The 60,948-nt window shown below is 47.8% G+C and overlaps 4 protein-coding genes across 4 annotated transcripts; 2 read left to right on the plus strand and 2 right to left on the minus strand.

Moving 5' to 3' along the window:
• Window positions 1-38,409: 38,409 nt before the first annotated feature.
• LOC139837986 (uncharacterized) lies at window positions 38,410-39,093 on the minus strand. Its single transcript, XM_071827329.1, has one exon. It carries the CDS (start codon window positions 39,091-39,093, stop codon window positions 38,410-38,412), a length of 684 nt encoding a protein of 227 aa, XP_071683430.1.
• Window positions 39,094-42,225: 3,132 nt separating this feature from the next.
• Window positions 42,226-45,607, plus strand: LOC127339601 (uncharacterized). The gene is made up of 4 exons (XM_051365432.1): window positions 42,226-42,508; window positions 42,607-43,979; window positions 44,078-44,787; window positions 44,875-45,607. The coding sequence occupies exons 1-4, from the start codon at window positions 42,226-42,228 to the stop codon at window positions 45,605-45,607; spliced, it is 3,099 nt and encodes a 1,032-aa protein (XP_051221392.1).
• Window positions 45,608-45,899: 292 nt separating this feature from the next.
• LOC127339602 (uncharacterized) lies at window positions 45,900-47,430 on the plus strand. The gene has a single exon (XM_051365433.2). It carries the CDS (start codon window positions 45,900-45,902, stop codon window positions 47,256-47,258), a length of 1,359 nt encoding a protein of 452 aa, XP_051221393.1. The 3' UTR covers window positions 47,259-47,430.
• A 5,730-nt stretch (window positions 47,431-53,160) lies between these two features.
• On the minus strand, window positions 53,161-54,134 carry LOC139837987 (uncharacterized). Its single transcript, XM_071827331.1, has 2 exons — window positions 53,656-54,134; window positions 53,161-53,584 (listed from the first exon to the last, which is right to left on the minus strand). The coding sequence occupies exons 1-2, from the start codon at window positions 54,132-54,134 to the stop codon at window positions 53,161-53,163; spliced, it is 903 nt and encodes a 300-aa protein (XP_071683432.1).
• Window positions 54,135-60,948: the final 6,814 nt, after the last annotated feature.

A 60,948-nucleotide genomic window follows, 5' to 3' on the forward strand; every position in this document is an offset into this window, starting at 1 on the left:
CCCAACACTATCTACAAGAATAGAAGCACCCGTAGACATCAAGCACTTTTCTGGCGCCGTTGCCGGGGAGGAAAGATAAAAGGTACTCACACTCCGGATCTCGGCTACTATGCTATTTTCCGGCGCCATTGTAAGTGCTCGAAGCTATTTCCTTTAGATCCTGCAATTGCATCTTTTTGTTTCTTGTTTTACACTAGTAAGGCATAATGGAAAACAACTATGAGCTTTTTAATTTATTTCCTAAGTTAAGACATGAATTGTGTGATGCGAAAATTAAAGAACCTATGGAACCTCATTTGCATGCTAGTAGCAATGTTATTAGTATGAACGCAATAACTGCTAATGCTATGGAGAAGTCTAAGCTTGGGGAAGCTAGTTTTTGTGATCTTTTTAGCTTCCCACCTTTAGGGGAGAAAATTTGCTCTGATAATGCTTTATCTCCCATATGCGATAATTCTAATGATGCTTGTGATATTTTAAATCCACCTACTGCAAGTACTGCTTTCAAGATACCCATGAAAATTATTGAACGTGTTATGGATAACCGCTATGAAGGGGATGGAACTGTCCATCCTGGAGATCATTTACTGTTTTTGCATGAATTATGCGGGTTATTCAAGTGTGCAGGTATCTCTATGGATGAAGTGAGGAAGAAGCTATTCTCTGTTTCGCTGTCTGGTAAAGCGGCGCATTGGTATAAATTGTTGAAGAATAGCAATTCTCTTGGTTGGGAGGAAATTGTATCTCTCTTTTATTCTAAATTTTATCCTCCTCATGAAGTGCATATTGATAGGAATTATATTTATAACTTTTATCCTCGTGATGAAGAGAGTATTTCTCAAGCGTGGGGGAGATTGAAGCCACTAATGCTCAAATGTCCCATTCATGAGCTCCCCCGTAATGTTATTATTAATAATTTTTATGCAAGGCTTTCAGGACATCACAAGGACTATCTGGATGCATGTTCGGAGGGATCTTTCACAAGCAAGGAGGTTGAAGCTAGGAGAGATCTTCTTGATCGGATTGCGGAGAATGTTGAAGATTGGGAGAACGACAAAGGTAAAGAGTCAGGTATAAAATATGATTATGAATGCATTGAAACTTTTATGGATACTGGTAAATTTCGAAATATGAGTGCTACCTATGGTCTTGACTCTCAAGTTGCTGCAAATATTTATAAAGCTTTTGCCTCTCATTTTGAATTGCCTAAGAAGAATTTTGATAAGTATCATGAAACTTTTAAAGATGCTTGCATGAAGGATGAAATTGTTGTTAATGATTGCAATAAACATGCTCAAACTCCTAAGACTTCCTATAAGCATGTTAATTTTTGTGGAATGCATAGACCTTGTGGAATTAATCAAGTCGAAGATGAATATTGTATCCATCATATTAATGAAAAAACTAGAAAGTGGGCTAGGGCTCTAGATGATCTTGGTAAAAAGGTTTGTGCCGACTATCCTTTTATTTGTGAAGTTTGCCATAGAGTGGGTCATTTTAATTTTCAATGCTCCTCCAATGATAATTTGAACCCCATGAGTGCTGCAAATTTGTATTGTGATGATGAAATTACTCCTAATCAACATGATGAGCTTACTTTATTTTTGTGGTGTGAAGAGCTATCAAGAAAAATCTCTTTGTTACATATGAGTGATCTTGATATTGATGATATCCTGCATGGGTGTTTTTCTTATTGCATTGATAATACCCATACAAATACTTACATACAAAATATTTTAGAAGATGACACCTTGCCAAAATATGATAGGACCGCTGTGTGTTTTGAACTAATTAATGAAAAGGAGGAATCCTCCCAAGTTTCTTCTATTGTTTCTGAAAGTAAATCAGGTTATGCGGACAAGCCACCCTTCAAGCCTCTTCCTCCTAAAGAAGGGAACGAGGAGAAGGAAGAGAAGAAGAAGAAGAAGAAGAAGAAGAAGAAGAAGAAGAAGAAGAAGGGAACGAAGAAGAAGAAGAAGGAGAATAAAGAGAAAAAGGTAACGATATATCCCCGCGTGAATGAGATAACGCTAGGTAACCGTAAGTATGTTGCTCCTAATGATTATCATGATAATGAATCTGAATACAATGATCTTCCTATGCCCTTTACATTCATTAGTGATCATGATTTGAAAGAGCACACTACTTTTGATATTGCAAATCTCTGGGAAACTAATTCTGAAAATGATGATGTTAATAATTGCCATAGTATCAGTACTATCCATGCTTCCTCCCATAATGATATAGAAAGCTCTAAGCTTGGGGATGAGGTGTTTGAAAATCCTTTTGCTACTGATCATTACATGTTTGATACATCTTCTTCTTGCAACAATGATGGTATGGTCACGGATGAACCTACTGTGAAAGATAACTATTCTATTTCTTATGATGACATTATGCCTCCGACCTTTGATGATTATTATTAAAATGCTATGATATAGGTTATAACTATCCTTATGAAACTTGTCATAGTTATGATTGGATTGCCAAAAACAATTCCCTTAATATGCAACTTGTTTACCATGTTCAAATTCTTGATAATAATCTTGCTCCAATTACTATTAATGAGAAGAACTCTTCTTATGCCAAAATTAATGATACTTCTATGCATATGAACCATGATAAGAATGTTTTAAGTGATGGGTATATTGTGGATTTCATCAATGATGCTACTGGAAGTTATTATGAGAGAGGGAAACATGGTTATAGGCATCTTAATAATATTAAGTTTCCCCTCTTTATGTTGAGAATCTTGAGGTTACTCATGTCTTATCCTCTTATGCTTGTCACTTTGTTCTTCATGAATTCATTTGTGTACAAGATTCCTTTTCATAGGAAGTGGGTTAGGCTTAAATTTGTTTCATACTTGCTTTTTGATGCTCTCTTTTGCTTCAACTCTTATTTCTTGCGAGTGCATCATTGAAATTATTGAGCCCATCTTAATGGCTATAAAGAAAGAACTTCTTGGAAGATAACCCATGTGTTTATTTTGCTACAGTAACTTTGTTTTATATTTGAGTCTTGGAAGTTGTTACTACTGTAGCAACCTCTCCTTACCTTTATTTTATTGCATTTTTGTGCCAAGTAAAGTCTTTGATAGCAAGGTTGATACTAGATTTGGATTACTGCGCAGAAACAGATTTCTTGCTGTCACGAATCTGGGCTGAATTCTCTGTAGGTAACTCAGTAAATTCTGCCAATTTACGTGAGTGATCCTCAGATATGTACGCAACTTTCATTAAATTTGAGTATTTTCATTTGAGCAAGTCTGGTGCCTCAATAAAATTCGTCTTTACGGACTGTTCTGTTTTGACAGATTCTGCCTTTTATTTCGCATTGCCTCTTTTGCTGTGTGGGATGGATTTCTTTGTTCCATTAACTTCCAGTAGCTTTAGGCAATGCCCAGAAGTGTTAAAAATGATTGTGTCACCTCTGAACATGTGAGTTTTTGATTATGCACTAACCCTCCAATGAGTTGTTTTGAGTTTGGTGTGGAGGAAGTTTTGAAGGATCAAGAGAGGAGGATGATACAATATGATCAAGAAGAGTGAAAAGTCTAAGCTTGGGGATGCCCCGGTGGTTCATCCCTGCATATTTCAAGAAGACTCAAGCATCTAAGCTTGGGGATGCCCAAGGCATCCCCTTCTTCGTCGACAAATTATCAGGTTCCTCCCTTGAAACTATATTTTTATTCGGTCACATCATATGTACTTTACTTGGAGCGTCTGTGTGCTTTTATTTTCATTTTGTTATTTTCATTCTCTGAATAAATGCTTGTGTGGGAGAAAGACACGCTCCGCTGGTTCATATGAACACATGTGTTCTTAGCTTTTAATTTTCATGGCGAAGGTTGAAACAGCTTCGTTAATTGTTATATGGTTGGAAACGGGAAATGCTACATGTAGTAATTGGTATGATGTCTTGAACAATGTGATACTTGGCAATTGTTGAGCTCATGTTTAAGCTCTTGCGTCATATACGCTGCACCTATTAATGAAGAAATACATAGAGCTTGCTAAAATTTGGTTTGCATAATTGGTCTCTCTAAGGTTTAGATATTTTCTGGTAAAAGTGTTTGAACAACAAGGAAGACAGTGTAGAGTATTATAATGCTTGCAATATGTCTTTTATGCGAGTTTTGCTGTACCGGTTCATACTTGTGTTTGTTTCAAATAACCTTGCTAGCCTAAGCCTTGTATCGAGAGGGAATACTTCTCATGCATCCAAAATCCTTGAGCCAAACATTATGCCACTTGTGTCCACCATACCTACCTACTACATGGTATATCTCCGCCATTCCAAAGTAAATTGCTTGAGTGCTACCTTTAAATTTCTATCCTTCATCTTTGCAATATATAGCTCATGGGACAAATAGCCTAAAAACTATTGTGGTATTGAATATGTACTTATGCATTTTATTTCTTATAAGTTGCTTGTTGAGCGATAACCATGTTCCTGGGGATGCCATCAACTACTCTTTGTTGAATATCATGTGAGTTGCTATGCATGTCCGTCTTGTCTGAAGTAAGGGCGATTTACCATGAGTTGAATGGTTTGAGCATGCATACTGTTAGAGAAGAACATTGGGCCGCTAACTAAAACCATGATCCATAATGGAAGTTTCAGTTTTGGACATATATCCTCAATCTCATATGAGAAAATTAATTGTTGTTGAATGCTTATGCATTAAAGAGGAGTCCATTATCTGTTGTCTATGTTGTCCCGGTATGGATGTCTAAGTTGAGAATAATCAAAAGCGAGAAATCCAATGCGAGCTTTCTCCTTAGACCTTTGTACAGGCGGCATAGAGGTACCTCTTTGTGATACTTGGTTAAAACATATGTATTGCGGTGATAATCCAGGTAATCCGAGCTAATTAGGACAAGGTGCGGGCACTATTAGTATACTATGCATGAGGCTTGCAACTTGTAGGATATAATTTACATGATGCATATGCTTTATTACTACCGTTGACAAAATTGTTTCTTGTTTTCAAAACCAAAGCTCTAGCACAAATATAGCAATCAATGCTTCCCTCTGCGAAGGGCCTTTCTTTTACTTTTATGTTGAGTCAGTTTACCCATTTCTCTCTATCTTAGAAGCAAACACTTGTGTGAACTGTGCATTGATTCTTACATGCTTGCTTATTGCACTTGTTATATTGCTTTGCATTGACAACTATCCATGAGATATACATGTTACAAGTTGAAAGCAACCGCTGAAACTTAATCTTCCTTTGTGTTGCTTCAATGCCTTTACTATGAATTTATTGCTTTATGAGTTAACTCTTATGCAAGACTTATTGATGCTTGTCTTGAAAGTACTATTCATGAAAAGTCTTTGCTATATGATTCAGTTGTTTAATCATTGTCTTTACCATTGCTTTGAATCGCTGCATTCATCTCATATGCTTTACAATAGTATGATTAAGATCATGTTGGTGGCATGTCACTTCAGAAATTATCTTAGTTATCGTTTACCTACTCGGGGACGAGTAGGAACTAAGCTTGGGGATGCTGATACGTCTCCGACGTATCGATAATTTCTTATGTTCCATGCTTGTTTTATGACAATACCTACATGTTTTGTTCACACTTTATGATGATTTTATGCGTTTTCCGGAACTAACCTATTGACGAGATGGCGAAGTGCCAGTTCCTGTTTTCTGCTGTTTTTGGTTTCAGAAATCCTAGTAAGGAAATATTCTCGGAATTGGACGAAATCAACGCCCAGCATCTTAGAATCCCACGAAGCTTCCAGAACACCCGAGAGCCACCAGAGGAGGGCCCTGTGGGCCCCAGATGATAGGCTGGCGCGGCCAGGGTGTGGGCCGCTCCCCCTATTGTGTCGCCGCCTCGTCGACCTTTTGACTCCGCCTCTTCGCCTATATAAAGGTCCCTGACCTAAAACATCGATACGGAAAAGCCACGGGACGAGAAACCTTCCAGAGCCGCCGCCATCGCGAAACTCCAATTCGGGGGACAGAAGTCTCTGTTCCGGCACCCTGCCGGGACGGGGAAGTGCCCCTGGAAGGCTTCTCCATCGACACCGATGCCATCTCCACCGCCATCTTCATCACCGCTGCTGTCTCCCATGAGGAGGGAGTAGTTCTCCATCGAGGCTAAGGGCTGTACCGGTAGCTATGTGGTTAATCTCTCTCCCTATGTACTTCAATACAATGATCTCATGAGCTGCCTTACATGATTGAGATCCATATGATGAGCTTGTAATCTAGACGTCGTTATGCTATTCAAGTGGATTTTACTTATGTGATCTCCGGAGACTCCTTGTCCCACGTGTGTAAAGGTGACAGTGTGTGCACCGTGTGGGTCTCTTAGGCTATATTTCACAGAATACTTATTCACTGTTATGAATAGCATAGTGAAGTGCTTATTTATATCCCTTTATGATTGCAATGTGTTTTGTATCACAATTCATCTATGTGCTACTCTAGTGATGTTATTGAAGTAGTCTATTCCTCCTGCACGGTGTAATGGTGACAGTGTGTGCATCGTGTAGTACTTGGCGTAGGTTATGATTGTAATCTCTTGTAGATTATGAAGTTAATTATTGCTATGATAGTATTGATGTGATCTATGCCTCCTTCATAGTGTGATGGTGATAGTGTGCATGCTATGTTAGTACTTGGTGTAATTGCAATGATCTATCATGCACTCTAAGGTTATTTAAATATGAATATCGAATATTGTGGAGCTTGTTAACTCCGGCATTGAGGGTTCGTGTAATCCTACACAATTAGTGGTGTTCATCATCCAACAAGAGAGTGTAGAGTATAGCATTTATCTATTCTGTTATGTGATCAATGTTGAGAGTGTCCACTAGTGAAAGTATGATCCCTAGGCCTTGTTTCCAAATACTGCTATCGCTGCTTGTTTACTGTTCTACTGCATCTGTACTGCCTGCAATATTACCACTATCAACCACACGCCAGTTGTAGCATCAAGCTATTTTCTGGTGCCGTTACTACTGCTCATATTCATTCATACAATCATACCACCTGTATTTCACTGTCTCTTCACCGAACTAGTGCAACTATACATCTAACAAGTGTATTAGGTGTGTTGGGGACACAAGAGACTTCTTGCTTTGTGGTTGCAGGGTTGCATGAGAGGGATAACTTTGACCTCTTCCTCCCTGAGTTCAATAAACCTTGGGTGATCCACTTAAGGGAAACTTGCTGCTGTTCTACAAACCTCTGCTCTTGGAGGCCCAACACTGTCTACAAGAATAGAAGCACCCGTAGACATCAGCAGCCACCACAGAAGCGAAGCGCTCAAACCAGGCACGAGGGCCTGTTTGAGACCATAGAGAGAACCTTGAAGACGACAAACCATCCCATCGGGAACAGAATACCCAGGAGGAGGCTGCATGTAAACCTCCTCGCTCAACTCGCCATTAAGAAAAGCATTCTGAACATCAAGCTGGGAGACAGACCAGCGGCGAAGAGAAGCAACATCAAGAAGGGTACGCACAGTAGTCATATGAGCCACAGGAGCAAAAGTCTCATCATAGTCACGGCCGTGCTCCTGCTGAAAGCCACGAGCTACAAGACGCGCTTTATAGCGCTCAAGAGATCCATCAGAGTGAGTCTTAATTTTATAGACCCACTTACACGTGATAGGACGAACACCATAAGGGGGAGAAACAAGATCCCAATTGCCAGTGCGCTCAAGCGCAGCGATCTCCTCAGCCATGGCAAGCTGCCATTCAGGATGACGCTCGGCATCCCGATAAGAAGTCGGCTCGGAAACAACAGAGAGACCATACTGACTAGGAGAGTAACGAACTGGAGCACTGATGACCCACAAGTATAGGCGATCGCAGCAATCTTCGCGGGTAGTATAACCCAATTTATTGATTCGACACAAGGGGAGACAAAGATTACTTGAAAGCCTTAACAGCGGAGTTGTCAATTCAGCTGCACCTGGAAACAGACTTGCTCGCAAGAGTTTATCAGTAGTAACAGTTTTATAGCAGTAACAGTAGTGAAATAACAGCAGCAGAGTTACAGAGACAGCAGTAGCGATTTTAGTAAACAGCAGGATTAAAATACTGTAGGCACGGGGACGGATAACGGGCGTTGCATGGATGAGAGAAACTCATGTAACAATCATAGCAGGGCATTTGCAGATAATAATAAAACGGTGTCCAAGTACAAAGCAATCAATAGGCATGTGTTCCAATTATAGTCGTACGTGCTCGCAATGAGAAACTTGCACAACATCTTTTGTCCTACCAGCCGGTGGCAGCCGGGCCTCAAGGGAATCTACTGGATATTAAGGTACTCCTTTTAATAGAGTACCGGAGCAAAGCATTAACACTCCGTGAACACATGTGATCCTCACATCGCTACCATCCCCTCCGGTTGTCCCGATTCTTGTCACTTCGGGGCCATTGGTTCCGGACAGCGACATGTGTATACAACTTGCAGGTAAGACCATAAACAATGAATATCATGATGAAATAATAACATGTTTAGATCTGAGATCATGGCACTCGGGCCCTAGTGACAAGCATTAAGCATAGCAAGTTGCAACAATATCATCAAAGTACCAATTACGGACACTAGGCACTATGCCCTAACAATCTTATGCTATTACATGACCAATCTCATCCAATCCCTACCATCCCCTTCGGCCTACAGCGGGGGAATTACTCACTCATGGATGGGGGAAACATGGCTGGTTGATGGAGAGGCGTCGGTGGTGATGATGGCGATGATCTCCTCCAATTCCCCGTCCCGGCGGAGTGCCAGAACGGAGACTTCTGGCTCCCGAGACGGAGTGTCGCGATGTGGCGGCGTTCTGGAGGCTTTCTGGCGACTTCAACTTCTCCCCGTGCGTTTTTAGGTCGAAGGCAATAAATAGTCCGAAAGAGGGCGTCGGGGGCTGACCGAGGCCGCCACACCATAGGGCCGCGCGGGCCCCTCCTAGGCCGCGCTGACCTATGGTGTGGGGCCCTCGGGCCCCCACCTGTCTTGCCCTTCTGTCTCCGCCAATATTCTTGGAAAATAGGGCCTTCTGCATAAATTCCGAGGATTTTCCTGAAAGTTGGGTTTCTGCACAAAAACGAGACACCAGAGCAGTTCTGCTGAAAACAGCGTTAGTCCGTGTTAGTTGCATCCAAAATGCACAAATTAGAGGCAAAACAATAGCAAAAGTGTTCGGGAAAGTAGATACGTTTTGGACGTATCAACTCCCCCCAAGCTTAGCTTATTGCTTGTCCTCAAGCAATTCAGTTAACAACTGAGCGATAAAAGAACTTTCACGAACACATTTGCTCATATGATGTATATATTCTCATGCTATGGCTAACACTTAGACAGTTCATAATGAGATGCATACAAATAAGATCATCTAACAGCTATGTCAATCATGGAGAGGTACCAACAATTAATAATAAGCATCATGAATCACGTATATAAGTAGGATTGCAATGTTCATAAGAGAGTATGATAAAGTGGTATCTCGCTTGCCTGTATTTGATCGGCAAAACATAAATGCCCAGGCACCTCTGAAGTTCATAGAAAGACTAGAAGTAGTGATTGTCAAAGATAAAAGCATCAAAGTTATACCACAATCAATCATATTTTGAGACAAGCATATTATACTAAGAATGACAGTTGTGCTCTCAAGATAGTGCTCAAAGAAAGAATGGAGACACAACACAAAAGTAAAAGATTGACCCTTCGTAGAGGGAAGCAGGTATTAACATGCGCTAGAGCTTTTCATTTTTAAAACAGGAGTAAAATTATTTTGAGAGGTGTTTGTTGTTGTCAACGAATGGTAATGGGTACACCAACTACCTCGCCAACCGGACTCCCAAGAGCGGCTCCCATGAATTATTTCATGTTTATGTGGCACTCCTTCCAACCTTTCTTTCACAAACCATGGCTAACCGAATCCTCGGGTGCCTGCCAACAATCTCATACCATGAAGGAGTGCCTTTTTATTTTAGTTTTATTATGATGACACCCCCCCAACCTTTGCTTACACAAGCCATGGCTAACCGAATCCTTCGGGTGCCATCCAACAATCACATACCATGGAGGAGTGTCTATTTAAGTTAATTAATTTGGGACTGGGAATCCCATTGCCAGCTCTTTTTGCAAAATTATTGGATAAGCGGATGTGCCACTAGTCCATAATGAAAGTCCATCAAGAGTAAATGACAAGGTTGAAAGTTAAACACCACATACTTCCTCATGAGCTATGAAACATTAACACAAATTGAGAAGCATTTTGAAGGTTTTAAAGGTAGCGCATGAGAATTTACTTGGAATGGTTTGAAATGCCATGCATAGGTATGTATAGTGGACACTTTGGAACAACTTGGTTTTCAGGTGTTTGGAAGCACGAGCAGCGTTCCCGCTCAGTACAAGTGAAGGCTAGCAAAAGACTAGGGAGCGACAAATCAAGAGAGCAGTAACTGTCATAATCATGCTTGCGGCAAAATAAATTAACGGAGGCATAAAAGTGATACAAGAACTCTGAAGCAATGTAAATCATCGAGGCTTAATTGACTTTTGTTCAGTCATATGCATGCGTGAGCATGTGCCAAGTCGATATAAATGAATTATTCAGAGGAGGATACCACAATGCCATACCTACTTATGAATAAAACAATGCAAGCAAACATCCATGACATGCTACTCATATTAATAAATTGGAGCTAAACATGAGAGATCATGAACTACTAGACTTTCTCAAATGACATATACCTCACATGAACCAACTAAGCATGCTCACATGGATGATTATATGTACAAAAATGAAAACAAATAGAGCTCATACCAGCCTCTCACCACAATCCAATTGTCGTAGATCGTCATTATTGCCTTTCACTTGTGTAGCCTGGATAATATGAAATGAAAACCACGCTCCAGCCACCGAAGACCATTGAACTCATGATGAACTTTACAAACCAAAGAAGAACAGCAAATATTTTTGGTGTTTTCGAATTGGAAACAAGAACAAAAGGAAACAAGCAAACAAAGCAAAATCTTTTTGGGTTTTCTTGTAGCAAACCAATGATAGCAAATAAAGCGAAACAAATGCAAGAAACCAAAACAAACAAATGATGAAGAGAAAAAACAGAAATATTTTTGGTCTTTTTGTGTTTTGGGAAAGAAGCAAGGCAAAAACAAGAAATAGCAAACTAGAAGACTCACATAAACACAAAGCAGCAGAAATTCGTCAAACTTGACAGCAGTACAGTACTCGATTTTTAAGAAATTCTTCCACTGCTCAAATCGAAAAGTGTTCAACTAATGAAAGTTAGATAACAACCTGGGGAACATGTACAAAAATTGGCTTCGCAAAATACTGTTCTGGCTATTTTTGGGAATTTTTTCGGTAACAGTCCAGAATCTGTTTTCAGGCAGCACTTCCCCAAATATCATCTTCCTCTCATTAGAAAACCACTCAAAGCAACTAAACAAGTATGTACAAGTATCCAGCAACCATAATATGCAAAGAATGAGTGATGCCGGTATACCTCCCCCCAAGCTTAGGCTTTTGGCCTAAGTGGAGTTCAATCCCTTCGTGGCCATGAAGTAGCATCTCCGTAGTACGACGAAGATGGATCATATTCCGGGTATGTGCTAGAAGAAGCACCCGGATACGTGACGGTGTAGTCGTAGGAGGGCTCGGCGTCCTCGGAGTCATGCTTCTGGTGGAATTCTTGTATCTTCATCTTTTCCTCCACCTCCTCCTTAGTGCGCGACCAAGGTTCCCTGTCAATACCGAACAAATCTGGCTGGGGCAAAGGAATTTCCTTCTCATCCCCGTCAGCAAACAACATTCTATAGACCATATTATCTAAAGTGGAATCAGCGGTAACAAAATGATGACTCTTCATTGCAACAATATCAAGCCTCCTAGGAGTTAATGGCACATCATTAGAATCTAGAGGAAGTCGTAAATGTGTTAAAATGCGCAATGCAATAGTTCCTCCGAAAATAGGCCCCCTGTTAGATAGGCGGCGAGCAATAAGAGAACCAAGATGATAAGGTGTCTGTCCAGTAAGTGCAGCATTCAAGAAAGCAAGATGGTAGCTAGAAATATTGCTAGTGTTCTCCCTACCAAGAATGCTAGTAGCAATGTAGTAGGCAAAATACTTAATGGCGGGGAGTTGGATGTTTCTTATCTTGCCACGCTGAATGGTGCGACAATCATCATCGGTGATCCCTCGATAGAGTTCCAACAGGTCCCGGGGGTTGTCATCAATCCTCCTTGCTGTACCTACAGGGGCAATATCCAATGCAACACAAAATTCTTCTAATTCCATAGTAATAGGATTACCATAGATCTTGAATGCAACTGTCGGCCCATATTGCTTGTTGTGGAACTTGAAGCTCTCGACGAAGATTTTGGTGAGCATGTAGTATTGCTCCCTTTCATCTCCCACATAGGCGGCTAAGCCTGCCCTGTTGACGAGGGTGAAGAAATCATCCAATAACCCTGCATTTCTCAGAAAATCATAACACGGGAAAGACGAATCATTAGGAGCCCCATTGTCTTCCTCGGGCGCGAAGCTTGGCGCGATGGTATCCTCATTGTAGGATCGCCTAAGTCGGGTGGCGGTCCTAGATGGCCTTCCGGTGCTGGTTGTCCCTCTCTTGAACAATTCTCCAAAGTTGAAGTTCTTCATCCTTCTTTTCTGAAATTTTTCAACAAATGATATAAAACTTGATTTGGTGACATATAATCAAGGGGAACTACTATAGGAACTTGCTAGAGTGCTAATCATGCATCAAAACTAGTTTATACAACTTAGAACAAGCATGCAAGCTCACTAAACATGTTACCTACAGCAGCAAAATATTCAAGATATACTCAACCAAACAAAATTCTACTTGGATAATCGGAGGAGTCACATACCGGAGAGCAAATGTGCCAAATTTCAGACATAAATCTGGGCTGAGCAAAGAGATCGAAAAATCCTGAGCTCTTGAGCAAAAACGCGAGTGAGAGGAAGCTGGTGTTGATTTTTTCAGGAGAGAGAAGAGTCTGGGAGGAAGAGATGCTAAAGTGGGGCAAAGGGGGGCCCACACCCAGGGTGGCGCGCCCCCCTTGCTGGTCGCGCCAGCCTGTGGGGTGCCACCCTGGGGTGCCCCACTGGTCATCTTCAGGTGCTCCCAGGTGCATTTTCGAAAAATAGGACCAACGGTATAATTTTTGTGAATTTTTTAAAACTTTGAAAAATGCACATTTCTGGGTATCAAGTTTATTATTACTGGCCAGGAATTTTTTTGAAATCTCTAATTAACTAAGGAACTTTGCAAATCAAAAGTGCTACAGCAAGTAAGACAAGTGGAGGGAGAAAGAGATGTTGTTTACCTCCTCTATGCATATAAAAAGTATTTGTTAACAAGGTTGATCAAGTCTTGCCACCAAATAAATTTTACATAGCATATGAAGAAATAAACCTCAAATCAATCATGTTACCTTGAATTGTATTGATATGGATCCAATCATAAGATTTTGATAACCTTCTTTAGGCTCATATATAGGACAATCGATAGTTCCAACTTTGATAGTTCTCACATTAGAAATAGTATTGACTCCACATACTTTATCAATCCTCTTGGGGAAATAAACGGTATGCTCCTTATCATCAACATTGAAAGTAACCTTTCCTTTATTGCCATCAATAACAGCCCCTGCGGTGTTAAGAAAAGGTCTCCCAAGAATAATAGACATATTATCATCTTCAGGCATTTCCAACACAACAAAATCAGTTAATATCAAGCAGTTATTAGTAACTTGAACAGGAACATCATCACATATACCAACAGGAATAGCAGTAGATTTATCAGCCATTTGCAAAGATATATCAGTAGGTATCAACTTATCTAAGTAAAGTCTCTTATAAAGAGAAAAAGGCATAACACTAACACCGGCTCCCAAGTCACATAGAGCAGTTTTAACATAATTATTCTTAATAGAACAAGGAATAGTAGGTATACCTGGGTCGCCCAACTTCTTTGGAACCTTGCCATTGAAAGAGTAATTAGCAAGCATAGTGGAAATGTCCTCATTGGGGATTTTCCTTTTGTTAGTAACAATATCTTTCATATACTTTGAATAAGGAGGCAATTTAATAGCATTAGTCAATGGGATTTGCAAAAATAAAGGTTTCATCCAATCACAAAATTTATTATAGTGTTCTTCTTCCTTTGATTTTAGTTTCTTTGCAGGAAAAGGCATTTGTTTTTGCACCCAAGGTTCTCTTTCATTACCATGTTTCTTAGCAATAAAATCTTCTTTAGTATACTTTTTATTTTTAGCATGCTTTTCAGGTTCATTTTCAACTTCTTCTTTATCAGAAGCATCATTCTTATCATTATCATTATCATTATCATGTTCATTTCCACTTTCAGTTTCAGCATCGGAAATAGAAATACTATTAGGATCATTAATAGGTTCAGAGGATTCTACAACATTTTTATGTTTCTTCTTCTTTTTCTTCTTAGAAGGAGCACTAGGTTCAATTCGTTGAGAATCTTGTTCAATTCTTTTGGGATGCCCTTCAGGATATAAAGGATCCTGGGTAGAGACACCACCTCTAGTTGTTACTTCATAAGCATGTTTCTCTTTAGAATTATTTTTTAGCAAGTCACTTTGCACTTTAGTGAGTTGATCAATTTGAGTTTGAATCATTTGAAAATGTTTAACAAGCATCTTAACATCATTGGAGGTTCTCTCCACAATATCATGCAAATTGCTAATAGCTTGAGAATTTTCCATTAGATGATTCTCTACTCTCATATTAAAATTTTCTTGTTTAACAATATAATTATCAAACTCATCTAAGCATTGAGCAGGAGGTTTCGAATACGGAATATCTTCCCTAGTAAAGCGTTGAAGGGAGTTTACCTCAATCATGGGTGAAGGGGGAATTATCTCACATATATCCTCTATGGGAGGTAGATTCTTCACATCTTCGGATTTAATACCTTTCTCCTTGAGAGACTTCTTAGCTTCCCACATATCTTCATCATTCAATTCAATTAAACCCCTCTTCTTCAATATTGGCGTTGGCGTTGGTTCAGGTGTATTCCAATCATCATGATTCCGGCTTATTCTAGCCAATAATTCTTCAGCTTCGTCTGGAGTTCTTTTCCTGAAAACACAACCAGCACAGCTATCCAAATATGCTCTAGATTCAATGGTTAGTCCACTATAAAATATATCAAGTAGATCATTCTTTTCTAAATCATGTCCAGTTCGAGCTCTGATAAGAGAACAAAATCTTGCCCACGCCTCAGGCAATTTCTCTTCATCTCCCTGGTCAAATCTATAAATTCTCTGTAAAGCAATATGTTGAGCACTAGCAGGAAAGTATTTTCGAAAGAAAACATCACGCAAATCAGTTGGACTTTTAATAGAACCAGGAGGCAAATTGTTATACCAAGTTTTAGCATCATCCTTTAATGAGAAAGGAAAATTTTTAATGACAAAGTAAGTACGCATCTTGTCATCATCAGAAAACAAGCTACTCATAGAAGAAAGTTCAATCATGTGCTCTACAGCACTTTCTTTTTCAGTACCACAAAAGGGTGCTTTCTCTACAATAGCTATATGAGATAGATCAAGAGAAAAATCATAATATTTATCCTTAATGCATATAGGAGATGTGGCAAATTTAGGATCAGGAGATAGCTTATGTCTAACAGTATATTGTGTAAGAAACTTTTTAATTTTACTTGCATCAGCAGTAGCATTGCATCTATTAATAAAATCATCATTAAGCTCCACATAATCTTCATCAGGATCATCACTAGAATAATCAAGTTCAGGTGAATTAACAGGTGTAGTGGCATTTTCATTAGGAGTTTCAGCATTTTCAATTTGTCTAGACCTAGCAATTGTAGCATCTAGAAAGGATCCCAATGAACCACTATCATCAAGCACAGCAGAAACATTATCAATATTATGAGAGTTTTCAGATTCAGCAGTAGTACCAGCAAGCGAAGCTTGAGGCGGTGAAACAAGTTGACTTATCACCGATGGTGAATCAAGAGTAGCAGAGGTACTCAGAGTTGTACCTTTTCTTGTAGTGGATGGTAATATGGCGACTTTAGGATCGCGAGTTTTACCCATGATGGAGAATTTGCAGCGAACAATATCAATCCAAGTGAACTTCCAAATAAAGCTATGTTCCCCGGCAACGGCGCCAGAAAACAGTCTTGATGACCCACAAGTATAGGGGATCGCAGCAGTCTTCGCGGGTAGTATAACCCAATTTATTGATTCGACACAAGGGGAGACAAAGATTACTTGAAAGCCTTAACAAATGAGTTGTCAATTCAGCTGCACACAAAACAGACTTGCTCGCAAGAGTTTATCGATAGTAACAGTTTTATAGCGATATGATGGTGAAATAACGACGAGTAACAGAGACAGCAGTAGCGATTTTAGTAAACAGAAGGATTAAAATACTGTAGGCACGGGGACGGATAACGGGCGTTGCATGGATGAGAGAAACTCATGTAACAATCATAGCAGGGCATTTGCAGATAATAATAAAACGGTGTCCAAGTACAAAGCAATCAATAGGCATGTGTTCCAATTATAGTCGTACGTGCTCGCAATGAGAAACTTGCACAACATCTTTTGTCCTACCAGCCGGTGGCAGCCGGGCCTCAAGGGAATCTACTGGATATTAAGGTACTCCTTTTAATAGAGTACCGGAGCAAAGCATTAACACTCCGTGAACACATGTGATCCTCACATCGCTACCATCCCCTCCGGTTGTCCCGATTCTTGTCACTTCGGGGCCATTGGTTCCGGACAGCGACATGTGTATACAACTTGCAGGTAAGACCATAAACAATGAATATCATGATGAAATAATAACATGTTCAGATCTGAGATCATGGCACTCGGGCCCTAGTGACAAGCATTAAGCATAGCAAGTTGCAACAATATCATCAAAGTACCAATTACGGACACTAGGCACTATGCCCTAACAATCTTATGCTATTACATGACCAATCTCATCCAATCCCTACCATCCCCTTCGGCCTACAGCGGGGGAATTACTCACTCATGGATGGGGGAAACATGGCTGGTTGATGGAGAGGCGTCGGTGGTGATGATGGCGATGATCTCCTCCAATTCCCCGTCCCGGCGGAGTGCCAGAACGGAGACTTCTGGCTCCCGAGACGGAGTGTCGCGATGTGGCGGCGTTCTGGAGGCTTTCTGGCGACTTCGACTTCTCCCCGTGCGTTTTTAGGTCGAAGGCAATAAATAGTCCGAAAGAGGGCGTCGGGGGCTGACCGAGGCCGCCACACCATAGGGCCGCGCGGGCCCCTCCTGGGCCGCGTGGGCCCCTCCTGGGCCGCGCCGGCCTATGGTGTGGGGCCCTCGGGCCCCCACCTGTCTTGCCCTTCTGGTTCCGCCAATATTCTTGGAAAATAGGGCCTTCTGCATAAATTCCGAGGATTTTCCTGAAAGTTGGGTTTCTGCACAAAAACGAGACACCAGAGCAGTTCTGCTGAAAACATCGTTAGTCCGTGTTAGTTGCATCCAAAATACACAAATTAGAGGCAAAACAATAGCAAAAGTGTTCGGGAAAGTAGATACGTTTTGGACGTATCAAGCACGACACCGACGAACAGGCCGTGAAGGAGGAAGCTCATCGGCAGAAGACAACTCAGCAGAAGAAGAGGAAGAAGGGACAGCATCGGAAGGATCCGAAGCCGGAGAACGAGGAGTACTAGGTGGACTAGACGAACGAGAGGATGGCGCCAAAGGGGGCGCATCAGAAGTAGGAGGGAGAGGAGGAGGGACAGCAGGGGGTGCATCCGGAAAAAGAAGAAAAGAGATATCATCCACCGGGTAAGTACCCGAGGTGGGGCGAGGATAGAAGGGACGCGTCTCATCAAACGTGACGTCACGAGAGTTGCGCATCCGACGACCAACAAGGTCCCAACATCGATAGCCCTTATGCTCATCACTGTATCCGAGAAAAACACACTCAACAGACTGAGCGGTCAGTTTGGTGCGTTCGCGAGGAGGGAGAAGAACATAGCAAACACAACCAAATAAACGAAGAGTTGAGTAATCTGAAGAGCTAACAGAAAGACGCTCGAGAGGAATGCCACCTTGAAGGGCAGCAGAAGGCTGAATGTTAATGAGGTAAGTCGACGTAGCGACAGCCTCAGCCCAGAAATGCGGCGGAAGAGAGGAAGCAATCATCATAGCACGGGTAGTGTCAAGAATATGACGATGCTTACGCTCGGTGACACCATTTTGAGCATGGGTGCCGGGACACGAGAACTGGGCAAGGGTGCCCTGCTCAGCAAGAACACCACGCAGGTGCTGGGAGATATACTCTCCTGCAGAATCAGCACGAAACACACGAATAGGCGTGGAATACTGAGTACGAACCATGGCTGCAAAACGCTGATAAATAGAGAGCACCTCACTGCGAGAGTACATAAGAAACAACCAGGTGTATCGCGAAAAATCATCAATAAACAAAATATAGTATCGATGACCCCCTTTCGAAGGAAAGGGAGCCGGACCCCAAACATCCGAATGAACTAAATCAAAAGGTCATTGAGATACAAACGCACTAGTAGGATAGGGAAGCTGAATCTATTTGCCTAACCTACAACCCCGACACGAATGCAAAGACACATCTCCTGAGACAGACCCCAGAAGACCACGATGAACTAATGACGATAAACGGGAGCCACAGAGGTGACCCAGCCGATGATGCCACTGCTGAAAGGATCCAGTGATAGAAGCAGCAACCGCAGGAGAACTGGCAGATGAAGTGGCAGCAGAAGGAACGCGAAGCCAGTCTAACTCCTAGAGCCCCGGGGACTCAAGGCTGCGAGGGCCAGCTCCAACCAGGGCCTGTGTACGGCGGTCCTGAAGAGCACAAGAATCAGCATCAAGAATGACGCGACAACCATAATCAGTAAGCTGACTAGCAGAAAATAGGTTCATCTTAAGACTAGGAACATGAGAAACATCAGGAACAGAGAAAGAGGTAGTAGAAAGGGTGCCTCGACTGGAAACAGGAAGAGAGGTACCATCAGCCGTGATAACACGAACAGGAGAAACAAGAGAACGAAGAGCGGAAAGAATAGAAGACGCAGAGGTCATATGAAAAGAAGCTCCAGAATCCAGATACCACGGGGATGACGTACCTGACTGTGTGGAAGGTGGTGGTCGCGCGGTGCTAGAAGAGCCAGGCACAGAACCAGCAGTACCCGTCGAGGAAGAGCCTGTACCAGCGAGCAGACCACGAAGACCACGGATAATGTCCTGATCAGATAGCGCAACAGCAGAAGATCTTGAAGAACCAGCCTGGCGACGAGTATGCTACGGCGGACGTAAGCTGGGATCCCTCTGCCAGCAAGTAGAGACGGTGTGGCTAGTCCTGCCACAGTAAGTGCAAGGAAGTGATGTCGAACCACGAGGCTGTTGGGGCTGACGCTGGCCCTGGAATGGAGGAGTAGGGAGTATCGGCTGTGCCGGAGACCGCAACGAAGCCGGCGGCATAGGAGGTCCACGAGAAGACGGCACGGGAGGGCCACAAGCAGCAAGAACAGAGGAAATCTCAAGAAGACCAGCACCACAAAGACGAGTCTCCTCAGCACGAAGCTCAGCAAGTACCTCAGAGAGCGGAACACGACCACGGGCAAGCAGCTGGGCACGGCGCGGCTCAAACTCCTTGCGGAGCCGCGACAAGAACTCAAAAACGCGCTGAAACTCCAGATCCGCGCGCACAGTCAGACAGCAGGGACAGGTGGCACACACAGCTGTACGGAGAGAATCAAGCTAACGCCAAATAGCAGCACTTTGAGTGTAGAAGTCATCAATAGTAGAATCACCCTGCTGAAGGGCATGCTCCTGGCGGACCACAGACAGATAAAGAGCATCCCTAGACGGCTGATAACGCTGATGAAGAAAATCCCACTGAGCAGCAGCGGTGGGAAGACCCATAAACTCAGCAGCATACTGATGCAGAACACTGGAGGTGAGAATAGCTGCAGCACGAGCATCCTCATCTATCCACTGAGTGTACTCAGTCAGATCCAGTCGGTAGGTCGCAACGGCAGTAGAGTGGTCTGATACGTCTCCAACGTATATATAATTTCTGATGTTCCATGCTTGTTTTATGACAATACCTACATGTTTTGATCGCACTTTATGATGATTTTATGCGTTTTCCGGAACTAACCTATTGACGAGATGCCGAAGTGCCAGTTCCTGTTTTCTGCTGTTTTTGGTTTCAGAAATCTTACACAGGAAATATTCTCGGAATTAGACGAAATCAGGGCCCACGATCTTATATTTCCACGAAGCTTCCAGAACACCGAAGAGGGACCAGAGGGGAGTCCCAGGGCCTCCACACACCATGGCGGCGCGGCCAGAGGGGGGGGGGGGCGCGCCCCCCCCTACTATGTGGGCCCCCCAGGACCCTTCCGACTCCGCCTCTTCACCTATTTAAGCCCTGGTGACCTAAAACTTCGAGACGGATAAGCCACGATACGAGAAAAGTTCCAGAGCCGCCGCCATCGCGAAGCCAAGATTCAGGGGATAGAAGTCTCTGTTCCGGCACGCCACCGGGACAGGGAATTGCCCCCGGAAGGCATCTCCATCGACACCACCGCCATCTTCATCGCCGCTGCTGTCTCCCATGATGAGGAGGGAGTAGTTCTCCCCCGGGGCTGAGGGCTCTACCAGTAGCTATGTGGTTCATCTCTCTCTCCCATGGTGTGATCTTTATGTGATCATGAGCTTTGTATCACTATTAATCTATGTGCTACTCTAGTGATGTTATGAAAGTACTCTATTCCTCCTCCATGATGTAATGTTGACAGTGTGTGCATCATGTAGTACTTGGCGTAGGTTATGATTGTAATCTCTTCTAGATTATGGAGTTAACTATTACTATGATAGTATTGATGCGATCTATTCCCCCTTTCATAGCTGATGGTGACAGTGTGCATGCTATGTTAGTACTCGGTCTAAATTGCAATGGTCTATTATGCACTCTAAGGTTACTTAAATATGAACACCGGATGTTGTGGAGCTTGTTAACTCCGGCTTGAGGGAGCTCTTGTAGCCCTACACAATGAATGGTGTTTGTCATCCAACAAGAGAGTGTAGAGAAAGTAGCATTTATCTATTTAGTTATGTGATCAATGTTGAGAGTGTCCACTAGTGAAAGTATGATCCCTAGGCCTTGTTTCTAAGCATCGAATCTCTGTTTATTTACTGTTCTACTGCATGTTTACTTGCTGCCATATTTATTTCAGATTGTTATTACCGCTCATATTCATCCATATCACTTGTATTTCACTATCTCTTCACCAAACTAGTGCACCTATACATCTTACAAGTGTATTAGGTGTGTTGGGGACACAAGAGACTTCTTGTATCGTAATTGCAGGGTTGCTTGAGAGGGATATCTTTGACCTCTACCTCCCTGAGTTCGATAAATCTTGGGTGATTCACTTAAGGGAAACTTGCTGCTGTTCTACAAACCTCTGCTCTTGGAGGCCCAACACTGTCTACAGGAATAGAAGCGTGTGTAGACATCAAGCTATTTTCTGGCGTCGTTGCCGGGGAGGTAAGGTAAAAGGTATTCACATCCTCCGACTACTAAGCTATTTCCTAGCACTGTTGCCGGTGTGTGAGTGCTCGAAGCTATTTCCTTTAGATCTTGCAATTGCATCTTTTTGTTTCTTGTTTTTATTTTCACTAGTTAGGCGTAACGGAAAACAACAGTGAGCTTTTTAATCTATTTCCTGAGTTAAGACATGGATTGTTTGATGCGAAAATTAAAAAACCTATGGAACCTTATTTGCATGCTAGTAGCAATGTTATTAGTATGAACGCTTCGAACACCATTGTTGCTAATGCTATGGAAAATTCTAAGCTTGGGGAAGCTGGTTTTGATGAGCATGATATTTTTAGTCCCCCAAGCATGGAGGAGAAAATTTACTTTGATGATACTTTACCTCCTATATATGATGATTGCAATGATGACTATCATATTTTCAGTCCACCTACTATTGAGGAGAAAATTAATTATGATTACAATATGCCTCCTATATATGATGATTATGGTGATGAGAATAATAATGATAGCTACTTTGTTGAATTTGCTCCCACGACAATTAATAAAATTGATTATACTTATGTGGAGAGTAATGATACTTTTATGCATGTGAATAAGAATGCTTTATGTGATAGTTATATTGTTGAGTTTGTTCATGATGCTACTGGAAATTATTATGAGAGAGGGAAATATGGTTATATGCATCTTAATAATATTAAGTTTCCCCTCTTTATGTTGAGAATCTTGAAGTTACTCGTGTTTTATCTTCCTATGCTTGTCATTTTGCTCCTCATGAATTTATTTGTGTACAAGATTCCTTTTCATAGGAAGTGGGTTAGGCTTAAATTTGTTTTGAATTTGCTTTTTGATGCTCTCTTTTGCTTCAACTCTCATCATTATGCGAGTGCATCATTAAAATTACTGAGCCCATCTTAATGGCTATAAAGAAAGCACTTCTTGGGAGATAACCCATGTTTTTATTTTACTACAGCAATTTTGTTTTATATTTGAGTCTTGGAAGCTGTTACTACTGTAGCAACCTCTCCTTATCTTTATTTTATTGCATTGTTGTGCCAAGTAAAGTCTTTGATAGTAAGGTTGATACTAGATTTGGATTACTGCACAGAAACAGATTTCTTGCTGTCACGAATTTGAGTATGGTTCTCTGTAGGTAAATCAGAAAAATCTGCCAATTTACGTGAGTGATCCTCAGATATGTACGCAACTTTCATTCAATTTGAGCATTTTCATCTGAGCAAGTTAAGTGCCCCAGAAAAATTCGTCTTTACGGACTGTTCTGTTTTGATAGATTCTGCCTTTTATTTCGCATTGCTTCTTTTGCTATGATTGATGGATTTCTTTGTTCCATTAACTTCCAGTAGCTTTGAGCAATGTCCAGAAGTGTTAAGAATGATTATGGCACCTCTGAACATGTGAATTTTTGATTATGCACTAACCCTCTAATGAGTTTGTTTTGAGTTTGGTGTGGAGGAAGTTTTCAAGGATCAAGAGAGGAGGATGATACAATATGATCAAGAAGAGTGAAAAGTCTAAGCTTGGGGATGCCCCGTGGTTCATCCCTGCATATTTCAAGAAGACTCAAGCATCTAAGCTTGGGGATGCCCAAGGCATCCCCTTCTTCATCGACAAATTATCAGGTCACCTCTAGTGAAACTATATTTTTATTCCGTCACATCTTATGCGCTTTACTTGGAGCGTCTGTGTGCTTTTATTTTCATTTTGTTATTTTCATTCTCTGAATAAATTCATGCTTGTGTGGGAGAGAGACACGCTCCGCTGTTGCATATGAACACATGCGTTCTTAGCTTTACCCTTAATGTTCATGGCGAAGGTTGAACTGCTTCATTAATTGTTATATGGTTGGAAACAGAAAATGCTACATGTGGTAATTGGTATAATGTCTTGAATAATTTGATACTTGGAAATTGTTGTGCTCATATAGATCATGTTTAAGCTCTTGCATCATGTACTTTGCACCTATTAATGAAGAAATGCTGTAGAGCTTGTTGACATTTGGTTTGCATGATTGGTCTCTCTAAAGTCTAGACATTTTCTGGTGAGGGTTTGAACAACAAGGAAGACAGTGTAGAGTCTTATAATGCTTGCAATATGTTCTTATGTAAGTTTTGCTGTACCGGTTTATACTTGTGTTTGCTTCAAATAACCTTGCTAGCCTAAGCCTTTTACTGAGAGGGAATACTTCTCGTGCATCCAAATCCTTGAGCCAAAAACTATGCCATTTGTGTCTGTAACATCCCAAATTTCAATAAAAGAAAGTTAGAAGAATTCCAGAGAGCAAAATTTCAAACCAACAAAAACTTTTAAAATTGCATATAGTGCCATGCATAGGACTTGTGCATTTGAGTGATATGTTATGATGATTGTTATTATGTGTATAAGCTAAACCCTAAAACCCTAAGGTGATCATGAGAAGATCACAAACCAAATAAATCCAAAAGAGGAAGAAAAATCAAATAAATGAAAAACCCTAAAACCCTCACATATGCTCTATGGCATTTTTATAAATTTTGACCCTAGACCAATTTGTTCTTCACCATTAGTTGAATAATGTTACTAAACACTTATTACAACTTTTGGATTCAAAGAATCACAAATCAAATGGATTTCAAATACAAAACTTGCTCACATATGATAATGGTCAAATCTGCCAATTATAGTCTGATCACTACTTTGAGCCCTTGCAATTCAAAATTTTCAAACTAAACCTTGCTAACTCTTTGCACCACATCCAAGTCAACATCAAGGGGAACACTTTTTGTAAAGATCACCATGCCAAATTCTTTCTTGATCATTAGCTATGCTCAACCAAAGTTGGAACATTTTAATATGTGCAACAATCTCACACTTAGCCAAATTTGCCAAACTTTGAATTTAACAATTCCACCACCACACTCCATCACCTCTGGTCATTTCTTACTCAATGAGACACTCACAATTCAAAACTTGTAACCATTTGAATTGAACCAAATTTGGACAAAATTCACAAATGGCATCTATGTAACTATTTGCCACTATTTGCTATAGTGATCTACTCTAACCCTAACCACCCCATTTGCACCCTACTGGTTCCCCTGACCCCTCTAACCATAAATGGCAAATAGAAACCCTAAGAGAGAGGAGGAGCAAGGCTAGGACATGGCCATGCCGGCCATGTCGCCAACCCGACCACCTCCCCCTCTCTCCTTCTTCCCCAACCCTGGCCCTGGTGTCCAGCAGCTCCACCTCACCTCTCTACCTCAGCTAGCATCGACCACCTCGCCGTAGACGCCGTGGACTCGCCGGAAAACGCGCGCCCAGTGGTGGCCACGCCATGCCGAGGACGTCGCGAGTGAGCGCCGCAGACGCGCCCTGGACACGCGCTGCCTGGCCACCTCGAGCACGCCCTGGACCACCTCGCCACGAGTTGAGCACCGCCGCACACGTACGCAGCCGCCAGACATGCCCTTGACCACGACCCGTGACCGCCGGCGCCGGAGACGACGACATGCTTCCGTGAAAGCCGTGGCAGACGCGGAAGCAAGGCGACCAAACCAGCCACCGCCTACCCTAGTTGTCGCCACCCAGAGGACCACCGTGATGCCACGAACCCACCTGCACCCTCGCCTAGCTCGGTAGACCACCGGAGCAGCCGCGCCATGGTCGACCTCTTCACGGCCCCGCAGCACCCTCGCGTCCCTATAAAAGGAGACCTCCCTGCGTCAATCCAAGCACACCATCGCCTTCCCCTCTCCTCACTCGACCACCAGAGCCACTCCACCGTCGACATTGCCCACTGACGCCACCCAATCGAAGCCTCACTGCCCGTGATCGCCGCCGAAGCTCGCCGTCGATTGGAGCCACCCCAGGACGAGCCGACGGTACCAGGAGCTTCGCCGTCGTCGACATCGTCCCTGAGCACACTGCCCACCCTAGCTGGAGCCACGGTGAGCGCTCCGACCCCCTAGTGCCGTCGCGCCAGTGAACCCCTCTCGCCGGCGACGACGATGAACGAGCGCCGTTGGATTAGATTCTAATCCAACGCCTCTGTTTAAAACGTACCGCTTCGGGTTTTATGATCCACTGACGCTTGGACCCCACCCTGTCAGCGCGCCGCGCGTTTGTGGACCGTGGTGGGCTGGACTGGGCCATTTTATTTCGAATCTGGCCCAGTTTCGTTTCCCGCCGGCCCTATTAATTCAAATGACATTTAAACATTTCCAAATAATTTCAATACTGCCCAAACTTTGAAAATCAATAGATTCAAATTGGCTTAACCAAATTCAATGAATTTTATATGGTTGGAAAGCTAGTAAAAAGATCTAAAGAATGCCACTGGTCCCATGTCAAGATGTGCTGTAGAATTAATCTGATAAAAAGAAGAAGGCAGGGACTTTTCCCTATTCAAATAATTATTAAAAATCAACAATTGGTAGATATTAGGTTATTTCCAACTCTAATAGCTCACATTTGACTTACACTAATTGTTTATGCAATAAAATGGTGTGGTCACTTTGCATGATCATGCCCTAGTTTAATTAATGGACAATATGGCTAGTTTATGTAGTTGATATTGTCCAAAACTATTAAGTAAATCATATGAAGTATTACTTCATTTAAACCTTGTCTCAAATGAATTCATGTGATGTTTGGACCCCTGGCCAAACTCACTTATATGAATTACTTAGATATTTAAATCATTTGTAGCATTACTAAATGGTATGAGGTGGTCTACCTCATTTAAATCATTTTCTCAAATGATAATGATGAATATTTGACTTAGGTCAATATAAGTTCATATATGATTGTTTGAGAAATTAAATCTTAAGAAGATTTCAATGAGAGGAAATTATTTCTCAAGAACCCTATGGAAACTATCATTTACATATTAAATAAAAGGAAGTGAATTCTCCTCAAAGCAACACAACCCATGCACCCTAATTAGATTATTTGTGTGCATAGAATAGTTTGTGTGTTTGTATGTGATACATGGAATAGCCATTGAATTAGTGAGTAATTATACTCGTATTCAAATTTAGACGCTAGCACCGGAGAGTACACGGAAGAAGAAGGTTGCTACCAGGAGGAGGAGGAGGAGAACTTTGAGAACTACCAAGGCAAGCTAATATTCTTGCAAAGTGCAAAGCCCCTTTGGGGCAAGGCACCATGAATCTTATCTTTTCTTACATAAGCCTACCCCAAGTTTATACATTGCAAGTTCTTACTTGTTTTCTCAAGAAGTTACTTTTATAGTTAACTTTGGTCAAAGAAAAGAGGATTACTAGAGTAGTAAAGTTAGTCTTACTCAAGCAAAGCAAGATAGCACCCCTCATGATTTAGAGCTAGTGCTAATGAATAAAACTTGACTACTCTAGATGGGAACAATGTGACTTGAAATACATTTGAAACCTTGGAATGGTGAAGCATTCCATTGAATGATTTTTGAAGGTGAATATGACCAAGAGAAGATGGTGATTTTTGACAAACATGATATTGGTTTGAATGCGATACCTTTCCAATAGTAAGTACCCCCACAATACCTGATTATGGGTAGGGCTTAACTCGAAGTTTATGCATCTTAGTATGGGTTCCCTCTGAACACACATCATAGGGGTTATGCTTGAGGCTGCCTCCGTTGTTGAGAAAATATGTGAAATTGAGGTGAATTGTACGGCCAAGCCCTGTGCAGTTCCCAGGTTGACAGTTGGTCTTCACTGGGAGGCCAAGCTCATGGGGAGAGGTGCTCATACTAGGGTTTGTAAGTGAAAGGTTATGGTTGATGATCCGCGTACTGTGTTACAATGATTCGGGGTAATCCCGACGGATGAAATCAAATGTTGTGGCACAAGTGTGCAACCTCTGCAGAGTGTAAACCTATTCGAATAGCCGCGTCCACGGTTACGGACGGTTGGAAAGGCCATACAGTTTCCGATGTCATATCTTTGAAAAATGATGTTGAAAGAAGATGGTGAAATGAATTGTGGTGAATTGAATTGAAATCACCACTTGAATGGTGGGAATGACACTAATGTTCCCACTTGAGTTAGTTAGCACTTGCATAAGCTTTTCTCAAATACTTGTGAACTAAAACTGACTTTATGCAAACGAACTAGAGCTTAGCGAACATGACTAGATTGTCTAGCACTTACATTAGTATTAGTTTGCGAGTACTTGAAGTACTCACGGCTTTGTCCCTGGCTATTCAAATGGCCAGAGTATGAAGATGAACAAGGAGATGACCAGCAGGACGCCTACGACAACTAGGAGTCTTCCGACGTCAAGCGTTGGCCTGTGGACTAGAGAGTCCTTGTATCTTACGCTTCCGCTATGAACTTGTGTTTGTTCGTTGATCAATAGATCAACTATTCGTGTAATATGGATGATGTGATTCCAAGTTGTAAGACATTATGGTTTGTAATGAATGATGACTGTGATACTTAACTATTATGCCTCGCAACAACAATATTCCTGGGATTGCGATGTATGACATAATAGGCATTCGGACTTAAAAATCCGGGTGTTGACAAGTTGGTATCAGAGCCATTGTTTGACCTTAGAAGACCTTAGTTAGAATGGGCGTTCTGAAAAACTTAACTTTGAAAATCAAATGAAGAAATATTTGTGAAATTTTACTTACACTCTTGTCTTTGAGACTTTGCCAAAAATTTGATGAATCATGTTCTATCTTATTTGAATCTACTTAAAATTTTGCCACACCTTGCACTCTCTAACTTACTCATCCAATTCTCTTTCAGATGGAGCCGAATGAACCCATCAACACCAAGTTTTACCAGCTTGGGAACGGAGGGAGCTTGATCTTCGAGCACGACCTCAACGCCGTCTCTGACTTCCTTGGGCGCCCACACCCCGAGTTCCACGGGATTCAGGTGGACGACACGCCCGGAGGAGAGTTGCAGTGGGTGATCACTGCCGACTTGAGGGGCAAGATGGAGCCTCCCACCTAGGAGAGGATCCTCTTCTCCTTCCGCGAGAGCAACTGGCTCGACGGACTCGCACGTGGCCTTCAGGAGGCACTTGCGCGCCTCTATGGACAGAACGTGGTGCGCATCCTCGCTTCGCGCTTCGCGCATATCGTGAGGTGTGATGCCATGGGAGTGCCCATGGAGCTGCAGCCACACCCGGAGTTGAGGCACCATGCTGAGCACCTGGACTTCATGCTCTACCAGACTCAGAAGGACCTCGACGCCACTCGCGCTTACGCGAACCAGACCCATGCTCACATCATCGAGCAGGGTGAGGCGATCAAGCTACTCAACAATGACCGCAAGAGCCTTCGCCAGCAGCGTGCCAAGAAGGACGCTACGATTGTGCGCCTTCGCGCCAAGATCGCGTCACTTGAGGCCACTGTCAAGGCCCAGGAAGACCAGCTCAGAGAGATGGAGGATGACGACGGAGGTATTGATCTTCAGGGAGGAGGAGCCTTCCTGAGCGACGACGATGACTTTGAGGAGGACGAGTTCACCGAGGAGGAGGACCATGAGTTCCTGGAGGCAGGACCCGATGACTACGTCCCGATCGATGTCGAGGATGAGGAGTAGTTGCACTAGTTTCACTTATGTAGGTGTGAGTTGTATCCCGTCATTTGTATCGTAGCATGAGAATGGTTCTTAAAACCATTGGAGTATGAGTGTGTTAGTTTGTACTATGTGTTGAATGAATGAATGAATGATATGTTTGTCATGAAAAGATTACAAATTTCAAATGTTTTCAAACTTACACAAAATAAACCATAGAATGTTCCCTCTTATCTCATGATCTTCTATATCTTCAGATGGCCCCTCCCAATCGCACCAACGACGCAATGATGCAACTGCTGCAAACCCTGCTTGCCGACAGGGAAACCGAAAGAGCTGAACGCCAAGCCAACCTCGCCGCTTTGCAGAACATTGCCAACCAAGGCCATGGAAATCATGACCACCCTGGATCCAAGCTCAAGAACTTCCAGAACACCAACCCTCCAGTGTTTAGCAATACCGAGGAGCCTCTCGACGCTGACGACTAGCTCCAGACTATGGAGAACAACTTGGAAGTAGCCGGAGTGGAAGCCAACGAGAAGGTCTTGTTTGCCACCCACTATCTCGCTGGACCAGCCCGCGCTTGGTGGACAAGCACCCGTGCCATGAACGGAGGTCAGTTCATGACTTGGGAGGATTTCAAGCTAAAGTCCAGCAAGTACCATGTACCCCCGGGTCTTATCAAAAAGATGAGGGATGAGTTCCGTGAACTGAAACAAGGTCGCATGACGGTGGTAGAATACCGCGACAAGTTTCTCACACTGTCGAGGTACGCCCCTGATGAGACCGACACCGTTGAGAAGAGGAAGGAGAGATTTCTGAACGGACTGCATGATGAGATGCAGACTGTCCTCGTCAACATCCCCCTCGCCGACCTTGAAGCCCTTGTTGACTCCGCCATCCAGATGGAGGGCAAGCTGAACCAAGCCAACGAGAACCGCAAGCGCCGCATGGCGAAACAAAGTGGGTCTAGCCATACTCAGAAGTATCGCCCCAGCTCAAGTGGAGGTTTCACTCCAAGAAACAACAACAAACCCCCGATGCAGAACTCGCGCCCCGGTTATCAGAACCGGAGTGGAGGAAACTCCAAGCCAGGAGGCTACAACAACAACAACTACAACAACAACAACTACTACAACCGCGCTCCGCCCAGAGCCCCCAACAACAACAACAACAACACCAACACCACTCCCAGAACCGGAAGCAACGCCGTCCCCATTGCGACCAAGGACAAGGCCACCATCACTTGTTATGAGTGTGGTGTAGTGGGGCACTACTCCAACGAGTGTCCCAAGCGACTCGCCAAGCTCGCCGGCAACACTGCAGCACCTGCTCAGCAGCAACGCCGTGTCTCCACCGGCAAGAAGTTCGTCCCCAACAACCCCAATAACCGCAACGGCCGCCTCTACCACATGAACGCCGAAGAAGCCCAGGAAGCACCAGATGTTGTACTGGGTATGTTTTCTGTCAACCACATCCCTGCCAGAGTGTTGTTTGATTCCGGAGCATCTCATTCTTTTGTCACTGAAGACTTTGCATCAACAAGTAAAATTCAACCCCTCAGTTTGAAGCATGTTATGATAGTTCAAATTCCCGGATCAACCACCAAAGCCAGAAAATTTTGCAAAAATGTACCTATCAAAATCCATGATGTAGATTTCTATGCAAATCTAATCATTCTGGGAACCAAAGGTTTGGAAGTCGTACTAGGAATGGAGTGGATGTCCAAGCACAATGGATTGATAGACTGTGCCAAGAAAGCCATAACCATGACTAGCAGCACCGGTATCGTAGTAGAGCACGTCTCTGAAAAACTACCCAGAAAGTTCACCTGCAACCAAAGTGTATCCAAGCCAACTCTGGATCAAATCAGGGTCGTTTGTCGCTACCCTGATGTGTTTCCAGATGATCTACCCGGTATGCCCCCGGATCGGGATATCGAGTTCATCATCGAGTTAATCCCCGGAACTGGACCCATAGCCCAGAGAGCCTACAGCATGAACGCAACAGAGCTTGTGGAGCTGAAGAAACAAATAGATGATATGTTGGCCAAGGGTCTGATTAGACCTAGTGCATCCCCCTGGAGATCACCAGTTTTGTTTGTGGACAAGAAGGATGGTGCAAATCGTTTATGTACGGACTATCGTAAGCTTAACGATGTCACCATCAAAAACAAATACCCCTTACCCAAGATAGAGGACTTGTTTGATCAACTCACCGGAGCCAGAGTTTTCTCCAAGATAGATCTTAGAACTGGATATCATCAGCTGAAAATCCGAGCCATCGATATTCCAAAAGCTGCCTTCACCACCAGATATGGGTTGTATGAGTACAACGTCATGTCATTTGGACTGACCAATGCCCCCGCTTATTTGATGAATCTCATGAATAAGATCTTCATGAACTTTTTGGACAAGTTTGTCGTTGTCTTCATCGATGACATCCTTGTGTACTCCAAGTCCGAAGAGGAACATGAACAGCATTTGGAGACTGTCCTAGAAACCCTTAGGCATCACCAGTTGTATGCCAAGTTCAGCAAGTGTGAGTTTTGGTTGGAAGAAGTTGGATTCCTGGGACACATCTTGTCTGCAGGAGGAATTGCCGTAGATCCCGCCAAAATCAAAACTGTTATGGAATGGCAAGCCCCAACCACCCAAACTGAGGTCCGCGCTTTTCTTGGATTAGCCGGATATTACCGCAGATTTGTAGAAGGCTTTTCGAGCATCGCTCGACCAATGACCCAACTGTTGAAGAAGGACAGGAAGTTCGAGTGGACCGATAAATGTGAAGAGAGCTTTCAACAGCTCAAGAGTAGACTGACCACAGCCCCAATCCTGATCATGCCAGACATTGCCAAGCCGTTTGACGTATATTGCGACGCCTCCAAGACTGGTCTTGGATGCGTGCTTATGCAAGAAGGCAAGGTTGTATCCTACCTTTCAAGACAGCTGAAGCAGCATGAACAGAACTACCCAACCCATGACCTCGAGCTTGCAGCCGTGGTCCTAGCCTTGAAAGTTTGGCGTCATTACCTCATGGGTAATCGATGCGAGATCTACTCCGACCACAAGAGCCTGAAATATATCTTCACCCAGAAGGAGCTGAACATGAGACAACGCTGATGGATCGAATTGATCAAGGATTACGACATGGAGATTCACTACCACCACGGCAAGGCCAATGTGGTAGCGGATGCTTTGAGTAGACTGCCGTGTCAGTTGAACTCCATGCTCGCAACCGAACAGCCCAGCTTGCATCAAGAGTTTGAACAGTTCAGACTTGAACTTGTTAGTGAAGGATTCCTAGCCAGCCTAGAACTGCAACCCACCTTGGTTAGCCAGATCAAGGAAGCCCAGAAGGACAACGCTAGCATTGACGGAATCAAGAAACAGATAGCCGCAGGAAAAGCCCCTGGATTCACCATAGACGAAGCCGGATTTCTTTGGTACAAAGAACGTCTCTGCGTACCATCGGACTCAGACTTGAAGCAAGTCATCCTGCAAGAAGCCCATGACACCCTTTATTCAATCCACCCCGGAGGTACCAAGATGTATCAAGACCTGAAGGAGCAATTCTGGTGGCATGGAATGAAGAGAGAGATCGGCAGCTACATCGCCAAGTGTGACATCTGTCAGAGAGTCAAGGCAGAACACCAATGACCCGCCGGACTGCTACAACCACTGCAGATTCCAGAATGGAAGTGGGACTCCGTAGGAATGGACTTTATCACCGGACTGCCTAAATCCAGCAAAGGCAATGATTCCATATGGGTAGTTGTCGATAGATTGACCAAAGTCGCCCATTTCATCGCCGTCAAGACCACATACCAAGGCCCAAAGTTAGCTGAACTGTACATTTCCAGAATAGTCGCCCTGCACGGAACCCCGAAATCGATAGTGTCAGATAGAGGATCACAGTTCACCTCAAGATTCTGGCAGAAAGTGCACGAAGGACTAGGAACCCGTCTGAATTTCAGCACCGCCTATCACCCTCAGACTGACGGACAGACTGAGAGAGTCAACCAGATACTGGAGGACATGCTGAGAGCATGTGTACTGGAATATGGATCTAAGTGGGAAGACTGCCTATCTTACGCAGAATTCTCTTACAACAACAGCTATCAAGCTAGCCTGCAGATGGCCCCCTTTGAAGCCTTGTACGGAAGGAAATGCCGTACCCCCCTGAACTGGTCGGAAGTCGGAGAAAGCCAAGTCTTTGGCCCAGATGTTCTTCGTGAAGCCGAAGAGAAAGTCCACAAGATTCGCGAGTACCTCAAGACTACGCAATCAAGACAGAAGAGCTACGCCAACAAGCGACGTCGGGAGATGACCTTCGAGATCGGAGACTTTGTCTATCTCAAGGTATCCCCCTTGAAAGGAATGCAGAGATTTCAACTGAAAGGAAAGCTCGCACCCCGATATGTCGGACCCTTCAAAGTTCTGAGCCTCCGAGGATAAGTATCTTATCAACTGGAGCTACCTGAAGAGATGTCGGTTGTGCACGACGTGTTTCACATCTCACTCCTCCGGAAGTTCCTTGAGGTCCCTGAGAAGACCGAAGTGTTCAAGAACATCGACCACCGATCGGTGGATATCAACAAGGACCTGACTTACCGCGAAGTGCCGATTCGCATCCTGGAGGAAGCTTACCGAACCACCCGCACCCGAAGCATCAACTTTCTGAAGATACAATGGAGCAATCATACCGAAGATGAAGCCACATGGGAACGCGAAGACTTCATGAAGAAGGAGTACCCAGATCTCTTTAGTACCTAACTTTCTTTTCGATCTCGGGGCGAGATCTTTTGTAAGGGGGAAGGGTTTGTAACATCCCAAATTTCAATAAAAGAAAGTTAGAAGAATTCCAGAGAGCAAAATTTCAAACCAACAAAAACTTTTAAAATTGCATATAGTGCCATGCATAGGACTTGTGCATTTGAGTGATATGCCATGATGATTGTTATTATGTGTATAAGCTAAACCCTAAAACCCTAAGGTGATCATGAGAAGATCACAAACCAAATAAATCCAAAAGAGGAAGAAAAATCAAATAAATGAAAAACCCTAAAACCCTCACATATGCTCTATGGCATTTTTATAAATTTTGACCCTAGACCAATTTGGTCTTCACCATTAGTTGAATAATGTTACTAAACACTTATTACAACTTTTGGATTCAAAGAATCACAAATCAAATGGATTTCAAATACAAAACTTGCTCACATATGATAATGGTCAAATCTGCCAATTATAGTCTGATCACTACTTTGAGCCCTTGCAATTCAAAATTTTCAAACTAAACCTTGCTAACTCTTTGCACCACATCCAAGTCAACATCAAGGGGAACACTTTTTGTAAAGATCACCATGCCAAATTCTTTCTTGATCATTAGCTATGCTCAACCAAAGTTGCAACATTTTAATATGTGCAACAATCTCACACACAGCCAAATTTGCCAAACTTTGAATTTAACAATTCCACCACCACACTCCATCACCTCTGGTCATTTCTAACTCAATGAGACACTCACAATTCAAAACTTGTAACCATTTGAATTGAACCAAATTTGGACAAAATTCACAAATGGCATCTATGTAACTATTTGCCACTATTTGCTATAGTGATCTACTCTAACCCTAACCACCCCATTTGCACCCTACTGGTTCCCCTGTCCCCCTCTAACCATAAATGGAAAATAGAAACCCTAAGAGAGAGGAGGAGCAAGGCTAGGACATGGCCATGCCGGCCATGTCGCCAACCCGACCACCTCCCCCTCTCTCCTTCTTCCCCAACCCTGGCCCTGGAGTACAGCAGCTCCACCTCACCTCTCTACCTCAGCTAGCATCGACCACCTCGCCGTAGACGCCGTGGACTCGCCGGAAAACGCGCGCCCAGTGGTGGCCACGCCATGCCGAGGACGTCGCGAGTGAGCGCCGCAGACGCGCCCTGGACACGCGCTGCCTGGCCACCTCGAGCACGCCCTGGACCACCTCGCCACGAGTTGAGCACCGCCGCACACGTACGCAGCCGCCAGACATTCCCTCGACCACGACCCGTGACCGCTGGCACCGGAGACGATGACATGCTTCCGTGAACGCCGCGGCAGACGCGGAAGCAAGGCGACCAAACCAGCCACCGCCTACCCTAGCTGTCGCCACCCAGAGGACCACCGTGACGCCACGAACCCACCTGCACCCTCGCCTAGCTCGGTAGACCACCGGAGCAGCCGCGCCTTGGTCGACCTCTTCACGGCCCCGCAGCACCCTCGCGTCCCTATAAAAGGAGACCTCCCCGCGTCAATCCAAGCACACCATCGCCTTCCCCTCTCCTCACTCGACCACCAGAGCTACTCCACCGACGACATTGCCCACTGACGCCACCCAATCGAAGCCTCACTGCCCGTGATCGCCGCCGAAGCTCGCCGTCGATTGGAGCCACCCCAGGACGAGCCGACGGTACCAGGAGCTTCGCCGTCGTCGACATCGTCCCCGAGCACACTGCCCACCCTAGCTGGAGCCACGGTGAGCGCTCCGACCCCCTAGTGCCGCCGCGCCAGTGAACCCCTCTCGCCGGCGACGACGATGAACGAGCGCTGTTGGATTAGATTCTAATCCAACGCCTCTGTTTAAAACGTACCGCTTCGGGTTTTATGAGCCACTGACGCTTGGACCCCACCCTGTCAGCGCGCCGCGCGTCTGTGGACCGTGGTGGGCTGGACTGGGCCATTTTATTTCGAATCTGGCCCAGTTTCGTTTCCCGCCGGCCCTATTAATTCAAATGACATTTAAACTTTTCCAAATAATTTCAATACTGCTCAAACTTTGAAAATCAATAGATTCAAATTGGCTTAACCAAATTCAATGAATTTTATATGGTTGGAAATCTAGTAAAAAGATCTAAAGAATGCCACTGGTCCCATGTCAAGATGTGCTGTAGAATTAATCTGATAAAAAGAAGAAGGCAGGGACTTTTCCCTATTCAAATAATTATTAAAAATCAACCAAAATAGATATTAGGTTATTTCCAACTCTAATAGCTCACATTTGACTTACACTAATTGTTTATGCAATAAAATGGTGTGGTCACTTTGCATGATCATGCCCTAGTTTAATTAATGGACAATATGGCTAGTTTATGTAGTTGATATTGTCCAAAACTATTAAGTAAATCATATGAAGTATTACTTCATTTAAACCTTGTCTTAAATGAATTCATGTGATGTTTGGACCCCTGGCCAAACTCACTTATATGAATTACTTAGAGATGTAAATCATTTGTAGCATTACTAAATGGTATGAGGTGGTCTACCTCATTTAAATCATTTTCTCAAATGATAATGATGAATATTTGACTTAGGTCAATATAAGTTCATATATGATTGTTTGAGAAATTAAATCTTAAGAAGATTTCAATGAGAGGAAATTATTTCTCAAGAACCCTATGAAAACTATCATTTACATATTAAATAAAAGGAAGTGAATTCTCCTCAAAGCAACACAACCCATGCACCCTAATTAGATTATTTGTGTGCATAGAATAGTTTGTGTGTTTGTATGTGATACATGGAATAGCCATTGAATTAGTGAGTAATTATACTCGTATTCAAATTTAGACGCTAGCACCGGAGAGTACACGGAAGAAGAAGGTTGCTACCTGGAGGAGGAGGAGGAGAACTTTGAGAACTACCAAGGCAAGCTAATATTCTTGCAAAGTGCAAAGCCCCTTTGGGGCAAGGCACCATGAATCTTATCTTTTCTTACATAAGCCTACCCCAAGTTTATACATTGCAAGTTCTTACTTGTTTTCTCAAGAAGTTACTTTTATAGTTAACTTTGGTCAAAGAAAAGAGGATTACTAGAGTAGTAAAGTTAGTCTTACTCAAGCAAAGCAAGATAGCACCCCTCATGATTTAGAGCTAGTGCTAATGAATAAAACTTGACTACTCTAGATGGGAACAATGTGACTTGAAATACATTTGAAACCTTGGAATGGTGAAGCATTCCATTGAATGATTTTTGAAGGTGAATATGACCAAGAGAAGATGGTGATTTTTGACAAATATGATATTGGTTTGAATACGATACCTTTCCAATAGTAAGTACCCCCACAATACCTGATTATGGGTGTTTGACACGAGAAAAACGTACTGCACGACTCTCGCGAGTAGGGCGGAAGGGCGTCGTTCTCTCATGCGCACCGGGGATCAGTAAAGGAAAAAAGATGCGGGCGTGCCAGTGTATAATGATACACAAAGAAACCAAAAAGATGCGGGAACAGTATTTCATTAATCTTTGAGATAACAAATACAATTCCCATTTATGTGTTGCGCTCCGTGGCCTACTAGCGCGGCCAGCCTGACTAAGGCGATTGCATTCTCCTGATTCCCGGGGCCTCGGAAGGCTCCCGGTTAATTACTCCCGCGGGTTACACCGCGAGACACCTCCAATTAAGCCGTGTGGTCGTCTTCGTCGTCTTCGCTTCACGTCCTGCATGCATAATGGTGGTGAAGATGTGTGTGGGCAGCGGTACACGCGCCGCTGTAAGCGTGGCCTGTGCTGCAGCCTCGCCCGCCCTCGCCGTCGCGCCTCGTCGGTCTTGAGCGGCGATGATGAGTGTTGTTAAAGTAGCATGATGCAGTCCGTTTAGCTAGGACTTCTTGACGACTTAGCGGCTTCGTCGGGGTGCGCAAGGGGTACGCCTCGCGGGAGTAAATTATCGGGAGACCGGCGTCAGTGTAAAACCAACGCACGCTCATGTCGGCATGGCCGGTGTGGTCGGCGCCGTGACTGGGTCCGACGCCGAGTACACGGCAGTCAGCGCAGCTTGGGCGCCGTCTCACGAGGTCACGGTAGAGTCGTGTCGGAGCGTCATCTCATCGCCGAGGATGACCCATGCATGTATTTGCTTGTTGCCTGTTGCGGACGTTCAGCTCAGTCACCGGGCAACTCGCGTCCAGCCGGCCGCCATGAACGGACATGGCAGCAGCGACGGCGGTCGAACGCGGGCCAGCTCCTGTACCTGTACGTCAGAAGCAGCTCCTGTGCACCAATGCCGCGCCGGGCTGCGCTGTCCGCCGGATTGACGAGCTCAACCTGTACGTCAACCTTCGAGCTACACCTGTACGTCAAGTGCCTGAGCCCTCAATACACCAGACCGGCCGAACCTGTATGGTGCGATCATACACAACCATGCATGTACGTGCATTGCTTGGCCCATGTGCTCAGTGCAAGTTGCTATTCTTCCCGTCATGCGCCTAGCTCCCGCTCACCAGCCAGCTGCCCGCCCGCGTCCAGAACTCCAGATGCCGCCTCCCAGGCCGGCGCAACCAGCACCCTGTCAAGGACACACCTAGTCGGCCTAAGGCGCTTGTTGGTCCAAGTGAAGCGAGCCCCTGTCCGCTCTAACTCCCGGAGTGCCATAGCCGCTATGGCCTCGTTAAAACGTCTCACCCGTGACCAGTTGATGTTATCATTATTTTTTTCATCAGCTGTCCGAATGAGGTTGAAGTCCCCCCCGATCACTACCGGGTACTCGCACCCTGCCACCGCCTGGGTGAGCTCTCCCAGAAACTCCTCCGTGCGGCGATGATCCGCCGGCCCATACACAAGGAAGAAGCACCACTTCATGTTGTTCTTCCGTTGTAGTATGGTGGCCGAAATGAAGAAGGTCCCCTGCCTCCAAGCACCAACATCAAAGCATTCATCACGAAAACCCAGAAGCATTCCCCCGGAGTGGCCCTCCGCCGGCACCCAGTTCCAGGCGAACTGACCGCCAAACTCCATGCTTCGCAGCTCAGCCGCCGAAAAATCGGCTTTGATGGTCTCCTGTAGCCCAATAATATCCACCCTGTCTCCCCTGATGTATGATTTGAGCTGAGTCCGGCGCCCCTGCTCACCGAACCCGCGAATATTATAGATCAAGGCCTTCATTTGCCGCTCTTCCCTTTACCCCTCCCCTTACGCATGGTCAGAGTGGACCGCCTCCCTCTCTTGCGTGCGGGTCTGGTACTCGAGCGAATGGCCTCCCTGGCCTCAGCGTCCGACCCCTCCGACGCACAGTCCGCCGACCGAGCGATGGGCGTTGACGGGCACCGGCCACCGTCCTGGACCGGGCCGTCCACGGAATCCGGAGCCGCCGCCTCCCCGGCAGCGGCCCGTACCCCATCCACGTCCACTTGAGCCTCCCTGGCAGCAAGCTCCTTAGCTTGGCGCGCCGCCACCCTGGCAAGCGCCGCTTGGGCCTCCTCCTTTGCGCGGAGTAACGAGATGGCCTCCATCGGAGTCCCCGCTGATGGAACAAACAGAATGCAACTATCGGCAAGAACCGCACCTATCTGCTGATCGGATCTAGCATCAAGGATAGAGAAGTCATCCGGGTCCGTACCTGCCGTAGCCGGGTCGAGGTTGCGCTCCGCCGCCAGCTTCTGGGCCTTCTCCATGGCCGAGGCCGCCGCCGCACCGCCGTGACGGCTGCTCTTCCTGATCGCCGAGGCCGGTGCCTTCTTCTTGATCGTCTTGGTGGGCGCCATGGTGGCCACCGTCTTGGTCCTCTTGCCTTGCGCCATGGGAGCCACGGCCGTGACCGCGGAGCGTAGGTCCTCCACCACGGGCGGAGCCTCCATCTCCTCCTCCTCACCCAACTCGCCCTCCACCTCCAAGATCGGCAGCGCCTTGGACGCCGCCAGCCCTCCCTCGAGGCCCTCGTGAGCCGGCTTCAGCGGGCTGTCAAGCAGCCAGTACTGCACGGGATCAGTCACATGCGAGGACGTTTCGCCCGATGCCGCCGGCAGCTCCTCCGGGCCAAAGGCTGTGCCCCCCTCTCCTCCAAGCATCTCCACGTCTGTCGACGCCGCAGCCCCAAAGTCGAGGGCCGCCTTCCCCAGGACCAGCGACGGGAGGAGGTCCACGTTGGACCCGTACTGTCCCGCGAAGCGCCCCAGCGGAGGAGCGCTGTGGGCACCCCCCGAGAGCGCACGCTGCTGCGAGCCTCCCCCACCGGCCCCTCCCGTGAGCGTGCGCTGTGAGCCGCCCCCACCGGTCCCGTTCCCAGGTCCCGCCGGTGGAGCAGCCGCCTTGGACTTGTCATTCCTGCGGTGGCGGTTCCACCTCTCGCCATCCGTGCTCCGATCCTCGGAATCCAAGTCATCGACGTCGTCATCATCCCCCGGCGGAGGGGGCCGAGGTGGGTTGGAGCCCCCTGCCCCCGGAGTCCCCAGCTCGGCCTGCACCCCCACGGTGTAAGGCTCGCCGTTGACACACAGAGCAATCGTTCCCTTGATGCGCTCCGGGAAGCGGCATTGGAACCTCACCCGGACCGGTTCCGTCTTCCACTTCTTGACCGACAACTCATCAACATCGAGCGGCCTGCCGATCATCGTGAGCGCCGCCATGAGGCGCTCCCTCTCCATGAGGTCCCCGGGCAGCCCCGTGAGCTGCACCCACACCGGCGGCATGGCCTTGCCCGGCCTCGGGTTAACGAACGCCTCCCGAATGTCCACATCCATCGTGCTCAGCGGTAGGTAAATCTTGCCCCTCCGAGTGCTCATGCGCAACGTCTCCCTAGACGGAAAGCGCACCGAGAATTCCTTCTCCGAGACCTTCGCCACACTCCAGTCCCAAGCACCATCCAGGAGGTTCTTGAGCTCATCCGCAAGTTGTAGCGCGGAGAGCGGAGCCACGTCGAAGTGGACAACCGCCTCAAAGGTCTCCACTTGGCCCGACCCCTCGAGCGGTTCGACCTCGATATTGTAGAATCCGCCACCGGTGATAGCATGCCCCATCTGCTGCAGCATCATCGGGCGCCCGCGGGTGGGGCAGTTGGCCGACGCGTGCCCTTCCCGGCTGCACAGAACGCACACCGGCGCGTTGGTGCACTCCGATTGGAAGTGGCCCTCTCTCCCACAGCGGAAACACTCGCCTCCGACAGCTCCCATGGCACCCCCGGCCGCGAGCTTGTTCTTACCCTTGTGCTTCGGGTTGGGAGGCGCCCCCTGCCCTCCCCCTTTCTTGTTCCTGCCGTACTGCCCGCCTCCGCCGCCGCCGCCGCGGCCGCCCGCGGGGACTTGCAGCTGGCCTTGCCCCCTGGCCCGGGCCGCTTCCTCCTCACGAAGCCGCTGTTGCTCCCACTCCCACCATGGGGGCGGGGGACCCCAATCCCCCCTCTCCGAGTCGTTCGAACGATGCTCGCCGAACCGCGGACGCGGCTCGTCGTCGTTCCGGCCGCGCCGCCCGCCGTCGTGCCGGCCCAGATCGAGCCGGCCTCCCTCCTGCCGGCCATCATCTCTCCGGCCCGACTCCGACCGGCCGCCGTCGTGCCTGCCCAGATCGAGCCGGCCTCCCTCCTGTCGCCCCGCGCCCTGGCGGCGCCCATCTCCATCACCAAAGGCCCCAAAGCGCCTCTTGTTGCGCCCGTCGCCCCCGCTCCCCTCCCCTCCGTACCTCTCCATCACCACTGCTGCGAAGGATTTCGAGAGCGGCGGTGGCGCAGGTAAGCGAAAAAGCGTGCGGGCGATGGACTGAAACCTACTAACCTCTCCCGGACGTGCAGGGAACCCTAAGGATGGAGTGGTGCATCCCTTGGCCAACCACAGCCACCTTGGGCCCGCGTAATGGGCCACCTCTTGCCTCATGGGCCTCACCACCAGGTCCCCATGCGGCTCGCTCAGCCCACTAAGCGGAGGCCCCAGAAGAAGGAGGGGATGCTCCGTCCCGTCCTCCACAGGGCCCAACCCAGGCCCACCGCACGTCCCCGACGGCCCAACCTCAGCCTGCGCAGGGGAGGTCCCTTCCTCCCTCGACGAATCCGAGTAGACCACGCTTCGCGGCGAATCCGGCGGCGGCGGCCGTCGGCAGTCTCCCACGGGACCATCCCACGGCAGCCCCGCTCCAGCGACTCGACGCCGACCTCCGCCTCGCTCCCGAACACCACGAGGACCACCGCCATCTCCTAGGCGGGTGAATCTCGGGGCCGAGCACGCACGGAAGCGGGAGGCCCTCCCTCCTGGCGCGAACGCCGTGCGCTGCCGGTGACGGAGTGAGCCCCCGAGCTCCTCCGCCTGCGCTATGAAGCCTCCCAGGCTCATGGCCCCACTTGGCCGGGACGCGCCCTCCGTCCCCACGTCCTCCTGCTCTTCAGGCGAGCACTCCAGATCTGACCTTCCCTCCTCCGACGACTCCTCTCCGGCGTCCTCCCCGGCTCCGGCCCAGAACCGCCCCCATGAGCCGCCCGCCGGACCCGCGGAGCTCCGCCGCTCCTCTCCATCCTTCCCAGGCCTCGGGGTGGCCGGAACCAAGCAGCCGCCGGGGTGGGATTCAAAATCGCCACCCCCGTCGCCTATCCCCGTCCGTACCATCCCACCGAACCACCTTTCAACCGCGCGGCGCAACTCGACGCCCACGATGTCGACCTCTGCTCGCTCACCGCGATCACAAGGATTGGTTCAGACCATACACCGCTCCTTCTGTCTTCGGGGGAAGAGACAAGGAGAGTGCCGCCGAGGTTCTTCTTCCAGACCTGGTGGTTTGGTGTTCCGGGGTTTGGGGACCTCCTTAAGGCAAAGCTGGGCAGCTTCATCTCGGGGCTGGGCCCACATAGGTGCTACATAGAGCTTTGGCAGTGTGTGGCCCGTAACACTCGGCAATTCCTCAAGGGGTGGGGAGCCAACCTGGGCAAGGAGAAGAGGGATTTTAAGGAAAACCTACTCCTACAGGTCACCCAGCTGGATAGGGTGGCCGATGACACAGGCCTTGATGAGGAGGGGTGGGCGCTTAGGTATCACCTTGAAGACCAACTTTCGGCCTTAGACAGGGCGGACGAGGAGTACTGGCGCCAACGTAGTCGGGTCCAATGGACGCTCAAAGGGGACTCGTGCACGGCGTACTTCCATGCCATTGCGAATGGGCGCCGGCGGAAGTGCTCGATCCCTAGGCTGTCCACGGACCATGGGGAGATCCATGAGCAGCGGGAGCTCATGGAACACATCTATTTGTTCTACCAGGGGCTTATGGGATCGGAGGGGGAGACCAGGAGGTTTGCCCTGGGTCCGCACCTTTGGGATGGGAACCATAAGGTGTCTCCGGAGGAGAATCATGACCTCGAACTGACTTTTACTGCGGAGGAGCTGGACGAGGTGCTAGCGGGCATGAAACAGGACTCGGCGCCGGGCCCAGACGGCCTCCCGGTGCTTTTCTTCAAGAAGTTCTGGGGAACACTTCGAGGACCGATCCTGCAGATCCTCAACGACTTCTCCCTAGGGAGGGTTGACGTGGCGCGCCTTAACTACGGGATTATCACCCTGATTCCCAAAGTTAAAGGGGCTGAGAACATCAGACAGTTCAGACCTATCACGCTCATCAATGTTATCTTTAAGTTTGTGGCTAAGGCGTACGCGACTAGATTAGCTCCGGTGGCGCATAGAGTTATAGATCGCTGTCAATCCGCTTTCATTAGAGGGCGCTGCCTGCACGAGGGGGCCCTGGCCTTACATGAGATTGTGCACGAGCTACACGTCAGGAAGCAAAAGGGTTTGCTCCTGAAGCTTGACTTTGAGAAGGCTTACGACAGGGTAAATTGGGACTTTCTGCAGGAGATTCTTCTGAGGAAGGGGTTCTCCGCGATGATGGTCCACCGTTTGATGCAGTTGGTCAGGGGTGGCCAGACTGCGATTAATGTCAACGGGGAAATAGGGCATTTCTTCAGGAACAAGCGCGGAGTGAGACAGGGAGACCCACTCTCGCCGATTCTCTTTGATTTCCTGGTGGATGGCCTGGCAGCGATCATTGCCAAGGCTAATTCCGCTGGCCATGTCAGGGGACTGGTACCACACCTCATCCCAGGGGGGTGACTCAACTGCAGTACACAGATGACACCATGATCTTGGTGGAACCCACAGGGGTGGGTATTGCGAATCTGAAGGCCCTGCTCCTATGTTTTGAGAACATGTCGGGTCTGAAGATCAATTTCGACAAGAGCGAGGTTGTGGTCATGGGGGTCTCCAGGACGGCTCAACAACGGGTGGCCAACCTCCTCAATTGTCGCCTGGGCAAGTTTCCGATTAAATATCTGGGATTGCCTATTAGTGATAGACCGCTTAGGGTAGCGGACTGGGGTTTCCTCCCCGAGATTGTGGCTCATAGGGTTGAACCTTGGCAGGGGTTGTACCTTGGGGCGGCGGGGCGCCTGGAGCTGACCAACTCCTGCTTGTCTAGCCTCCCTTTGTTCGCTATGAGCATGTACCTGCTCCATGACGGCACGCACAAGGCTATGGATAGACCGCGCTCACGCTTCTTTTGGGAGGGCGTGGGGGATAAACGCAAGTACCACATGGTGGACTGGGCCACGGTGTGTAAACCCAAGGTGCTGGGGGGCCTAGGGGTGATGAACACCAAATCCATGAATATCGCCCTAATGGTGAAATGGATTTGGAAGCTCTACCAAGGAGCGGAAGGTCTTTGGGCAGACCTGATCAGGGCGAAGTACCTGCGGGGCAGGGATCTCTATGTGGGAGAGGTTCCGACCCATGGCTCCCAGTTCTGGAATGCGATACAAAAGGTCAAATGGCACTTCAAACTGGGGGCAAAACATCGGGTTCGGAACGGGAGAAGAACCTACTTCTGGACTGACTGGTGGACGGGCAGCGGACCACTTAGGGCGAGATTCCCCAGACTCTTTAGCTGATGTGAGTCGCCTTTCATCACCGTTCATGGAGCAAGGGTGCTCGATGGGGTGCCAGGGGAATGGCGCCTCCGCTTCAGGCGACAATTTGGTCTCGCCGAAACTGTGGAATGGGACAACTTGTGCAGGGAGGTACAGGGACTTCCTTTAAGCACGGATGATGACGAGGTCTCTTGGGCCTTGGAGCCGTCCGGAATCTACTCCACTAGCTCTGTTTATGCTAGGTTGGCGCAAGGGGCGGCGACCGCATCGTTCAAAGATGTGTGGAGAACCAGAGTACCACCAAAGATTAAGGTGTTCCTCTGGCAATTGATCCGGGGGCGGCTGCCCTCGGGGGAGCAGCTGCTTAAGCGGCATGGCCCTTCCAATGGGATGTGTGCGCTTTGCGGGGCCTGGGAGGACTGCAACCACATCTTCTTCACCTGCCCATTAGCAAGACTTATGTGGGCTGGGGTGAGGGAGCTTCTTTCGTGCGACTGGAACCCGGCAGGGGCTGGGGACTTCATTGCACTTTCTCAGGGCTTGTCTAACCCCCTCCGTAGGCTAGCGTGGTTCACATTTGCGGCTCAATGTTGGACGCTTTGGAACATACGTAATAAGCTAGCCATTGAGGGAAAGCTTATCGGCAACCCGGCTGACATCTTCTACCAACTATCTTTACATATGCAGTGTTGGAGGGTTCTGGTCAGACCGAGGGACAGGGACTTGCTGGACTTGGCGGTGGGCGGCGTCAGGAGGCTCTACGCGCGGACGCGGTCTGAGGCGACATGAGGACGACATCCCAACCCTGATCATCTACGACGACATTGGGGCATGCGAGGGATCCGGGATGTGTGTGCTGTGTCTTGTTATGTACTGCGGGGAGCTGTATGTGTGGGCGTGTCTAAGAACATCGGATAACTGTTATGTGTGCGGTGTGGCGTTGTACCGAACCTTACCATGTGTGTGGCTTTATATATAAAGCTGGGCCGGAGGGCCTTCTATTTAAAAGAACTCCAGATGCAGCGGATGGCCACGATAGCGGCGACGGCTGCGGCGACAGCATACTCGTCAGTTCCGGTACATGTACAATCTGACCTTTTCAATGGTGCGTGGGCAAGGATACGATGGAGCTAGCAACATGAAAGGTAATGCTAATGGCCTGAAAAAACTGATCATGGATGAGTCTCCTTCTGCCTACTATGTTCATTGTTTTGCCCATCAACTACAACTAACTCTGGTTGCTGTTGCTAAGGAGAGTGGTGATTGTACTTGGTTCTTTCAACAACTTGCAAACTTGTTAAATGTTCTTGGCATGTCTTGCAAGAAGATGAGGATGCTTCGGATTGCTCAAGCCGAAGAACTGATAGCTGCATTGGATTTGGAAGAAGTGGAAACAGGGACTGGGCAGAATCAGGAAATGGGTTTGGGAAGGCCATGTGACACACGATGGGGCTCTCACTTCAGAACTGTGAACCGTGTCCTATCAAATTATGCTGCAATAAAACGAGTCCTTAGGAAAATTGGAGATGAATACCATGGCGCAGAGGCTCAAGCGGCTCTAACTGTGGAGACATCCTTTGTGTCATTTGAGTTTGTTTTCATGGCACACTTGATGCAGGAAATCTTTGGATACACAGATGATTTGAGCAGAGCTTTGCAAATGAAAGAGCAAGATATAGTTCATGCTATTGAGCTAGTTGATTGCACAAAGTTTTACTTGCAGGCATTGAGGTCTGATCCTAGATGGGATGATTTTCTTGTGACGGTAACATCTTTCTGTACAAAGCATAGGGTCAAAGTTGTTGATATGAATGCTCGTTACTATCCAGTTGGGCGACCTAGAAGAGTTGGTATCCATAACGGTGCAGATAATTACCATCGCTTCCATGTTGATATGTATGTGAGTGTCATTGATAGGCAGATTTCTGAGTTGAACGGCAGATTTGATGAGGTAAACACTGAGCTACTTACTTGCATGGCAGCATTCTGTCCACTTCGTGCATTTGCTGCCTATGATAAAAAGAAGTTGGTTAATCTTGCTTCAAAGTTTTATGCTACTGATTTCTCAAGTGATGAACTAGCAAGACTTCCCTGGCAATTAGACATGTATATTTGTCATGTGCGCAGAGATGGAAGGTTTACAAACTTGAAGAGTATAATTGAACTTTCAGCTATGCTTGTGGAGACAAACAAACATCAACAATACTTTCTTGTTTACAAGCTTCTTAAGTTGGTACTGATTTTGCCGGTAGCTACTGCTAGTGTTGAAAGGGTATTCTCCTCAATGAACTATGTGAAGAATAAGCTAAGGAACAAAATGAGTGATGAATATTTGAACAATGCTTTGGTTACATTTGTTGAGAGAGATTTCTTCAGTCAAGTGAAGGATGAAGATGTCATCAAAATCTTCCAACAAGGCGATCGCAGAGTTACATGGTAATAGGATCAATTATTCTATCAAGAAAAGGTACTGCTTGTATGCCTCAATGCAAATGATTAGTTGTATTTATTGATAATTACTATGGATTTATGGTTTTATGAACTTATCTATTTTGTGTTGTTATTTGACTGAAATATTGTTGGTACTAGTGAATCTATGGCCATATGTCATATATATACTATATAGCTTTAATTTTGTTCACAATGAGCTTTGAGCTTTTTTTGGGAGGGAAATGAATACCCTTCACCCAATTCCTGGAGCCGCCGTTGGCCGCCATGAACGGACATGGCAGCAGCGACGGCGGTCGAACGCGGGCCAGCTCCTGTACCTGTACGTCAGAAGCAGCTCCTGTGCACCAATGCCGCGCCGGGCTGCGCTGTCCGCCGGATTGACGAGCTCAACCTGTACGTCAACCTTCGAGCTACACCTGTACGTCAAGTGCCTGAGCCCTCGATACACCAGACCGGCCGAACCTGTATGGTGCGATCATACACAACCATGCATGTACGTGCATTGCTTGGCCCATGTGCTCAGTGCAAGTTGCTATTCTTCCCGTCATGCGCCTAGCTCCCGCTCACCAGCCAGCTGCCCGCCCGCGTCCAGAACTCCAGATGCAGCGGATGGCCACGACAGCGGCGACGGCTGCGGCGACAGCATACTCGTCAGTTCCGGTACATGTACATGCACCTGCCCGTCTGGAGCAGCTCGCGTACGTCATCACCGGCCTGGGCTCTCCGCTAATATGGAGCACCTGTACACCAAGACGTCGAGCTTCCCCTGTGAGCTTCACGGAGTGGAGCTGGACTCCTGCCGCTCACCTATCGGCGGTGCTGTACATGAGTGCTACTCAACCTGTACGCCAACGATGAACTGAACCTGCATGCCGGATCGAGAGCTCCTACATGCTGCCGGCTGTAGGTGATCTAGCGCCTGGCCTCTGTGTGAGGCGAGCTTCTCCGGTACACCGCCGCCCGGCAGTGCCTACGCCAAGCGCGAGGCCAAACCTGTACGCCGAGCTATCGCGCCTGCCCGTCGAAGCTGAACCTGTACCTCGCCTCTCAGCTGTGCTCGTCGACCTGCACCTGTACGCCAAACCGTCGGTTGGCGGCGATTGTTGCCTGCCATCCCGGATGAGCCATGGTCTTGGCGGCACCGCGCCGCGCTCCCGAACGCCATGGCCATGTTAGTCCGGATGAAGTCGGCGGCGATGGGCTGCACACCAGCAGCTCCTCGGCTTCGCCGTCTTGGCCGGTTCACGTTGGCGGAGATGGCCGCGGGCTGCGCACCGGCAGCTCCAGCGCCTGTGCCTCGTTTTCGTCCCGTCCGTGGCGGTGAATGGTAGAGAGTGATCGACGACGGGTGCGCGGCATGTATGCTGTAGAGAACAATAGAAAGAGAGGAGTTTACTACGTCAGCCGTAAATCTCACCATTAGAAAAGCTCATCTTCGCCTCCATGGTGGTTCTCTTCTGATCGTGCTGCTTTTGGATGGGTGTATGGAGATTGGATGGGTTTGTCGCCGTGTACGAGAGATGGGTTTCTTCTCCCGTGCGTGTCTTCTGCCCCTTCCCTCTTTGTGCATGAATCTCTTGTATTTATAGACGGCCTCCAGGCAAACAGATGAGCCGCGTCCGTAACTTGCGGAACGAACCGGCCGATCGATTCGTTTGGTTTCTTTCGTCTGCACCAAGTTTTTATCTCTTCCGCTCGTCTGGGTTCGTTTAACTTTTATCTCCTCTGCTTCTAGAACCTCCTCGTGGTACAGCGGGAAATATACCACGCCACGACTCTGCTCCGATGAGAGTAGTCACGTATACGAGTTTATTTCCGACCCATCGGATTCTGTGCATGCACGAGACAAACTGATCCAGACTTATATACGTACAAAGTCCAAACAGCCAGAGGTCTACGGTTTACGTAACCAACTAATAGCCTGCCTGTCACCTGGACCTCTCCGGCCGGCCGATGCACTCATGCATGATCAACCAACTAGCTACGAGTTCATGTACCTGTAAAATAAAGCAAAGACACGTACATGCATGTATAGAATTAATATTACGGTTTTGCTAGAAATCAGGCGCCTAATTTTTAATATGTCTCAGTCACCTAATTAATCATTATATTAATTGGATTTTGATTCGTGAATCTAGCTACTGTTGTTTCACGAGCATGCAGCCTTCAAGCTAATTGTTCGTCTTGCTTTTTGATGGGCTGTTGTGGGCTGCTTTCTTTGCCTCTTGCGCTTTGTAGCATGTGTCATTTTTCCGGATTTTGTTTTTTGTGTGCTCAGTTGTTGTCCTTTGCAAAAAGAAAAACACCACACAGAGGTTGCAACTGTTGAAAAATATTATGACCGTTAGATTGCGTTTTATTTGTGCTAGCCTAGCAAGTTACACATTGGTTGCAACTAAGATTTTCGCGGTTACATGTAAGTTGCAACTGAGATTTTCTAGTTGCATGCGGGTTGCAACTGAGAAAATCTCAGTCGCATGCGAGTTGTAACTGAGATTTTTCAGTTGCATATGGGTTGCGACTGAGATTTTCCCGATTGCATATGGGGTGTAACGGAATATTTTTTCAGTTACACGTGGGTTGCAACTGAGATTTTCAGTTACATGTAGGTTGCAACTGACCCTTTTCTAGTTGCACCTTGGTTGCAACTCAGATTTTCTTAGTATCATTCATGGTTGTAATATTTTTTCTAATGAAATATGTAGGTATAAAGTATTGTTTTTTCTCTTATACACTGGCCGAGGTGACCGAAAGAATCACACGTCGTAGATGTCAGAGTAACACATAAGTAATATCTGGTCGGACATAGGCTGGCGCGGCTACTAATTTCAGCGGCTTAGCAAACAATTTGTGTGGCTGAATAAAGTGCTGACCTCAGCGACTTACACTTATTAAGTCTCAGTCGACTGTTTTCTAGACGCTCCCATAGAATTAGTATTTGTTCTTTATTTATTATTCTTTTTAGTACCGTGGGATTGTGTTTAAATTGATCTTTAGCACAAAACTACATCGAACAAATGCCCCCTCGCCGAGTAAAGTTCGAGTGCGAAGCAAATTGAGCTTAACTCGGTGATTTTTCTTTTCAATTGGGAGCTTGGCGCATCAATCCTGTGCAGCCTGAAAACATAATCGATGTAGAGGATATTTCTCGCTTGGAGTGACATCTCGAGGATACCCCAGCGCTGATGTGGAATAATGCGGGTACGTACCTCCGCGCATGACAGTAAAGGGAGCTGGTTGGGAACGTGCATGGTGCCGGCCAGCCAGTTCGGCTTCACCTTCATTCTATGCGAAATAGCATGCCATGTCCTGAATTTTTTTTATCAATCTAGTCGCGACCGTGTAGCCTTGCGGTACCAACCGATGGGATTGAAGGGTTTCACAGATTCACGCTAACCGCACTGGTGCGCTGCACTGCTCCCGTATCCTGATGTGTTGATGTAGATGAGACACCGGTAAGCCGTCGGTGTGAACATCGTTGTGTGGAGGCACCACCTGCAAGGTAAAGAGACATCCTGCAGTGCTGGCGATGTCGTAGACGAGGTGCGTCGGTGATGTAGATGGACCAAAGATGGAAATGCCTCTGGTGTTGTTGATGTAGGTTGGTGTAGAGACCTAAAACCGAGACTTGTTGGTGGCCTCGCGTATGTACCATTGCTGTTTTTCCTGCAAAAGCTTTGGTGTACATGCTTGGGCTTAAGGCACGAAGTAGCCGAGAGCGAAAAAATACGCAAAAGGCAAATTGCAAGGAAAACAAATTTTGGGGATGTGTTTTAAAATGTTGGCTTTCCCGTTATACACTAGCTATATGTGTGATATCCGAGAAGGCCGCCGAAGGACTTGTCATTGGGAACCGTTGAAAGACCATGACGGTCATAATCTGTCCTTCTGTGTATGTGTGTGGAGACGCCGTCTTCGGAGATGCTTCCGAGAGGCAGTAGAATGTCATACCCTAGCCCATCATGATACCGAGGAGTCCCACAGCCGGACCATGCCCCCTCCATGATGCCCCACAAACCCAGAGACTTGGGCGTGGTAGGTTGAGGCTGAATGGTTTCAGGACGATGGCTTGTGGATTTCCATGCCTTGTTGAGGGGTGGTGAACGGCTACCTTCCGCCTTCTTTCCAGTGGTTCCCGTTGATGCTTCGGACTATTGGACTTCTGCATATTTGGATATTTTTCCTTTTGTGAGGACGCTTTGTACGGGCCACTTGAACGACCATGGACTTCATGAGACTTCTTGTACTTCTTTGTGATTTTTTGGATTGCTTGAACTTCTTTCGGATTTTTCGTTGCTTGTAATTCTTCGAGATTCTTCTTTGCTTGATGGGGGATCCACCTTGAGAACTTGGAAGGCAACCACTCACCTTGGTGGACTAAGGAACCCTCTGGCACTTTATCTGGAGCTTATGGTGGCACACCCCAGGGTTGTCACGCAGCTTCGCACCCAGTCCAACTTGCGTTGGGTTGGGCGGCCGTTCAATGATCTTTTTCCTAGGGTTTTCCCCAGGGCGTGAGCCTCTGTGAGTGAGTGGCCCACCGGGAAGCATAGGGGCGCAGAGCCTCGGTACGATGAAGTACCCAAGTAATCTTCTCCACTGCCTCCGGAAGCATACACTTGGTACGTGTCGTGATTTGCGGGTGTGTTGGTTGCTTTGTTTGCAACACTTTGTGCCGCCCTCCGACGAGTCCTAAGGCAGCCCAATCTTCCATCACCAGCCTGGTATGTTAAGGGAAAGCCTTTTTTTTTAAATGGGGAAAATGAATATCCACGCCATGCATACGTGAATGCACCATGGATTCGAGCCGACTGAAGAGTTCCCCATCACAAGAAACGCCAAGGGAAAAAAAAAGAAAAAGAAAAAAAATGGCAACGGAAGAGGCAAATTTCAACAAAAATACTTCTTGAGGAACCTTCCGTTGATTGGCGGCATAGGCCGGGATCCTTGAGAATCAACCAGCTGGTATGCACCCCCGTCGTAGACTTGCTCGATGGCGTAGGGTCCTTCCCACTTTGGCTCGAACTTCCCTTTCGTCTTATGAGTGACAACGATAGGGCGCCTTAGCACAAGGACTAGTTCGCCTTTCCGGAACATGCGATGCTTGACGAGCTTGTCGTAGGCTCTCACCATGTTCTGGCGATAAAGCTCCAAGTTCTGTAGGGCATAAAGACGCTCCTCCTCGAGGGCGTCGAGATCCTGGAATCGCAGGTGTACCTGTTCGTCCTTGGTGAGTTCATCTTGAATGGCCACCCGTAGTGAGGGTAGCTGGACCTCCAATGGAAGTACGGCTTCACTTCCATAGACGAGGGAGTAGGGAGTAGATTGAGTTGGGGTACGGACCGTGACGCGGTACGCCCATAAAGACTCGAAGAGACGGTCATGCCAGTCTCTTCTATGTCTTGTTACCATCTTCTTGAGTATCTTGCCAAGCGTCTTGTTGAAGGCTACGATGGCTCCATTGGCTTGAGGGTAGTAGCCGGTGGAGTAGTTCCACTTGATCTTGTACTTCGCCATGAACCTGTACATCTTCTTGGACTTGAAGGCCTTGCCGTTGTCCGAGGTGATGCGGTGTGGAATCCCAAAGCGATATATAATATTTCGCTCTAGGAAGTTGATGACGTTGTCGCTCTTCACCTCCCGCAGCGGGACAGCTTCCGCCCATTTGGAGTAGTAGTCTGTTGCTGCAAGGATAAAACGATGGCCCCTCGAGGAAGGTGGATCGATCGGGCCGATGACGTCGATTCCCCAGGCGTCGAATGGCCAGGAGGGAACAGTGGGGTGTAGAGGAACCGGCGGTTGATGCTTGAAGTCGCCGTGGATTTGGCAGCCGTGGCATAACTTGGCTACCCGAAGGCAGTCCGTCATGATACCGGGCCAATAGTACCCAGCTAAGCGTATGCCGTGGTACATCTTTGCTCCGCCTTGGTGTCCGCCACAGACTCCGTGGTGCATTTCCTGCAAAATCTTTTCAGCCTCACCTCGGTTGACACACCTAAGTAGGATCTCCTGCCCATGAGACCTTTGTATAAGACACCGGCCTTATAGACGTAGGAGGGCAATCGTCTTTGGAGTTGGCGCCTTTTGACGGGGTCGTCGGGGAGGCTGCCTTGCTTGAAGTAGTCGAGGAAGGGTTGCAGCCACTCATCCTCTTCCACCACGTTTGTTGTGATGGAGTTGACTTCGTACTCCAGCGGGATGAGTTCCAGAACAGCGGGAAGAAGCCACCTTTCTTCGACCGTCACCTGCATGGATTTATCATCTGGAAGCACCAGTGCTGCCGCCAGTTTCGCCAAGGCGTCTGCAGGCGCATTTCTGCTTCGTGGCACATGGAGAACTTCAACCTGAAGAATTTCCCCATGAGATTCCGGGCCGCATTGTAGTACGGCACCATTTCAGGCTTGCGTACTTCATAGATACCGTTGACCTGCCTGACGATGAGCTGAGAATCTCCATAGGCCCGTAAAGAACGGACATCCATAGAGAGAGCCAGGAGGAGGCCAAAGATGAGTGCCTCGTACTCCGCCTCGTTGTTGGAGCACTCCTCCTTAAGAAGGGAGAAGGAGTGATACATCACCTCCCCTCGTGGAGTCTTGAACACCAGTCCTGCGCCGGCTCTTCGTCTTGGGGTTCCGTCTGAATTGGACTCCGTACGGGATGCACCGTCGAAGTAGAGCTCCCATGGACCTTCGAACTCGGCGGTGAACACCTCCTCATCAGGAAGGTTGGTGATGAGCGGGGAGTCCTCGGGGATGGGGTGCGCTGCAAGGAAATCTGCCAAGGCTTGCCCCTTGATCGCTTTCTGGGGGACAAAGGTTAGGTCAAACTCCATCATGAGGAGTGCCCATTTTCCTAGTCGCTCCATCAACGCAGGCTGGCTTAGTACGTACCTTATAGGATCCGCTCTTGCAACGAGCTGGATTTGTAGCGCTAGCATGTAGTGTCTCAACTTCTTCAAGGAGAAATTAGCGCTAAGCATAACTTCTCTATTGGAGAGTAGTTCTGCTCGGCACCCACCATGGTGCGGCTTAGGTAGTAGCAAGCCACCTCCTTCCCTTCATCATTGTGTTGAGCGAGTAGAGCGCCTATCGAAGCAGGCTGCGCTGCAATGTACAGAATAAGGGGGCGCCCTTTTACAGGAGCTGCCAAGACAGGTGGACTAAGCAAGTACCTCTTGATGTCGTCGAAGCCTCTTTGAAAAGCTTCATCCCATACGAACGGAGCTCCTTTCTTCATAAGGCTTGAGAAGGGTTGAATGCGTCCGGAGAGGTTGGAGATGAAACGACGAATGTACGCCAGCTTCCCCTGCAAGGCCCGCAGCTCCTTGAGGTTGCAGGGCGGTGGCATGTTGAGGATGGCCTTGATCTTCTTGGGCTCGATCTCTATGCCTCGGTGGTGCACGACGAAGCCGAGGAAGAGCCCTGATTGTACGGCGAAGGCGCATTTCAACGGGTTCATCTTGAGCTGGTGTTGACGTAGACGCTCAAAGACAACCCGCAGGTCCTCCTTGTGATCTTGGCGTTCTTTGGTCTTGACCACCATGTCGTCGACGTAGCATTCCACTGAATGATGGATGAGGTCTCCGAGTATGTATGTCATGGCGCGCTGGTAAGTTGCACCTGCATTCTTCAAGCCGAATGGCATGACGGTGTAGTAGAAGTTGCCCTTCGGGGTCCTGAACGCAGTGTCGATGGCGTCTTCAGGGTCCATCTTGATCTGATTATAGCCAGACGAACCATCCATAAAGGACAGTGCGCCATGGCCCGTGGTGGAGTCAACGACCATCTCCGTGATGGGCAAGGGAAAGTCGTCCTTGGGGCATGCTCGGTTTAGGTCGCGGAAGTCCTGGCAGACCCGTACCTGGCCGTTCTTCTTCTCCACGGGCACGATATTTGCGGGCCACCGGGTGTATTTAGCCTCCTTGATGAAACCTGCAAGGATAAGTTTGTCTACCTCGGCGATGACCTGGTCTTCAAACTCTGGACGTAAGCGTCGCGGAGGTTGCTTGACCGGATGGTGATATGGGTCAATCGCCAGCTTGTGAGTTGCGACACGAGGGTCGAGGCCCGGCATCTCCTTGTAGTTCCAGGCAAAGCAATCCCTGTACTCCATTAGAAAGCATCGATAGCCTTCTCGCTCCTCTTCTGTCAGCGTGGCACTAACAAAAGTTGGGCGTGGATCATCTTCCGTCCCAAGGTTGACTTCAACGAGCTCGTCGACGGTGGGTTGTCCGCCATCTTCTAACTCTGGTGGAGCTGATGTAGACCCGAGCTCCTCCTCTACCTCCGATGGCTCACCGTTGTGGTAGCTTTGTCGGTGAAGACCGCGATGTGAAGTTTCGGCGTCGTCCCCTGAAGAAACGAAAGTAGCATGACAAGTGAATCGTGAGCCCTCCTCTTCCTCGTCGGATCCTTCGAGGTTGATGTAGCCAAGCCCGAACTTGGGACGAGCCTTGTGCTTCCTTTTGATGAGATCTTCTGCTTGCCTCCACCACTCCTCGCACACCGCGGGTGGTGGGGGTATTCTGTTGTTTCGCTGAAGAGTAAAGCCGGTTTTCTCCATCAAGCGAGCCATCTTGGGCTCAGCCTTCATAGTGGATAGCGCTTCTTCTGTATCACCGCGAGGTTGAGGAAGTTCGAATATAGAATCACAATGTTGTACCTGCGGAACTTTATAGAAAATGGTTTGGGTTTTAAACCCGGACAAACTTGGGATAGCCCAAACCTCCAATGGGGAAGTCATAGATATGTAAAGAGACAGGGGCTGCATGCATTGAGCTCCCCTTGCTACCTCTTCCATCTCTTGTATTCTTCTTCTAACCACCCCTCCTTGCGCGGGCATGTGCTCGTCCTTTCGGGCGCCGCGTGGTCGCAGCGTGATGGGCGCCGGCGCATCACTGCTGCCGATAGGAAGCTTCGAGTCCACCTGGGCACCTGCAAAGCTTCCAAGAGTTAAACAACCGGGCTCATGGTGCGCCAAAGTCGATGAGGATGTGGTAGTCTCGCTTGAAGGCGTCGTGGTCGACCTCAAAGTGATTGTTTTCGGTGATGGTAATCTCGCCTTCAATAGAAACGGTGCCGATGGGGTAGGCGTCGAAGAGCCTGCCCCCAGCGAGGTTGGAGTACAACCTCCCGCCCCCGGTGGGAAGGAGTGCTTGTATTGATGTTGCGCTGTTGAGGAAGATCGTCTATGCCCAGCATGTTTGCGACTCCGGGAGGAAGCGCCCTGTATGTCAGCCGGAGAACACGGCATGATGAGGCGCCTTGCTTCCGCTTCGGATGTGACACCGGGTTTGACTAAAACGTCAACCGCTGGCGTTGTACGCCCCATCTTCTGGTCGCTATCTTCGACGGGGAAGTAGTACTTCGCATCTGCATGATGTGACTCTTGGACGGTGTAGGGGTTGGTGTTGCCAATGATGCGTTGCTGTGTGCCGTTGCCATCGAGGAACTTCAGGCATTGGTGAAGAGTAGAAGGCATCACGCGATACTTATGTATCCATGGCCTCCCCAAGAGGGCCGAGTAAGAGGTGTTCGCCTCGATGACGAAGAACCGCACCTTGAAGCTGAAAGTTGACATTTGGATCTTCACCGTGATGGCGCCCAACGTCGGCTTTCCTTGGTTGTCGAAGCCACATATCATCACGTCTATGGACTCCAAGTCTTCTTCCGTGAAACCGGCCCGCTTCAGACTCCGAAGGGGCAAGATGTTTACCGCAGATCCTGGGTCGATGAGGATCCGACGGAGGTACGCAACGCCAATGTTTCCCTCCACATAGAGCGGACGGTTGTGGGCGCCATCTTCTATGAGGTTGTCTTCTTCGTCAAACGTGATCTCATTCACGAACAAGGGGTTGGAGAAGAGGCGGTGTTTTGCCATGCACACCTCGTAGAGTTCTGGAGCTTGGAGCGCCTTGACAAGGGCTTCGCGAAGGTCCGGGACCATCATGAGTGCATCATGCACACTCAGAAGTGCAGGGATCCTCTTGAGGTGGGCGATGATGTTGTAGTCGACGTCATGTGGCTTCGCCTTCCCTTCGCCATGACCTTATGGCGCTTCCTCGTGCGAAGGAACCTCCTTTTGGGCCGCCGGCTTGTCAACTCTAGCTTGCTTGGTCTTCACGGGGTCGGGTAGAACTTTGCCTCCACGCAGGTTCATGTTCACCTCTTCCACCTGCAAGTTCTTCATGGCGTCTTCAGCAAGGAAAGACTCCTGTTCTTTGGGAGTAAGCACGCCATCGGAATCGGAACTAGGCGTGTCCTTGTAGTCAAGGATGACGTTGCAGCTCACGACGTTGGATGATTGGGAAGAGGTAGCTTCCTCTTGTACTTCCTCCGTCCCATCGCTTGGCACCTTCTTCTTCGGCATGAACTCTGCCAAAGTGGGCAGAACGTGCCCCCGTCGAGGGAACGCCTCGTCCCCCTCTGATCGAGGGACAAACCTTGATGGAGGGCGGCGTTGACTTGGGTTGAATCGCTTTAAGATTGTTGGGGGCGCGCGTGTTGATGATGTTGAGCGATGAGGTGGAGGTGGAAGGTTCCTTGAGTATGACCTTCTACGCGCCATGCTCCATGGCTCCTCCTTGCATGCGGTCGGGGTCGCACGCCTTTGAGAGATGCGCATGGGTACCGCCGCAAGGACAACGTTGGATAGCTGGCTCTCAACTTGTGAAAGCGGCACCCATGCATCTTCGCACTCTATGCCTTGGTTTGGTGTAGAGGTTGGCGTGACGCTCACCATGTTCACCGCATGGTAGTCGGGATTGATGGCTTCCGGGTCCAGGTTGATCCTCTTTTCGTTGACGGCTCTTTGTAGCCATTCTTTGAAGGCGATGCAGTCCTCGATGACATGACCCACGTACCTATGATACGGGCAAAACAGAGCATTATCCGTCATTCTCACCTGGTCAGGTCTTTGAGGTTCTGGTAGGTTCAAGGCTCGATGTTCCATCAGTTGATTGAACATGTCCTTTACTAGCTCCCTGCGGAAGATGTATTGCTTCTTGAGGAGTTCCTGCAATGATGGGCGTTGCCTCCCTCCGGCTTGATCACCTCTTGCACCCAAGAAGGGCACATTGCCTTGTGGTGTCGAGGAGAAGACCCTGGTGGCGTTCGCCTCCGCAGGTGCCTTCATCTTGCCTCCATTGTTAGTTGGCTTGGATGTTGATGCGAAGCGTCTATTGGGGTCGAATGCGCTGGCGTTTTTATAGAGCTCCATGATCTGCGGTGATTTCTCGAACTCTAACTTCGTGGCTGCCACCGCCGAGCTTAAGGCACTAAAGGTTCTTGGCTCACGCCGAGATACCTCAAGCGACCAATGTTGCTGCATCCCATGGACACACATCTCGATGGCGTCCTCAAGGTGCATCTCCCGAGCGAGACGCACGTAGCTGTTGCGGAAGCGGATGATGTACTCGTCGATGGACTCTTCTCGACGCTGTCGGACCTGCGATAGTTCAACAATAGAGAAGTCCTTCTTCATGGCGACGAAGTGCTTTTTGAAGACCTCCTTCATGCCTGCCCAACTTCCGATGGCTCCAACCGGCAAGCGGCTATACCAGTGGAAGGCGGGGCCGGTTAATGACCCTGAAAATTGGCGAAGGAGAAGGGATGAGCTATTTGCGGTGTCGCCACACGCTGCCTCAAAGTATGCCAAGTGCTCCCTTGCGTCGCCAGTCCCATCAAATTGACGGAACTTCGGTGGGTGCCATCCGGCGGGGAATGACACCCTGTCGTGCCATGCTTCGTATGGCTTTTCTAGCTCGCTCTCTGAGGTTTGAGGGGTTTGATCGACCGTCAGCTGCTTGAACCTCTTGGTCACCATGTCTTCAATGAAGTCGTGGTATCCTTTTAACACGCTTGGTTGTGGTGCTTCATTGGAAGCACCTGCCGGGCTTGCCCACTGTCGAGCGTGTGTGTTTGGTTCTTGAAGTTGGCGCCCATCATTGAGCTGCGTTGCTGCTACAACGCCATCTTGAAGCTCCTTCTCTTGTGGGTCTAACACTCTGTGTGGCAAGCTTGATGGTGGAGCGCCGTTGTTGGTGGTGTTCGTTCTATTCATCATGACCTCGATGAACGTGTCAAGCTTTGTCGCCAGGTTGTCAAGCGTCTCGCCCTGCTTCTTCACTTGTTCTTCCAGGGCCATCTCTCGCGCTGTTGGCGCGCTTGCTTCCGCAGATGCGGTGCCATCCTTGTTCACTTCGTCTATCGCCATGTGAGCAGGTGCGGTGTGGAGATCTTCAAGTCCGTCCTCGCGATCCGACAACTCGGAAGGAGCGAGTTCGTGATATGGCGGAGAGTGTGGAAGGTTCTGCAACGAAGATGATGAAGAGGCGTCGGAGAAGCTTTCTTCGTCATTGTGGTCGTCGTCCGTGCTCTCTTCTCCGGCCGACCCATCCGTCACACTTTGAAGTGCGATGAACTTTAGTCGTGTGCTTGGTCCAGGTCGACTTGCTACCTGCAAAAGTTCATCTCGATCCTGCGGAAGTCTCGAGGTTATGTCGGTGTAGTGACGCGGTGATATATCCGGATGATATCCCGCGTCTCCATCGGAAAGTGAGCCCTTCCCGGTCATAATGGGCAGACATGGGGCAGTCGATCTTGCTCCCTCCTCTGACATGGATGTGCTTGACTTCGCCCCTGCATCGGCGCCCTTGAACCATGAGCGTACATGGCCAAGACGTGGTAGGAACGCCATCTTGAAGTCCGCTTTTGGGTTTGGGATAATCTCCTCATCTGAGGGATAGTCGAACTCGTGGGTGACTTGGGGAGGCTTCCATTCTTCATTTTGCTCCAGCTGTGGGCGCACTGCTACAGTGCCGCACAAAGCGAGGTTCTTCTCTGAGGACGCCTTCTCATCTTCAGCCTTTTGTCGTGCGATAGCTTCCTTGTCTCGTTCTACACCTGAAAGTGAAACAAGAGAAGGTTCCACGGAGAGCATCGTGCCTTGTCCCGAGGCGGCATTGGTTGCCGCCCCAAGATCCACTCCATTGTTGGAGGAGGACGGGGAATGAGATCCCTCGACGCCTTCCATGGGCGTAGCTGTTGGCGTTGGCGCCTTCTTGTTCGCCGAAGATGCAGGTGTTGTGGTAACCTTCACCTGTTCATCATCTTGTCGAGGAGTTGCTGAAGGAAGCGAGGGTGGAACCTCTGCACTCTTTGCCTCCGCTGGTCCTGGGGGTGTCTTGCGTGGCTTCGGCGTTAGGCGGTTGAGCAGGTAATTGTACCGCTCATGACGCTCCAACTCGGGGGAGATGCGGAAGCCGATCCTGTCATTTTCTTGCACGACCCCGCCATCGGGTCGCACACGAACTTGGGTGTACCGCAACACCAAGTCCTCGAGTTCTTTGTACAGAACTCGTCGGTTCCTTCGGCGTCTCTCACGCTTGCGTTGGTTTTCCGTGGCGGCCCTCGAAGGTACCTGTGGGGTGGGAAGAATTGGTGGTGCAGCACGGGTAGATGAAGTGGCCGCTTCTCTTGGTAAGCGCGCCTGAAGTTGCTCTCCCCGCCTATGAGGGGAAGAAGGTCGAGGGGGAAGCGGCGCCCGTGGAGGATCCTTTGGACGCCACACCTGTGTGGGGCGAGAGTCCCGCTGCTCGTCTTGATGGCGTGACCATCGGTTCCATCGCGGGGGCATGTTAGGATGCCTCCCATAGATGGGTCGAGTTGGTGAAGGCGGAC

This window comes from Lolium perenne, chromosome 3 (assembly GCF_019359855.2).
Source record: "Lolium perenne isolate Kyuss_39 chromosome 3, Kyuss_2.0, whole genome shotgun sequence".
Classification (NCBI taxonomy): Eukaryota; Viridiplantae; Streptophyta; class Magnoliopsida; order Poales; family Poaceae; genus Lolium; species Lolium perenne.

What these genes read in the sequence shown, in the direction of transcription:
- LOC127339601 (XM_051365432.1), top strand. Translation starts at nt 42,226, where the DNA reads ATGAAGCCTCCCAGGCTCATGGCCCCACTTGGCCGGGACGCGCCCTCC. An exon ending in CCCGTCGCCTATCCCCGTCC is followed by an intron (nt 42,509 to 42,606) that starts GTACCATCCCAC and finishes GGATTGGTTCAG; the next exon opens with ACCATACACCGCTCCTTCTG. An exon ending in ACCTACTTCTGGACTGACTG is followed by an intron (nt 44,788 to 44,874) that starts GTGGACGGGCAG and finishes TCATGGAGCAAG; the next exon opens with GGTGCTCGATGGGGTGCCAG.
- LOC139837987 (XM_071827331.1), bottom strand. Translation starts at nt 54,134, where the DNA reads ATGGAGCGACTAGGAAAATGGGCACTCCTCATGATGGAGTTTGACCTA. An exon ending in CGCAAGCCTGAAATGGTGCC is followed by an intron (nt 53,585 to 53,655) that starts GTACTACAATGC and finishes GCCACGAAGCAG; the next exon opens with AAATGCGCCTGCAGACGCCT.
- LOC139837986 (XM_071827329.1), bottom strand. Translation starts at nt 39,093, where the DNA reads ATGAAGGCCTTGATCTATAATATTCGCGGGTTCGGTGAGCAGGGGCGC.
- LOC127339602 (XM_051365433.2), top strand. Translation starts at nt 45,900, where the DNA reads ATGTACAATCTGACCTTTTCAATGGTGCGTGGGCAAGGATACGATGGA.